General features: G+C 39.5%; 1 non-coding gene across 1 annotated transcript; it reads left to right on the top strand.

The window, feature by feature from the left end:
* The first annotated feature begins 12,215 nt into the window (after positions 1-12,215).
* On the top strand, positions 12,216-12,288 carry TRNAK-CUU (transfer RNA lysine (anticodon CUU)). The gene has a single exon. It is a non-coding gene; the product is annotated as a tRNA-Lys (tRNA).
* Positions 12,289-72,089: the final 59,801 nt, after the last annotated feature.

The raw sequence follows: 72,089 nt of genomic DNA on the forward strand, positions 1-72,089 counted from the left end.
AATAAAGTCTGACACTGTTTCCACTGTTCCCCATCTATTTCCCATGAAGTGGTGGGACCGGATGCCATGATCTTCGTTTTCTGAATGCTGAGCTTTAAGCCAACTTTTTCACTCTCCACTTTCACTTTCATCAAAAGGCTTTTGAGTTCCTCTTCACTTTCTGCCATAAGGGTGGTGTCATCTGCATATCTGAGGTTATTGATATTTCTCCCGGCAATCTTGATTCCAGCTTGTGTTTCTTCCAGTCCAGCGTTTCTCATGATGTACTCTGCATATAAGTTAAATAAACAGGGTGACAATATACAGCCTTGACGAACTCCTTTTCCCATTTGGAACCAGTCTGTTGTTACATGTCCAGTTCTAACTGTTGCTTCCTGACCTGCATACAAATTTCTCAAGAGGTAAATCAGGTGTTCTGGTATTCCCATCTCTTTCAGAATTTTCCACAGTTTATTGTGATCCACACAGTCGAAGTCTTTGGCATAGTCAATAAAGCAGAAATAGATGTTTTTCTGGAACTCTCTTGCTTTTTCCATGATCCAGCAGATGTTGGCAATTTGATCTCTGGTTCCTCTGCCTTTTCTAAAACCAGCTTGAACATCAGGAAGTTCATGGTTCACATATTGCTGAAGCCTGGCTTGGAGAATTTTGAGCATTACTTTACTAGCGTGTGCTGCTGCTGCTGTTAACTTGCTTCAGTTATGTCCAACTCTGTGTGACCCCACAGATGGCAGACCACCAGGCTCCGCCATCCCTGGGATTCTTCAGGCAAGAACACTGGAGTGGGTTGCCATTTCCTTCTCCAATACATGAAAGTGAAAGTGAAGTCGATCAGTAAGTGTCCGACTCTTCGTGACCCCATGGACTACAGCCTACCAGGCTCCTCCATCCATGGGATTTTCCAGGCAAGAGTACTGGAGTGGGTTGCCAAGATCAGTGCAATTGTGCGGTAGTTTGAGCATTCTTTGGCATTGCCTTTCTTTGGGATTGGAATGAAAACTGACCTTTTCCAGGCCTGTGGCCACTGCTGAGTTTTCCAAATTTGCTGGCATATTGAGTGCAGCACTTTCACAGCATCATCTTTCAGGATTTGGAATAGCTCAACTGGAATTCCATCACCTCCACTAGCTTTGTTCATAGTGATGCTTTCTAAGGCCCACTTGACTTCATATTCCAGGATGTCTGGCTCTAGGTCAGTGATCACACCATCGTGATTATCTGGGTCATGAAGATCTTTTTTGTACAGTTCTTCTGTGTATTCTTGCCATCTCTTCTTAATATCTTCTGCTTCTGTTAGGTCCATACCATTTCTGTCCTTTATCGAGCTCATCTTTGCATGAAATGTTCCTTTGGTATCTCTGATTTTCTTGAAGAGATCCCTAGTCTTTCCCATTCTGTTGTTTTCCTCTATTTCTTTGCATTGATCGCAGAAGAAGGCTTTCTTATCTCTTCTTGCTATTCTTTGGAACTCTGAATTCAGATGTTTATATCTTTCCTTTTCTCCTTTGCTTTTCTCTTCTCTTCTTTTCACAGCTATTTGTAAGGCCTCCCCAGACAGCCATTTTGATTTTTTGCATTTCTTTTCTATGGGAATGGTCTTGATCCCTGTCTCCTGTACAATGTCACAAACCTCAGTCTACAGTTCATCAGGCACTCTATCTATCAGATCTAGGCCCTTAAATCTATTTCCTACTTCCACTGTATAAATATAAAGGATTTGATTTAGGTCATACCTGAATGGTCTAGTGGTTTTCCCTACTTTTTTCAATTTAAGTCTGAATTTCACAATAAGGAGTCCATGGTCTGAGCCACAGTCAGCTCCTGGTCTTGTTTTTGCTGACTGTATAGAGCTTCTCCATTCAACCCATAACAGGAGTCAAAAATTGTGATCCCTACCACCTTTACCGCTAACCAACTGTGTGCATTTAGACAAGTTATTTTTTCTAGGTCCTCTTTTTCTTTTCCAAACTAGGAGTTCAGTTCAGTGCAGTTTAGTTGCTCAGTCGTGTCTGACTCTTTGCGACCCCATGAATCCCAGCACGCCAGGCCTCCCTGTTCATCACCAACTCCAGGAGTTCACTCAAACTCACGTCCATCGAGTCAGTGATGCCATCCAGCCATCTCATCCTCTGTCGTCCCCTTCTCCTCCCGCCCTCAATCCCTCCCAGCGTCAGAGTCTTTTCCAATGAGTCAACTCTTCGCATGAGGTGGCCAAAGTACTGGAGTTTCAGCTTTAGCATCATTCCTTCCAAAGAACACCCAGGGCTGATCTCCTTCAGAATGGACTGGTTGGATCTCCTTGCAGTCCAAGGGACTCTCGAGAGTCTTCTCCATCACCACAGTTCAAAAGCATCAATTCTTTGGCGCTCAGCTTTCTTCACAGTCCAACTCTCACATTCATACATGACTACTGGAAAAACCATAGCCTTGACTAAGCGGACCTTTGTTGACAAAGTACTGCCTCTGCTTTTGAATATCCTATCTAGGTTGGTCACTTACAGTGCCCAAATAACTGGTTTGTTGTAAACAACCAATGAAATACTTTACTAACAAGTTCCTCTTACAAGGCAGGTATTCAACACTATTAGTCCACAGAGAAGTAATATTTAAAAATCCCTATCTTAACCAGTATCCAAAGGGGAAAATAATCCTCAGGCCCATCCACGTTGCTGCAAATGGCATTATCTCATTCTTTTAAATGGGTAATATTCCATTGTATGTATGTACCACATCTTTATCCATTCACCTGTCAATGAAGGAACCTGGAGACTATCATACTACGGACTTAAATTAAACAGAGACAGACAAATATCATACACTATCATTTATATGTGGAATCTAAAAAAAAAAAAACGATACAAATGAATTTATTTAGAAAAGAGAAACAGACTCACACACAAAAGAACAAAATTTATAGTTATCAGGCCGAAGGGTGGGGGAAGGGGGAGGGATAGATTGGGAGGTCAGTATTGACAATTACACACAGCTATATTTAAAATATAATCAACAAGGACCTCCTGTAAAAATAAATAATTAAAAATCAAAAGGAAAAACAGGAAAAAAGCTAGCATGAATTCAGGGCCTATAACGTATCAAGCTCTTTAAGAAACTAAGAAACTATTCAGGAGGCATGGGTGGGAGTTCCCCCCAGAATGCGACAGAATCTGTTTTGAGACCATTAGCGTCTCCCTGTACGTACCTCAAAGGTCGATCCACAGCACCTTCCACGGCTACATGCAGACCAAGTTCTAAGAGGCCAAACTGGAGCCACAGGCCCTGCACTTTCACTAACTTAACCAAAGTGCACTTTTGACGGACTTACCCGTTTTAAAGTGACGGCTCTGTCTGCCGATTCCTGCGCTCCCTGAAGCCCTCCACCCCAGACTCGAGCTGAGCCTCCACTTCTGTTGAACTGGGCCCCAGTTCCAGAAACTCGTGGATCTCTACGGGGCGCTGGAGGGGCCACACTCTGCGGTGACGGAAGCCGGGAGGCTTTCGCGTAGCCAAACCCAGCCGTTCTGATCAGCTGCTTCGCGGACGAGGAGCAGTCAACTGCAGGAACGGGATCAAGCTGAAGGTAAGGATGCCGGTGAGATGGCGAATGAAGCTCTTCCTGGATCAACTTAACTTGGTTAGATTAAGTTAAATAATTTAAAAAGAAACATGGGAAGAGAGGGGAAGAATCTCCAATGACCTTTTCTCTTTCATTTTTTGAGATGCTGTGTTCAGAGGCCTGGCGTTCAAGGCCAAGTGTGGCGAGCTGGACTAGGCTTTTTCATTTACTAAGGTGTTTGCCGCTTTGCCACCTCACAGAGGCTGTGCTTTTCAATTCAGAGGTAGCAATTGAAAACAGAAAGTTCTACTCGCCGATTCTTTTTTTTAATCTTATTTTTTCTTCCATTTAAGAGTTTTCTTGACTCATGCAGCACAAACCGACCGACACGAAGGATTACTGAAAAAATTTTCCCTTGTGAAATTAACCTACTTGTTCTGGGATGGATGGAATATTTTTTTAACTCTTAAAACTTGATTAAGGCCGACTTGGCCTTGCGTGAGGGTTCTCTCAGCTCTTTAAATGGAAATCAGAAAAATCTGCCTCTTTTGAGCTATTGATGTCTCTTTCATGTGCCAAATATGGAGATGAGATGCTACAAGTGAAAGGCAAATAAAAACAAGCTGGTTTAAAAAACTGAAACCTACTTTATTCCACACTTGACACCTTGCTTTAGTTTTGTTTCCTAGTTTGTGTTTTAGTTAGTTTTGTTCTCAACTGGGAAGTATAATTTTTGATTTACTTTGTTCACCAGGTAAATCGACTATCCTTTATTTTTGTTGGACTGTTTTGACTTTGCTTATGGGTGTATATGTATGTATTCCATTATTTTAACTATTATTTGCCTGATTTTGTAACTGCCATTTGTCTGGGATTCATCTTTGGTTTCTCTTTTTTGGGTATTTGCTTTAATCTCACTTAATGCCATAACAAACCACTTGTGAAATCTTTGTTCCTGACCAGAGATCAAGCCCCGAGCCTTTGGAGTGGGAGCACTGACTCCAAGACCCTAGACTATGAGAGAACGAACCATAGGTAGTATCAAATAGTGAGAACTAACACAAAGGACACCACTTGAATACAAGAGCCAGCTTCACCCAACCATGAGCAGCATCCTGTGCAGTATGCCTCATCTAAACAACAAACAAAACAAAAATACAAACCCAGTCATCAACAGACAGGAGTATGACCTCACTCAACCTTGCCCATCAGAGAACAAACAAACAAAAACTCAGCACAAATCTCACTCTATAGGAAACTTAAACAAACCACCAGACCAACCTTCAGTTCAGTTCAGTTCAGTCGTTCAGTCGTGTCCAACTCTTTGCAACCCCATGAATCGCAGCACGCCAGGCCTCCCTGTCCATCACCAACTCCCGGAGTTCACCCAGACTCACATCCATCGAGTCAGTGATGCCATCCAGCCATCTCATCCTCTGTCGTCCCCTTTTCCTCCTGCCCCCAATCCCTCCCAGCATCAGAGTCTTTTACAATGAGTCAACTCTTCACATGAGGTGGCCTAAGTACTAGAGTTTCAGCCTCAGCATCATTCCTTCCAAAGAAATCCCAGGGCTGATCTCCTTCAGAATGGACTGGTTGGATCTCCTTGCAGTCCAAGGGACTCTCAAGAGTCTTCTTCAACACCATAGTTCAAAGGCATCAATTCTTCAGCGCTCAGCCTTCTTCACAGTCCAACTCTCACATCCATACATGACCACAGGAAAAACCATAGCCTTGACTAGACAAACCTTTGTTGGCAAAGTAATATCTCTGCTTTTGAATATGCTATCTAAGTTGGTCATAACTTTCCTTCCAAGGAGTAAGCATACCTTACGAGGGCAGAAACCAAAAGGAAGAAAGAAATCAACCTTAAAGCCAGGGAAAAGGAGACCTTAAACACAATAAGTTTAAAAAAATAATGAAAAGGCAGAGAAATACTACACAAATTAAGGAACAAACTAGAAACACAGAAGTCCAAATAAATGAAGATGAAATAAGCAAGCTACCTGAGAAAGAACTCAGAATGATGATAGTAAAGATGATCAAAAACCTTGAAAACAAAATGGAGAAAATACCAAGAATCAATTAACAAAAACCTAGAAAATTTAAAGAATAAACATATAGAGACGAACAACACACTTACTGAAATTAAAAATACTCTGGAAGAAATCAGTAGCAGAATATCTGAAGCAGAAGAACGAATCAGTGAGCTGGAAGATAAAGTGGTGCAAATAACTTCTGAAGAGCAGAATAAAGTAAAAAGAATGAAAAGAACTGAGGACAGTCTCAGAGACCTCTGGGACAATATCAAACACACCAACATTTGACTTATATGGGGTCCCAGAATAAGAAGAGAAAAAGAAAGGGTATGAGAAAATTTTTGAAGAGATTATAGTTGAAAATTCCTCCAACATGAACAAGGAAATAGTCAAATCCAAGAGGTGCAAAGAGTCCCATACAGGATAAACCCAAGGAGAAAAATGCCAAGACACATACTAATCAAACTAACAAAGACTAAACACAAAGAAAGAATATTAAAAGCAGCAAGTAACATACAAGGGAAACCCCATATGTTTAACAGTTGATCTTTCTGCAGAAACTCTGCAGGCCAGACAGGAATGGCAAGATATATTTAAAGTACTGAAAGGGGAAAATCTACAACAAAGATTACTTTACCCAGCAAGGATCTCATTCAAAATTGATGGAGAAATAAAAAGCTTTTCAGACAAGCAGAAGTTAAGAGAATTCAGTACCACCAAATCAGCTTTACAACAAATGTTAAAGGAACTTATGTAGTCAAGAAATACAAGAGAAGAAAAAAGATCTACAAAATCAACCCCAATTAAGAAAATTGCAATAGAAACTTATATATCAATAATTAAGTGTAAATGGATTAAATGCTTCAACCAGAAGACACAGACTGGCTGAATGGATACAAAAATAAGACCCATATATATGCTGTCTACAAGAAACCCACTGCAGACCTAGAGACACATATAGACTAAATGTGAGAGAATGGAAAAATATATTCCATGCAATTGGGAAACAAAGAAAGCTGGAGTAGCAATCTTCATGTCAGACAAAACAGACCTTAAAATAAAGAAGATTGCAAGAGATAAGGAAGAACACTACCTAATAATCAAGGAATCAATCCAAGAGGAAGACATAACAGTTGTAAATATCTATTCACCCAACATAGGAGCACCTCAATACATAAGACATACACGAACAGACATAAAAGGAGAAATTGACAGTAACACAATAGTAGGAGACTTTAACACCCTACTCACACCAATGGACAGATCATCAAAACAGAAAATTAATAAGGAAACACAATTCTTAACATTAGATGAGATGAATCTCATTGATATCCTGAGGACATTCCAAATGCAGATGAATGCACCTTCTTCTCAAGTGCACATGGAACATTCTCTGAGATAGACACATCTTGGGCCACAAGTGAAACAACTGACAAAGGATTAATTTCCAAAATATACAAGCAGCTCATACAACTCAATACCAGAAAAAAAACCCAATCAAAAAATGGGAAAAAGACCTAAACAGACATTTCTCCAAAGAAGACATGCAGATGGCTAAAAAACACTTGAAAACATGCTCAACATCGCTCATTATTAGAGAAATGCAAATCAAAACTACAATGAGATATCACCTCACACAAGTCAGAATGACCATCATCAAAAAGTCTACAAACAATTAATGCTGGAAAGGGTGTGGAGAAAAGGGTGTCTCTTGCACTGTTGATGGGAATATAAGTTGATACAGCCACTATGGAAGATAGTATGGAGATTCCTTTAAAAACTAGGAATAAAACCACCATATGACCCAACAATCCCACTCCAAGGCATATAACTTGAGAAAACCAAAATGGAAAAGACACATGTATCCCATTGTTCATTGCAGCACTATTTACAATAGCTAGAACATGGAAACAACCTAGATGTCCATCAACAGATGAATGGATAAAGAAGTTGTGGTACATATACATAATGGAATATAACTCAGCCATAAAAAAGAACCCACTTGAGTCAGTTCTAATGAGGTGGATGAACCTAGAACCTATTATACAGACTGAAGTAAGTCAGAAAGAGAAAGATAAATATTGTATCTTAATGCATATAGAAAGATGGTACTGAAGAATTTATTTACAGGGCAGCAATGGAGAAACAGACATAGAGAATAAACTTATGGACATGGTGGGAGGGGAGGAGAAGGTGAGATGTATGGAAAGAGTAACATGGAAACTTATATTACCATATGTAAAATAGATAGCCAACGGGAATTTGCTGTATGGCTCAGGAAACTCAAACAGGGGCTCTGTATCAACCTAGAGGGGTGGGATGGGGAGGAAGATGGTAGGGAGGTTCAAAAGGGAAAGGATATATGTATACCTATGGCTGACTCATGTTGAGCTTTGACAGAAAACAGCAAGGTTCTGTAAAGCAATTATCCTTCAATTTAAAAAAATACATTAATTTAAAAGAAAAAACATTTCCATGTCATGCTGTTTGTTTTTATGTTGTAAGACAGAAAAATATGGATACCAGTTTATACTCCCCCCAAGTTAATCTTCAAATAGCTGATACTCATGTAGTATGTATACACACTGACACACACCCAACATTCTGCATATGATTAGGGTTGTGTCTCTGATTATATAATATATAATTGGAAGTACTGAAAGAAAATGTTCTTCTAGTTTAGAGACTGTTTTTATATTCTTGTTTAGTTCTAAGTGAATCATTTTAGAAACTATATATATATGGTTTCCCTTGTGGCTCCGCAGTTAAGAATCTGCCTGCAGTGCAGGAGAGGAGGGTTCGATCCCTGGATTGGGAAGATCCCCTGGAGAAGGAAATGGCAACCCACTCCAGTATTCTTGCCTGGGAAATCCCATGGACAGAGGAGCCTGGCGGGCTACAGTCCATGGGTCATGAAGAGTCTAACATGACTTAGCAACTAAACAAGAATATGTGACTATATGTTGTATATAGAAACTATATTGTGTGTGTATATATGCATATGTATATTTTGTTTATCTTGTTTCTCTAAGACATTAAGAACAAAGAAGCAAACCCCCAAAACTTTTGTTTGGTTCATGGTTCAGTAGCAGAGTAAACTCAAAATAAAGTAAAATAAAATATCTTCTGAGCTCAGGTTTGTATTCAAAGTATTAATGTTGCTTTTTCTGGCTTTTAATTCACAATATCATCCCACTTAAGTCTCCTGTAATGATTACAGCCCTTTTGGTTGGTGTAAAGGATGGATGGTTTTTCCTGTTATAGAATGATTATTTATTTGCTTTTTTACTTGTGGGTGTAGCAGCAAATTGAAATCAAAATGATACTTTAAAATGTCCTCTTTGTTGTTGATTCATCTTCAGCTTCCAGTGGACTGTGACAAGTGCCGCCAACCCATTTGTGCCTCCTGCACTTGTGTGTAGCCTCACACGAGATAAACACCCCCTCCTCTCTGCTGGTTATAAATTGGATCTTTGTGTCATTGTTAAGTGAGAAGGTAGGGGCACAATACAGTTTAAGATAACAGCAGACTTGTGCTAGATGCCTGAATGAAGCTAGAACAATAAAAGCCCTGTCCTGTTTTCAACAGGATGTGTGTGCAGTGTACCTGGAGCATATTTTTTGACAGAAGATCATTCATAAAAGGCACTGCACTGCAGAAAGTAAATAGCGCAACTGAAGGAAAACAAATCTATCTAAAACACTAATATCTATTTAGCCCCTTTGGGATACAGTAAGAATGTTAATACAGCTTAGTTTGGGAGCAATGACATCTTGGCCTCTAGGCTCAATTTATATCAGGTTAGCGTTTTAAGAATCATAATTTTTAGAAGATTTAAACTTATTTTTTTACTCATTCTCCTGTTATGCAAATCAATTCAAAATATAAACGATATTTCTCAATATTCATTCTCACTCTGCTATTTACATTGACAGACTTTCCCTGACTGTATCATTCAGTAATTCCATTTGACTTTTTGGGTCCATTGATACTTTACTTTTGTTAATTTCATATTCATTCCTTGCTGACGTTTCTCCTGTAGACAACAGCCTCTTTACTCATCCTGAATCCTGCATAATTTTCCATACTTACAGCTATACCTCTAATAATTGGTTTTCCATCTGCCTCCCTTTTTTCCTATCCCTTAGGTCTTCCTATAATCCCCTTTGATGCTGATTGCTGAGTCTGTACCACTAAGAATTAAGATGGAATGCCCATCAATGCCAATGCTGATTTGAATAGAATAAAAGAAATACAATGGGAGATCATCAAGACTTCTGGCTAATTCTCTCTCTCTCTAGGACAAACATCCATACATCATCTGGTAACTTCAGGCACTAGGGAGAGTTCTTAACAAAAGGGAAAGGAAGGGAGAACGAGATCTTAGGTTGTTCAAGTGAAGAGGTATTTGGGGTACCGAGAATCTCAGCCTGGGGAGAACAGCATGGGGTGCAGCCATTCAGTTGAGTGAGGTGTATCCTGCAGGTTCTTCCAGGCCATTAGAAGTTTTGAATGTATTCAAAACCTAACAGGAAGTTATTGAAAGAGTTTAGATAGAAGAATGGTATTACCAATTAACTCTGTTTTCAAAAGATTCTTCTGAGTGTGTCAAGAAAAATGAATGAAGAGGATGACAAGGATAAAAGCTAAAAGACAAGATGCTCAAAGAAAGTTAAGCGCAGGGTGAAAGATTCTGCTCATAAGTATTTGTGGACATCTCTCAAACAGTTAAATAGCATCTTCAAACCAGGACACAAAAGTGAGGTTTCTATTTCTAGATTTTCTTTCTCCCTGCTACCCCAAAGGAATTTCTATTAGCAGATGGCAAAGTCTCCAGAAAATTCAGAAAGTTAGAATGATTGTGGTGCAAGTATATCTCTCTTCAAAAAAAATTATTTGCTTATTTTTGGCTATGCTGGGTCTTTGGTGCTGCGTGTACTTTCTCTAGTTGCGGTGAGTGGGGGCCACTCTTCACTGTGGTGTTGGAGCTTCTCACTGAGGTGGCTTCTCTTGTTGCGGAGACAGGCTCTAGGCACATGGGCTCAATAGTTCCAGCTTGCAGGTGTAGTTGCTCTGCAACATATGAGATCTTCCCGGACCAGGGATAAAACCCTTGTCCTCTGCATTGGCAGATAGACTCTTAACCACTGGACCACCAAGAGAATCCAAGTATGTCTCTTCTTGTATTGCCCAAGGCTTGGCGTCCCACTGTAACTTGGGTTATAAGCAGTCTACCTAACAGACGTCATCTAGATGTCCAGTTCCAGTATCTTGCTACTTTGTGAACTGCTGTGTCTTTTTATTTATAGGGGAAGAAAAATTTCCTTCTACCCTCCTAGATTCTTTAGGTCATTTAATAATTAAGTTTACATAGACAGATTAATAGGAGAAAAGTGGCTTAATTTCTTGTGTTTGAGACACTCATAAAACTCTTGAGACTCAAGGGCAAGTCAGGCAATTAGTGTTTATATGCTATCATCCTGAGCTAAGGAATGGGATGCGGGATGGGGCTTCAAAGGGGAGGAAGATAATTCACGTTGATAAGATGGGCAAATGTTTGGTAATTAGATGTTTGCCCCACCACACAGGTAAGTCTTTCAAATGAGAATGTTATCTCTGACCATATGCAGGAGACATAAGAGACGTGGGTTCCAACCCTGGGCTGGGAAGATCCCCTGGAGGAGGAAATGACAACCCACTCCAGTATTCTTGCCAGGGAAATCCCATGGACAGAGGAGCCTGGCAGGCTACAGTCCATGGGGCCGCACAGAGTTAGACATGACTGAACATCCGAGCACACACCCACATCTCTGGTAACAGCTGTCTTTCTGAGCCAGGTTCCCTATCGGAATTATTTTAGGGAGTTAGGAAAAGGTAAAAGTTCCTCCTGAATCTGCTGGGTCTTGATTGCCTTCAGCTCAAAATAATTCATATGACAAAGTGGCACATTTTGGGGTGGCCTTTTCTGCTCCCCTTCAGTATCTTAGAGTTGATCACATCATTTCATTTTTAACTTTGCTTTGATCAAATATAGCTGCTTATTTTTTTCTTCTAGTTTTATTGAGATATTATTGATATACAGTACTGTATAAGTTTAAGGTGTACAGCATAATGGCTTAATTTACATACATCATGAAGCAATTATCACAATAAGTTTAGTGAACAATCCATCATCTCTTATAGATACAGTGTGATGAGAACTGTTAGGATTTACTGTTTTCAGTTCAGTTGCTCAGTTGTGTCTGACTCTTTGCGACCCCATGGACTGCAGCATGCCAGGCTTCCCTGTCCATCACCAACTCCCAGAGCTCACTCAAACTCATGTCCATTGAGTCAGTGATCCCATCCACTGTTTTAACAGCATTCATATATACCATGCTGTCGCTGTCACTGTTTAATCGCAAAGTCATGTTTGACTCTTTGCAACTCCATGGACTGTAGCCACGAGGCTTCTCTGTAGCTTGCCATACCCTCTTCCAGGGGATCTACCCAACCCAGGGGCTGAACATGCATCTCCTGTATCTCCTGCATGGCAGGCAGATTCTTTACCGCTGATCCACCAGGGAAGCCCGACATTCTGGCAGGAGGCAAATACCTTGCTGTGTTCTTTTAGGTAATGGCTGTCTGGCTAGCTCAGTTGGTAGAACATGAGACCCTTAATCTCAGGGTCCTTGGTTAGAGTCCAAGGTCAGGTGGGGTTTTCACTGCTTATTGTGGATTCCAGTCCTATGTGGGTTTGCTTTCTGTTCCCAGCTGTCCACTTCTATCAAAAAAAAAAAAAAAAAGCTCTGTTAGGGAAAAGTGAGTTGATTCAGGGAAACCATTCAATTCTTTACAGGTGCTCACTCATGTCTCATCATTTCTGTTTAATATGCCTCCTGCTCTGATTTCCTTTCATCTTTATTATCTTTCCAGTGTTCACCAACCATCACTCTTTACTGCTAACACCAGAGACAACTGTCTGTAAAGCTCTTCTCCTGTGAAATTATTCTACTTCTTTGAAAATTCCTATAATGTAACACTTTGTATCCCTCTTGTGTCCTTTGTGTTTTTTCTGCTTTGATATTTTTTCCTGTTGTTTATTAGATCTTGGTTAACTTAGAAAGACATCAGAAATAAAGCTTTAGCAAGATTTTTCATCTCACTTTCCTGGCCTGTGATCTTTCTGACTTTTTTCCCAAAGCCTGTTATAGGTCTTCCCTGCAAGGTGGCAAATTCAATATAATGCCATTAGCTGTTTCCCTGGCTTTTTTTTTTTTTTTTTGAGAAGAATGGCAGGTATAAATCTTGAGTTTCATCACCATTCACATTGCCATTTCTTAACATCTGTCTAATTGCTATTGACCACAGAAAGTAGTTTTTGATTGAGGCACAATGTAAAGGAATATTGATTGCAGTAAATGAACTTTTGTACAGTCACTGAGTCAATTAAGGAAGAAGATATCTAGCATTGCATCTCATGTAACAAAGTCCAGTTTTCATGTCGCTGACTGGTAGCCCTGGTTCCTTCGCCTCAGCCTGGATATTTGCAGTAAATCCCTTCCTTTGTTTAATATAAAAATACCATCGCCTTGAGCAGAAGGATAGTAAAAAAAAATAAGTCTGTACTCCCGCTGTCCAAAGAGAACAGAAGGAAATTAGAACAAAAACCGATTTTACTTTTAATCCTTCAATAAGAAGCTTTTCTGCATGCATTTTTTATCAAAGCAATATACATTTTATTCTGGGTTAACAATCAAGGAATCCATATCAAGAGGATATCAGCAGCTTGCAGCTGCTGTCACACTGGAAGGAAGCTCAGCTCTGATTTTGCTGAGATGACTGATAATGATAGCATTGTAGGGGGATAGAGCACCTTTCACCCCAAAAGGCTTTCCAGACGTCACTCCTGCCAGCTGTGACTGCTGACGCTGAGGCCTCAAGGGACTTAGATGCAGTGACAGAAATGCCACGTGAAGGGAATGGAGAGAAAAAAAAGCACGAGGCCACAGGACACATATAACCTTATGACCAGAGACCCTTTCAGGGACAGGGAGGAAGTCTTAAAGTCACACAGACTCTTGAGATTTGAACACGGGGGCAAGAAGTTTACAACCCTGACCTCTGATGTGTTAACCTAGCCACAGAAATTCACCCTGGCCTTTGATCCTAGGGCTTGGGTATCCCTGGGGTGTAAAAGGAGACAGCGGGTTCAGTATGTTGTTGCTGTATCTCTTACTCTATTAAGTTTTCATTCAATGGTGATAGCAACTGGTGCTGTGAAAACAAAATATAAGTGAGTTGGCATGTTGCTATGTGTTGGAGGATTCAATGCCTAGCAAATCTAGTGTCATTATTCCTAAAATGCATAGCTTGTTTTTATTATTGCCTTGTAGTTTATGAAATGATATCATAGTTTTTGCATTTGAGCCTCTAACTGGCATATGTGATGGAAAGGCACATTGCTGTTGTTATGTGTATTTTGTCTCTGGTAGTAAAAAATGGAAGACTTGTGGAACTTAATTTATACAAAACTATGCAGGCAGCAATGATTGTTGAATACTAGACCCAGAGATGCCTTCCTCTGGAAAATGCTAGTTAGTCAATGGTGATGAAGGTTAGTTACATTTTTGTTGACATAGATCTCCAAAATATTTCTCACAGAAAAATCTTGCACGCTTATGCCAATGAGTCTCAAACTTCTGATTCACTAAATATCTTCCCTTTTTAATAGGGTTTTCTTGGCAAGTGGTACCCTATGACTATTGAATTTCATTTGATTTAGAGTTCATGTTGTATGATTTGAGTGATCCATACTGGTTTTAATAAAGACTACTATGCCAATATTAGCCTCTGAGCTTTTAGAAAAGTATACTCCTTAATAGGTCTATTTTATAAATTGCCCAATGAATTTAAGCCTGCTGGTTTCCAGGCCAAAAGTGCTGAACAGCTCCATTATAGAATTTTATCACTGCTAATTTATTATAAAATAATAATTAGTATAATTTTATTCTCCTGCTGAATAAATCAACCACTATCCCCTGACCTGCCTTTCTGTGGATGTAATACACGGCCACAGTTCTGATATTAGAGTGATCAAGACTTTTGTCAAGGTAATAAATCATGTTATCTTGAGTACTGGGGGGAAACTGGTTTAAATAAAAATGTCTCAGTTACCCCTTATAACTCTATAACTCTTTTATGAAGATTAAATTATAGCATAAAGGGTTTTTTGTGCTTTATCCTTCAGTGGCTGCCTCCCATGGGTGGTTGGGCAGGTTGTGCACTGTGCAATCGTACTTAATGACCTTGCACGCACACTGAGGACAGTTATTATTTCATTCAAACATTGAGGGCTAATTGTGTGTCTCTTCCTAAAAGAATGAAGATGTAGTTTAACAAGATCTAATTATCTGTTTTATAGAACTGGTATTTTAGTGTATGTGGGGAGGGGTAAAAATAAATAACCAAGAAAATATATCACAACGAGATACTACCTTACTCCTGTTAGAATGGTGGATGGTCAATTTCTTCCCTTAGTTTTTCTCAGACTTTTACTTCATCCATTTTGATGCACACAATAACAAATATTAGGTGACTACATGTTTATAATTGTTTTATCTTTCTGCTGAATTGATATAGGTGTATGTGCGATTAAAATAAAGTGGGGATACTGTGAAAGTGACTTGTGGGCCCTTTTAGCATAAGTGGTCAGGAAGGGCGTTTCTGAAGAGACAACATTTAAGCTAAGCTCTGAATGGTAAGAATTCTCCAGCCAAGCAGTGATCTGGAAAAGAACGTTTAAGGCAGAGAGAAGAGGAAGTTCAAAGGCTGAATGATGAGAACACGTGTGCCTGGAGTGTAGTGAGCATTAAGACAGCGAGACTAGATAAACCCAGTGACCTAACGAGAGGAGGGACAGATTGTGTAGGTAAAAAATGACAAGAGTAAAGAGTTCAGATTTCATTTTAAATGGCCCATGAAGTTACCAAGATGCTTTGTGAAATCACCTGAATTTCACAGGTGAATGAGAAACCCAGCATATTACAAGGGTACAAATTCACCTTTTGATCGGCACAGGTGATATATTTAGGTAAAGCTTTGGACACGATGCTAAGTTTAAATTTTCTTCTGAAGTTACTGGGAAGCAAAGATGAATGACAATCTAATTTCCCTTTTAGACAAGATTCTCTGGGGGAATAGATTAGAGTTGAATAACACTGGACACTGGTTAACTATTGTATTAGTTTTCTATTAATGCAGAACAGATTACCACAGATGTAGTGGCTTAAACAAAACTCATTTACCGGCTCACAGTTCTGTAGATAAAGAAATCTGAGCGAGCTTGGCTGAATTTGTAGCTTAGGGTCTCACCAGTCTGAAAGCAAGTGTTGGCTCTTCAGGTGTTGGCCTCTTCTGGAGTCTCTTCTTCAGGTGTTGGCTTCTTCTGGAGGCTCTTCTTCAGGTGTTGGCCTCTTCTGGAGGCTCTTCTGGTGCATATTCAAAGCTGAGTCTCCCTGGGGACCATGCTGCTGCTAAGTACCTTGAGTCGTGTCTGACTCTGTGGGACCCCATAGACAGCGGCCCACCAGGCTCCCCTGTCCCTGGGATTCTCCAGGCAAGAACACTGGAGTGGGTTGCCATTACCTTCTCCAATGCATTAAAGTGAAAAGTGAAGTCGCTCAGTCATGTCCGACTCTTAGCAACCCCATGGACTGCAGCCCACCAGGCTCCTCCTTCCATGGGATTTTCCAGGCAAGAGTACTGGAGTGGGGTGCCATTGCCTTTGGGGCTATATCAGAAGCTAAATATTGAAAGAGAGAAATACATGTCAGTAGAATAGATTGCAGCCATGAAATTAAAAGACGCTTACTCCTTGGAAGGAAAGTTATGACCAACCTAGATAGCATATTCAAAAGCAGAGACATTACTTTGCCAACAAAGGTCCGTCTAGTCAAGGCTATGGTTTTTCCTGTGGTCATGTATGGATGTGAGAGTTGGACTGTGAAGAAGGCTGAGCACCAAAGAATTGATGCTTTTGAACTGTGGTGTTGGAGAATACTCTTGAGAGTCCCTTGGACTGCAAGGAGATCCAACCAGTCCATTCTGAAGGAGATCAGCCTGGGATTTCTTTGGAAGGAATGATGCTGAAGCTGAAATGCCAGTACTTTGGCCACCTCATGCGAAGAGTTGACTCATTGGAAAAATTCTGATGCTGGGAGGGATTGGGGGCAGGAGGAGAAGGGCATGACAGAGGATGAGATGGCTGGATGGCATCACTAACCCGATGGACGTAAGTCTGGGTGAACTCTGGGAGTTGGTGGTGGACAAGGAGGCCTGGCGTGCTGCGATTCATGGGGTCGCAAAGAGTCGGACAGGACTGAGCGACTGAACTGAACTGAACTGAAAATAATATAACTAGTAACTAAAGAAATAAACAAGCTAGTAACAGTAACAGCCCTGGACAAGAAACAGTACCCCAAATTGCTACAATCTCTTCTCTAAAAATCCAATTTCCAACAACAAAATAATGAAACATACCAAGAAACAAAGTATGATCTATTTGCAAGGAATGAAAGAAACAAGTATGCAACAGAAACTGACTATGAAAGTGACTAGATGTTGGATTTAGGAGAAAAAGACTTCAAAATAATCTGTTATAAGTATGTTTAAAGTAGCATGGAAACATATACATTACCATAGGTAAAATAGATCACTAATGGGAAGCGGCTGTATAACACAGGGAGTTCAGTTCAGGTGCTCTGGGATGACCTAAAGGAGTGAGATAGGGAGGGAGTGTGAGGGAGGTTCAAGAGGGAGAAAACATATGTATACTTACGGCTGATTCATGGTGTACAGCAGAAACCAACACATTGTAAAGCAATTATCCTCCAATTAAAAATACATTAAAAAATAGAAGGAGACAGAATGGCAACTGGAACTTATGGGGAAAAAGAGAAATAAGTTTAAAGAACTAAAGAAAGTTGCAGTTAATGAAGGAAAGATGTGGGTAAGAACAAAGTTGTGCAAGGGTAAGAAAGTGACTCCAAATAGTGACTTGAATCCATCAGAAATGTTTAAAAAAGGTTAATATGTCAAAACCTATAAACATGTACTTGATCGCTTTTCTTCTCTCGGCTGCTTTAAAAGAAAACTATATAAAGTAATAATTATAAAAGTGAATTGTTGGATTTGTAACATTAGTAGATGGGAGATAGATACAGATATATATATAGATATATATAATTATACCATAAAGAGAGGGAGCATTAATAGAGCTATACAGGAGTAGTGTTTATGTATCTTGAAAGTGAAAGTGGCTCAATCATGTCCAACTCTTTGTGACTGCATGGACTATACAGTCCATGGATCTCCAGGCCAGAATACTGGAGTGGGTAGCCTTTCCCTTCTCCTGGGGACCTTCTCAACCCAGGGATCAAACCCACGTCTCCTGCATTGCAGGTGGATTCTTTATCAACTGAGCTGCTGCTGCTAAGTTGCTTCAGTCATGTCCGACTCTGTGTGACCCCATAGACGGCAGTCCACGAGGCTCCCCCATCCCTGGGATTATCCAGGCAAGAACACTGGAGTGGGTTGCCATTTCCTTCTCCAATGCATGAAAGTGAAAAGTGAAAGTGAACTTGCTCAGTCGTGTCCAACTCTTAGCAACCCCATGGACTGCGGCCCATCAGGCTCCTCTGTCCATGGGATTTTCCAGGCAAGAGTGCTGGAGTGGGGTGCCATTGCCTTCTCCATCAACTGAGCTATCAGGGAGTTAAAATAGTATAAACTTGAAGTTGTTCTGATTAGTTCTGTTCAGTTCAGTCACTCAGTCATGTCCAACTGTCTGTGACCCCATGGACTGCAGCACACCAGTCCTCCCTGTCCATAACCAACTCCCCAAGTTTGCTCAGATTCATGTCCACTGAGTCAGTGATGCCATCCAACCATCTCATCCTCTGTCATCCCCTTATCCTCTGCCTTCAGTCTTTCTCAGCATCAGGGTCTTTTCAAATGAGTCAGTTCTTCGCATCAGGTACCCAAAGTATTGGAGCTTCAGCTTCAGCATCAGTCCTTCCAATGAATATTCAGGACTAATTTCTTTTAGGATGGACTGGTTTGATGTCCTTACAGTCCAAGGGACTCTCAAGAGTCTTCTCCAACACCACAGTTCAAAAGCATCAAGTCTTCAGCTCTCAGCTTTCTTTATAGTCCAACTGTCACATCCATACATGACTACTGGAAAAACCATAGCTTTGACTAGATGGACCTTAGTTGGCAAAGTAATGTCTCTGCTTTTTAATAATGCTGTCTAGGTTGGTCATAGCTTTTCTTCCAAGGAGCAAGTGTCTTTTAATTTCATGGCTGCAGTCACCATCTGCAGTGATTTTGGAACCCAAAAAAATAAATTCTGTCACTATTTCCATTGTTCCCACATCTGTTTCCATGAAAATCCTGGCATCTGGTCCCATCACTTCATGGGAAATAGATACTCCTTGGAAGGAAAGTTATGACCAAACTAGATAGCACATTGAAGAGCAGAGACATTTGCCAACTAAGATCCATCTAGTCAAGGCTATTGTTTTTCCTGTGGTCATGTATGGATGTGAAAGTTACTGTGAAGAAAGCTGAGCGCCAAAGAATTGATGCTTTTGAACTGTGGTGTTGGAGACGACTCTTGAGAGTCCCTTGGACTGCAAGGAGATCCAACCAGTCCATTCTAAAGGAGATCAGCCCTGGGTGTTCTTTGGAAGGAATGATACTAAGGCTGAAAGTCCAGTACTTTGGCCACCTCATGAGAAGAGTTGACTCATTGGAAAAACTCTGATGCTGGGAGGGATTGGGGGCAGGAGGAGAAGGGGACAACAGAGGATGAGATGGCTGGATGGCATCACTGACTCAATGGACGTGAGTTTGAGTTCAGTCGCTCAGTCGTGTCCGACCTTGCGATGAATCGCAGCATGCCAACTTTTTCACTCTCCTCTTTCACTTTCATCAAGAGGCTCTTCAGCTTCTCTTTGCTTTCTGCCATAAGGGTGGTGTCATCCACATATCTGAAGTTACTGATATTTCTCCCAGCAATCTTGATTCCATGATGATTCCAGTCTTGATTCACATGATGTACTCTGCATAGGCATTAAATAAAACAGGGTGACGTACTCCTTGATGTACTCCTTTCCCTATTTGGAACCAGTCTGTTGTTCCATGTCTGGTTCTAACTGTTGCTTCTTGACCTGCATACAGATTTCTCAGGAGGCAGGTAAGGTGGTCTGGTATTCCCATCTCTCGAAGAATTTTCCACAGTTTGTTGTGATCCACACAGTCAAAGGCTTCAGCATTGTCTATAAAGCAGAAGTAGATGTTTTTCTGAAACTCTTTTGCTTTTTCTATGATCTAATGGATGTTGGCTGTTTGATCTCTGGTTCCTCTGCCTTTTCTAAATCCAGCTTGAACATTAGTTATGTTCTGATTAGTTACATTTTGATTAGTTGTGTTCTTATTAGTTATGTTTCCAATTATGTTTCTGATTAGTTATGATATATATTATAAGCAGTATAGTAACCACTAAAAAACTAAATTTAAAAAGTGCCAAAAATTTTAGTATTTAATACTTCACTAGAAAATATTTGCTTAATGTCAAAGAAAGTCAGAAAATGAAAGAGGGGAACAAAATAGACATGAGACATGTAGATGGTAAAAATGATGTGGTAGATAAAAATCTAACTAGTTTATCCTGAAATAGCAAGGTCCACATATACATAAATTTGTTTTCAATAAATACATTGGAACAAAACATTTGAAGGTTTGTGAAATTTGAAAAATCTCACTGACAAACCACATAGCCTAGGAGTATAAAAAAATTTAAAAATTAAGAAAAAGGTGTGATCTGAATACATGTATGTAGATATAGTAGATACCCATCTATTTTATCATTTGCTTACATAAAATCTGCACAAATCCATCATAAAAAGTTAAAATGTATCAAAAATGGATCATATGTGTATAGCTATTCACAGTCCAGAGAAATGTATACAAATGTGAAGATGTGTATTATATTGTAACTGCATAAGGCTGACTCTAGTACGCCTTGTACTACTGAAATAGTTTCACAGCCGTCTGTTGCTGTTGGGTGACTGCAAGTGCTCTGAATGTTCACTTAAAGTGCCATGTGACACTAAGCGTCTGTCCATGTGAGCAGTTCATCTTTCCAGTAACTTGAGCATCACAGCAAAAACTGACCTCTCGTGGTTCTCCTGTAGTTTTCATTGTGTTGAGTGCAATATGGCAAACCTTGCATAAATCCACTGAACCCATACAGAGTGCCACTAGTAATGTTGCAAGTGCTCCCAGGAAACAGAAAAGTGATGGCATTACAAGAAAAGTAGAATGGTTGATAGGCACCAAAGATTCAGGTCTGTGGTTGTTGTTGCCCACAATTTCAAGAGAAATCCAGCATCATTATAAAAGGAAATTTGTGAGGCTGTCCCTGCAGCCATGCCAGCAGGCATAAAAACCTTGCTCTTTTTGTGGGTGACTTTTTTAATCTCATATTGAAAATGCAGCTTTTATGTGGGTGTAGGGTTGCTATAAGAAAGGCATCCCTATAGACTCTAACATTATTCAAGAAAAAGTGAAGTCACTGTATGACAACTTATAGCAAAAGGAAGGTGAAGGGTGTGAAGCTAGAGAATTTAGTGCCAGCAAAGGATGGTTTGATCATTTTAGACAGAGGTTTGGCTTTAAAAAATGTCAAGATAACAGAAGAAGAAACATCTGCCAGCCAAGAGACAGCAGAGGAGTTCACAGATGGCTGTTAAGAAAATCTTTGAAAAGAAAGGATATCTGCCCTAAACATGTTTTTAATGCAAATGAAATTTCCCTATTCTGAAAAAAAAAAATGCCACAAAGGACATTCGTTAAAAGGGAGAGAAGCAAGCACCAGGGTTTAAGGCTGAAACAGATTAACTTACTGTTTTGTGTAAATTCAGTTGGTGTATGACCAAGACTGCCCTTATCTATAAAGCTGCTAACCCTTGAGATTTGAAGTGAAAAGTATAACAGCAACTGCCAGTCTTTTGTTTGTACAAGGTGGATTGTTTCCACCTTGATGCTTTGTCTCTGAAGTTAGAAGTACCTCACCAGTAAGGGACTTCCTTTTAAAGTTCTTTTGATGTTTAACAATGCCCCTGGCTACTCAGAACCCCAGGAGTTCAACACCAAAGGAGTCAAAATGGTTTTCTTACCCAAAAGAAAGTTTTTAAGTTAGTCTCTAGATCAGGGCAGAGAAGGAAATGGCAGCCCACTCCAGTATTCTTGCCTAGAGAATCCTGTGGATGGAGGAGCCTGGTGGGCTGCTGTCCATAGGGTCACACAGAGTCGGACATGACTAAAGTGACTTAGCATGCATGCATGCATTGGAGAAGGAAATGGCAACCCACTCTAGTATTCTTGCCTGGAGAATCCCAGGGTCAGAGGAGCTTGGTAGGCTGTCGTCTATGGGGTCACACAGAGTCGGACCCGACTGAAGCTACTTAGCAGCAGCAGCAGCTAGATCAGGGCATTATGAAGACTTTTAAGACTCTTTATACAGAATACAGAAAGGATCATTGATGATGGACAGAACATCATGAAAGTCTAAAAGTATTATACCATGGAAGATGCCATTGCCATAGAAAAAGCGGTGAAAGCCATCAAGCCAGGAACAATAAAGTCCTGCTGCAGGAAACTGTGTCCAGATGTTGTGTGTGCCTTCACAGGCTTTATGATAGTCAAGGAAATAGTGAAAGAGATTGTGGATATGGCAAAAAAGATGGAGAGTGAGGGGTTTCAAGATAGGGATTTTAGAGAAATTCAGGAACTAATAGATGCCACACTTGAGGAATTAACAGAAGATGATGTAAATGAATGCTTCCAAAGTAGTGCCAGATAGTGAGGAAGAAGATATAGAAGAAGCAATGCCAGCAAAGAAACTGACTTTAGGAAATCAAGCAAAAGGGTTCCGCTTATTCAAGACTGCTTTTGACTTCTTTTCCAACATGGACCCTTCTGTGATATGGGCACTGAAATTAAAGCAAATGATAGAAGAAGGATTGGTACTGTATAGAACCATAACACAAACATATGACAGAAAGCACAGTGTGTTTCTGTGAAGTTACGCTGAGTCTGCCTGCCTCTCCAGCCACCTCGTCCACCCCTTCTGCCTCTGTCTCCTCTGAGACAGCAAGACCAGTTCCTCCTCCTCCTCCTCCTCCTCCTCCTTTGGCCTATGCAATGTGAAGGTGATGAGGATGAAGACTTTGAGGTGCTCACTTCCACTTAATAAAGAGTAAATCATCATCATGCCATGCAGCCAAGAAACTCATCTGTTGTGTGTGTGTGTGTGTGTTTGTGTATCTTCCTATGAAAACCTGATGACTGTATGGCAAGCACTGTAATGAGACCTTTGGGTCTTGCATCATCATCACCCAAGTATCCATAGTGTAGAACCTCATGTGGAAGAACTGTACTGAAGTGAATATTCTGTTCCTAAATAGAAATGAGTCATACTTCACATGAAATTAATAATTTGAGGACTTCCCCGGCAGTCCAGTGGTTAAGACTCCATGCTTCCAATGCAGGGGGCTCAGGTTCAGTCCCTGGTCAGGGAACTAATATTGTATATGCTGCATTAAATAAATAGCACTATAAAAGGGTTATTTAAAATCAATAATTTGTAAATTTTCTTAAGCTTTATAATTTGGCTTTCAAAGAATTACATTACTGTATAGTATGTCTTTCATGTAATTGGAGAAATTGTACCTGCATAGGTAGGTATGGATGTGAGAGTTGGACTGTGAAGAAGGCTGAGCGCCAAAGAATTGATGCTTTTGAACTGTGGTGTTGGAGAAGACTCTTGAGAGTCCCTTGGACTGCAAGGAGATCCAACCAGTCCATTCTGAAGGAGAGCGGCCCTGGGATTTCTTTGGAAGGAATGATGCTAAAGCTGAAACTCCAGTACTTTGGCCACCTCATGCAAAGAGTTGACTCATTGGAAAAGACTCTGATGCTGGGAGGGATTGGGGGCAGGAGGAGAAGGGGACGACAGAGGATGAGATGGCTGGATGGCATCACTGACTCAATGGACGTGAGTCTGAGTGAACTCCGGGTGTTGGTGATGAACAGGGAGGCCTGGCATGCTGCGATTCATGGGGTCACAAAGAGTCGGACACGACTGAGCGACTGATCTGATCTGATCTGAAGTGCTTTCTAGAAACAATATAACAATGTTTCTAAAGGTGTATTATTAATATGATTATAATATTGTATGTCATAAAAGTTGTATGATTCTTTCATTACTGTTTGTAGTAGGTTGCCATGAAATAATTGTATCAATTGTATTGATAATACTAGGTTACCCTGGAGCAGTCATATTGCTGCTTCTTTATTATCAATGCATGAATAATTACAACTATAAATATATGTGAATTTCTTTTTCATATTGTTGTTTTCATTTTTATTTTTATTTTTTATTTAATTTAATTTTATTTTTTAACTTTACAATATTGTATTGGTTTTGCCATATATCAACATGAATCCACCACAGGTATACATGTGTTCCCCATCCTGAACCCTCCTCCCTCCTCCCTCGCCATACCATCCCTCTGAGTCATCCCAGTGCACCAGCCCCAAGCATCCAGTATAGTGCATTTCATATATGCACAATATATGAAATGAGGTGACTCATTTCATATATGATATTATACATGTTTCAGTGCCATTCTCCCAAGTTATCCCACCCTCTCCCTCTCCCACAGAGTCCAAAAGACTGTTCTATACATCAGTGTCTCTTTAAACACAAACTTTAAACAATACAATAGACCAGTTAGATCTAATTGGTATCTATAGAACATTTCATCCCCAAACAATGAATTTCACCTTTTTCTCAAGCGCACACGGAACCTTCTCCAGGATAGATCACATCCTGAGCCATAAATCTAGCCTTGGTAAATTCAAAAAAATTGAAATCATTCCAAGCATCTTTTCTGACCACAATGCAGTAAGATTAGATCTCAATACAGGAGAAAAACTATTAAAAATTTCAACATATGGAGGCTGAACAACACGCTGCTGAATAACCAACAAATCACAGAAGAAATCAAAAAAGAAATCAATGCATAGAAACGAATGAAAATGAAAACACAACAACCCAAAACCTGTGGGACACTGTAAAATCAGTCCTAAGGGGAAAGTTCATAGCAATACAGGGATACCTCAAGAAACAAGTAAAAAGTCAAATAAATAACCTAACTCTACACCTAAAGCAACTAGAAAAGGATGAAATGAAGAACTCCAGGGTTAGTAGAAGGAAAGAAATCTTAAAAATTAGGGCAGAAATAAATGCAAAAGAAACAAGAGACCATAGCAAAAATCAACAAAGCCAAAAGCTGGTTCTTTGAAAGGATAAATAAAATTGACAAACCATTAGCCAGACTCATCAAGAAACAAAGGGAGAAAAATAAAATCGATAAAATTAGAAATGAAAATGGAGAGATCACAACAGACAACACAGAAATACAAAGGATCATAAGAGACTATCAGCAATTATATGCCAATAAAATGGACAACGTGGAAGAAATGGACAAATTCTTAGAAAAGTACAACTTTCCAAAACTCGACCAGGAAGAAATAGAAAATCTTAACAGACCCATCACAAGCACAGAAATTGAAACTGTAATCAGAAATCTTCCAGCAAACAAAAGCCCAGGTCCAGACGGCTTCACAGCTGAATTCTACCAAAAATTTAGAGAAGAGCTAACACCTATCCTACTCAAACTCTTCCAGAAAATTGTTTTCATTTTTAATGTGTAATGTAAGTAGTACATATAACATACTCCACAGTGTTCTATGTGAGACAATATTGCCTGGGATAAATCATAATGGAAAAGAATATCAAAAAAAGAATGTATATATGTGTAAAACTGGGTCAGTTTGTTGTACAGTAGAGATTGGCACAGCATTGTAAATCAATTATACTTCATTTTAAAAAAAGACAATATTGATGTATGTACTAACAGACCATCCTACAAACAGAATATGAAACTTATGATTATTGATAAATATAGTACAGTACTGTAAATGTGGGGCTTTCCTTGTGGCTCAGCTGGTAAATGTATTTTCTCTTAGGATTTTCTTAGCAACGCTTTTTTTAATTTTTAGTTTTTATTGTAAGAATACTGCATATAATGCATGTAGCATGCAAAACATGGTATTAACCAACAATTTATTGTATTGATAAGGCTTCCAATGAACAGTAGTATATTAGTAGTTAAGTTTTGAGGGAGTCAAAAGATATTCGTAAATTTTCAACCATTGAAAGTTTGGCACCCTTAACCACTGTGTTGTTCAAGGGTCAAGTATACATCAAAAATAACATGAATTAAACAAAATTCATTCAAAAGTCAGAGTTTGTCAGACTGAACTAAAAAAACACAACTATATGCTATCACACTTCAGATTAAAAGGTAAGGATAGATGAATGTAAAAAGGCAGAAAAATTATATCATGCAGTCAGTAATCACAGAAAGAAGTGGCTATACTAATATGAAACAAAATAGACTTTAAACTAAGAACTGTAGCAAGAGATAAATAGGGATGTTTGTAATGATGAAAGGATCAACCCAGAAAGCTAGAAGAGTTATAAACATGTTGGCACCAAATAACAAAGCAGGAACACATGTATACCTGTGGCGGATTCATTTTGGTATTTGGCAAAACTAATACAATTAAGTAAAGTTTAAAAATAAAATAAAATTTTAAAAAAAATACATGAAGCAGAAGTCTCACAGAAATGAAGGGAAAGGGACTTCCCTGGTGGTCCAGTAGTTAAGACTCTGTGCTCCCAAAGCAGGGGGTTCAGGTTTGATCCCTGATCAGGGAACTAAGATTCCACATGCTGTGCATTACAGCAGAAAAAAAAAAAAAAAAGATGACAGTATACAATCCTAATAGGTGTAAGGAGATACCTCATTATGGTTATGATTTGCACTGCCCTCATGATTTATGTTGAGGCTTTTCTCATGTATCTATCTATTGGTTATTTGTCTTTGGAAAAATGTTTCTTCAGATCCTCTAGCAATTTTTTTCTATTGATTTATGTGAGTTCTTTATATATTTAGATATTAACCCCCTTATTTGAAATATGTTTTGCAAACATTTTCTCCCACTTTTTATACTCGTGACTTTTGTGGCATATGGATTATATATGAATAAAACTTTAAAAAAAAAAAAAAATATATTTTAAAATGGTAAAAAGAGTTAATGCTGATCTCCATGAAAATTTAGTTCTAATATTTAAGACTTTATAAAAATGTATTTTAAAAAGTAAAAATCCTTAAAAATGACACAACAACTATAATTTATTCCAACTATTTCATGTTATATGTATTGCTTTGAACCTATCCACTATATGGATCTTCTATTTTAAATGACCTCTGTATCATCACTTTAAAAAGCTGGTACCCCACAGTGAACATAATGATCATGGTGAAATAGAACTCTCCCTTTTCTTGTCCAAGGCAGTAATAGAGTTCTAACCTAACTGACAACTACATCCCAATTTATGGCTATTAAGCTTAAACTACAGTGGAGTCAGAAATAATTGCGGTAAACCAAAGACCTTGAATGGACATAACCATCATACCAGAACACCCCTTCGTCACTACATCTTTTGTCTATCACTTTTTGCCTAGCTTATCATATCTCTAACTGAAACCTCTGTTGTCTCTATATATCTTTAAATACTTTAAAACTGATACAAAATAAAATTCAAGGAGAAAGCCCTCAAATCATATTAGGATGTTAAATACTACCCGTTTGTAGTTAAGCCTACCTCCTACTCTGGTTTCATGTGTGGAATGAGGGGGGTGGAGCGAAAAACTCTGAAAATTGGGCAGATTTAAAATTGATTGATCATGAAATGAAAGAATAGCAAGGATGTCTTCTGCTATGGAATGAATAGTGTGAGGGATAAGAGAAGGGACATAGAAAAGGTACATGAAAAACGTGGAAAGAAACATACAAACATAAATGTTCTTCTATTGCAATGAGCTCTCCAGCAGATTCTCAGTCCCTAAATACAAGAGGTAATAACTGTGTTTATAATGCTTTGTACAGTATTTGGCATATCATAGGCTCTCAATGAATGTCTTTCAAACGAGTGACCTTTATGCGATCCCAGGGGCTGTTGCCTTTCAGGGTTCTCTCTCCATGGAATTCTCCAGGCAAGAACACTGGAGTGGACACCCATTCCCTTCTCCTGGGGATCTTCCTTACCCAGGGGTTGAACCTGGGTCTCCTGCATTGCAGATTCTTTACCATCTGAGCTGCCAGGGATGCCCCGGGCTCTCGATGAATATCTTTGAAATGAATGAAGTAATGGTGGCTTTGGCTTGATAAGAAGCAAGCCATTTTGGAGCTGGAAGGCATCTTAAAGTCTGTCTAGCACAACTCCTTATTTTATACTCAGAAAATTGGTTTCAGAAAGATGATGTAATTTTTCCAATACTAGTAATATCTAGTTACAGATTTTTTTTTAATCAAAATACAGTTGACATCCTATAATGTTATGTTAAATTTCAGCTCAGTTCAGTCACTCAGTCGTGTCCAACTCTTTGAGACAGACTACGGCACGCCAGGCCTCCCTGTCCATCACCAACTCCCAGCGTTTACTCAAACTCATGTCCATTGAGTTGGTGATGCCATCCGACCATCTCATCCTCTGTCGTCCCCTTCTCCTCTCGCCTTCAATCTTTCCCAGCATCAGGGTCTTTTCAAATGAGTCAGCTCTTCGCATCAGGTGGTCAGAGTATTGGAGTTTCAGCTTCAACATCAGTCCTTCCGATGAACACCCAGGACTGATTTCCTTTAGGATGGACTAGATGGATCTTCTTGCAGTCCAAGGGACTCTCAGGAGTCTTCTCCAACACCACAGTTCAAAAGCATCAATTCTTTAGCGCTCAGCTTTCTTTATAGTCCAACACTCACATCCACACATGACTACTGGAAAAACCATAGCCTTGACTAGGTGAACCTTTGTTGGCAAAGTAATGTCTTTGCTTTTTAATATGCTGTTTAGGTTGGTCATAACTTTCCTTCCAAGGGGTAAGCATCAAATTTAGATGTACTTAAATCTATTTCTGGTGATGTTAAAAGCAAACAAACTTTATAAAATCTTTGGCTCCAGAGATGGAGCAGCTGTTCATCAACAAGTATTAGAAGAATTTAAATTTAATATGTGATGCTTGAAAAAGAGTCTCCTTAAATTTTGAATTGATACAACTCGAACAAATCAGGATGTGAAACCTGTCTTTCAGATGAAAGACTAGAACAGTTTGAATTAAAAGAGGCTTGCAAGGAATAAGTTTGCTAATAAGAAATAAGGATAGGGAAAGAGATAAGTTATTTGTACCATTCTGCACAAGAAGAGCAATTAACACAGTTAATTTATTAAATGTTAGAACATTAAATATGGACAAATACCATTTTATACCAGTTATATGAGATATCTAGAATAGTCGAATTCATAGAGTCAGAAAGTATATTGGCAGATGCCAGGGGCTGAAGGGTAGAGAGGGGTCATAGGGACAGAGTTTCAATTTAGGAAGGTGAAAAATTTGGGAGATTGATGATGGTGAGAGTTATACAACAATGTGAATGTACTTAGGGAACTGTATAGTTAAATATGGTTAAAATAGTATGTTTTATGTGTGTGACTCTTACCGTAATTAAAAAACATTAAAAAAATTACCAATGTTATAGAAAATCTGTAGCGGTGGAAAGAAAGAGTTTTGGGCAGTTGTAACTCAGTATGATACCAGCTAGGGTCTTTGTTGTAAGTTCCAAAACATACTTTCCGTGTGTGTACCCGTTTTATCTCTCCCTGACATATACCAGCTATGAGTTGTTAGTCAGACAACTGAATATTTAAACTTCAGGATCTTTATCTGAAAACTAGGGGAAATAAAGACAGCTCCTGCTGCTGCTGCTGCTGCTGCTGCTGCTAAGTCGCTTCAGTCGTGTCCAACTCTGTGCGACCCCATAGACGGCAGCCCACCAGGCTTCCCCGTCCCTGGGATTCTCCAGGCAAGAACACTGGAGTGGGTTGTCATTTCCTTCTCCAATGCATGAAAGTGAAAAGTGAAAGTGAAGTCGCTCAGTCGTGTCCAACTCTAGCGACCCCATGGACTGCAGCCTACCAGGCTCCTCCGTCTATGGGATTTTCTAGGCAAAAGTACTGGAGTGGGGTGCCATTGCCTTCTCCGAAAGATAGCTCCTAACTAGGGCTAATGTGATAATCCATGTGAAATTCTTCTATTTTTTTAGAGCTCACTTTAGATAACGATGTGAATAATGAGTAGCAAGGCAAAAAGCAACATACTTTTCTGGAGGAAATGTGTGCACAAACTCTGGTGACCGCCAGCCTTGGGTCCTTTGCTTTTCTTCTTCCATGGGTGACTGTAGATAAATCATTTCATATCTTTGAACTTCAGTTTTAGGTGTTTTTTTGTTTTTTTGTAAGATAAATGGGTTTGGTAATGATTACTTCTCAAATTCTCTGTAAGAATTGAGAAATACATATAAAAGAAAATAGTATTTGGTTATTCTTTGTGTGTGTCATTGGCATCCTGGAACCCTATTTGTGCCTCTGCCTGATCCTGGTAGCCCTGCTTCTTTCTGGTGGATGAATGTGTGACTTATTCCCCAATGACCTTCCTCTTAGGATATCATTCAAACCACTTCAAGTATATGGACTAGAAACACTCTAACACGTTATTCCTCCCCTAAGGTACATGTTTTAACGGCAATCCTTAAAAACCTAAAAGCCTTAAAAACCAAAAGAAATCAATGTTTAATGGTGGAATCTGAAACATTATGACAGGGGAGAAGAGCTAAAAGGGATTTTAGATTTCACTGAGTGCAACCAATTCATCTTATGGATGAGAAAACTTAGGAGAGAGAATGACAGGTCACACCCAGTAGACCCTGCTTTTCAGACTCATAACAGGCTAGTCTGCTTGAAGTCGCAACTGCCCTGTAGGAACCCTTAGGAGCTTCCTTACCACCAGCAATAAAGATTTCCTGTTCTTTCTACCCAACACTCATATGCAACAGCAGCTGAATCAGCTTCCTGGCTTCCAGGACCCAGAGCTGGTATTCTCTTCCAGGCATTTCATCCTAAAGTACATTAATACTTTGCATCTAGAAGTGGTGAGGAAAATGGTGAATACCTTACTTGGAGGATACAAATGAGTCAAGTACTGTTGAACAATTATGCTGTTATTCACAGAGCATTCTGTTACAAGAGAGCATAAATTATCTTTATATTTATTTCACATCACACAGAAGCAGCAGCTAAGCCTTAAAAGCATAGATGAGAAAACCAGAATGTAACAACTTGTTTATTCCTGTATCTTTTTTTTTCCCCCATCCCAAGTTAGCTCATACAGAGGTCGAAGAGAGGACTGTCTTCACTTTAAGTGCAAGCCTTATGTCTGAGTCAGAAACTTGGATTTTAGTTTCCAATAGAGAGAGAGAAAGTAAAAGACACCAGAAGCCCACCAGGCAGCTGTGTTTTCTTGGGCTGATATCGAAAACCACTGAGTGTATATGGTGCAAAAGACCTATAAAATCCTACACCTTAACCTAACTTGAACTTTGAAGTCATAGCTGATATCTAGCTCTGTCTCTCAAGTTGTCATCTCTCAGGTCTTGCTCATTGCTTTAGGTGCTGAGGGATATTGCCAGCTAAAAAAAAAAATGCACAATGTCAGAGTTGCGAGTTAAGTGTTATTTGGGGCAAGTGAGAACTATAACTCAGGAGACAGCATCTCAGATAGCTCTGAGAGACTGCTCCAAAGAGGTGGGGGTGGGGGGCAGGGAAGGTCAGTATGTATGTGATTTTGTGAAGGGGAAGTGCATGCAATCAAGCACATGGTTTGTTTGTTTGTTTTTTTTTTTTTTTGCAGAAGGTTCTGCTAGTCACAAGGAGCAGAAGTTACTATGAACGATTTTAGTGCTTCTCTAGATATGAGGAGATAAAAGAATTGACCTCATAAAATCAGCTCCTGAAAATTTCTATCTGAAGACCTGTTCTGCTAGTTTTGCCCAGAGCACAGTGTCTCATTCCTGATCTCCACCTTGAACTCCTTTCAGAGGGTGTTGAAGGTCAGCAGCTGTAGCAGCACCTGATTTAATCCTTGAGGAGGTAGATGGCAAGTGCCAGTTTGTAGTGGACAATATCAGTTTGATCCCCCTTTCAATAACTAAGAAATCCTGGGGACCCATTGGAGGGATGGATTCTAAACAAACAGATAAACAGCAATAATGATAACAAAAAACCCAGAAAAGTAGAAGACAGAAATTAACTAAGAGAATAAAGAATTTAAAACTGTAAGGTTGAGTAGGGGATGGGACAGATGGGATAGAAACATTAAAAAGAAAGTTGGGGGGGCAGATCCTGTTTCAGAGACATCAAGGAAAAAAAGTAAAGACATCGAGAGCAAACTGTAATAAAATTGTCCAAGGATGATCAGAGACAGGCAAACAAAGGGCATTAAATAAAAAAAGAATTTGCATAAAAAGGGATTAAAAAGAAGTGAAAAAATTACAAAGTGAAAGATCTAATAAAGATTACTGGAAAATGAATGAACACAGCAACAAGAAGCGTTTGCAAGGAACAATAAATACATTACAGCAGTGCGAGAGGAACACATCAGAGAGACACAGCAGAGCGAGGAAAATAAAAAGAGGAAAAATAATTTAAAGTTCAGCCCACAGAGGAACCGAGAAGATGGAGATAAAAGGATAAAAGACGCGAGTAAGTGACAGATATTATTACAATACACAGAAGGCACAAGAGATCTATTCAAAGCATAAAAGAGGGGAGGTAGGTGACAGACACAGGCGTGAAAAGAAATGCATGCAGCACATAGGCGGAGCTTTTTTAAAAAAAATAAATCTACTGAGAAAGCATTCCCTGCTTTACATAGCATTGACATGATAAAAAGTATTTTCAAAACTGTAATTAAGAGTTTATTCATGCATAAAGGCAGCAACTGCAATATTAGAAAAGTCACAGACCCTTATATCTTCGTAAACATCTAGAGAGCCAACTGACTGCACAAGAAATTTAACAGATTTCTATCGCCTGAAGCAAGTATCTTGGAAGTTTGCATTTCAGTATCAAAGGAAAATGGTGTTGAACTTTTTCTTCATAGATATGACATGAATTTCAGGACATTTGGAAAAACAAGACTAAGTTCTAAGTGTAGGGCTCTCAACAATGTGGGGATTTTCTTCCTCTGTACCCTTCCTCCAACTTGAAGACCCAGTTGAAAATAGAAGAAGAATCACTTACTTCCTAGCATCTGGGTAACCGTAGGTACCTAGGTGTCAATACCCAGGTGCCCAGGGTCTCCCCCTGGTGTGCTTTATTTTGTACATACCTGAATAAGTGCAACCTTCATACACATATCACAAATTTGGTCTTCAATAGTGACTGATAGATATCCAGAGGGGAAAATAGACAGTAAACCACAGATTCAACAGATTTGAGGTTCCTTACAATCCTTAAACAAAATGGAAGCAGGAAATCAAACCCATGTGCTCAGAATGAAACTGTTAAAACGCAGTTTTATTTATTTCTAAAATATCTAGAAAAAATTATTACCTTCAAAATAATAATTAAAGTGAAATGTCACTCTTTAGCCAGACAATGGGAGAAATTAATGTTTTTGTCATTAATATGTCAAATATATTATGATTTTTAAAATATTTTTTCAAACCATAATTCAAAACAATAGATGTACCCCAGTGTTCACTGTAGCACTATTTATAGTAGCAGAACTTGGAAACAACCTAAGTGTCCACTGGTGGATGAATGGATAAAGAAGATGTACTGTGTGTGTCCTTGGAAAAAAAGCTATGACCAACCTAGACAGCATATTGAAAAGCAGAGACATTACTTTGCTGACAAAGGTCCTTATAGTCAAAGCTATGGTTTTTCCAGTAGTCATATATGAAGGCAAGAGTTGGATGATAAAGAAAGCTGAGCCCCAAAGAATTGATGTTTTTGAGCTGAGGTGTTGGAGAAGACTCCTGAGAATCCCTTGGACAACAAGGAAGTCAAACCAGTCAATCCTAAAGGAAGTCAACCCTGAATATTCATTGGAAGGACTGATGCTAAAGTTGAAACTCCAATACTCTGGCCACCCAATTTGAAGAACTGACTCACTGGAAAAACCCTAATGCTGGGAAGGGTTGAAGGCAGGAGGAGAAGGGTACGGCAGAGGATGAGATGGTTAGATGGCATCACCAACTCCATGGACATGAGTTTGAGTAAACTCTGGGAGTTGGTGAAGGACAGGGAAGCCTGGCATGCAGTGTATATGTGTGTGTATACACACACACACACACACACACACACACATGCATATGGATATGTATACACACACACACAATGGAGTATTACTCAGCCATACAAAAGAACAGCCTAATGCTATTTGCAGGCTTCCCTGGTGGCTCAGATGATAAAGAATCCGCCTATAATGCAGGAGGTCCAGGTTTGATCCCTGGGTCAGAAAAATCTCCTGGAGAAGTATTCTTGCCTGGAGAATCCCCATGGACAGAGGAGCATGGCAGGCTACAGTCCATGGGGTCACAAAGAGTCAGACACAACTGAGCAATTAAGCACACAATGCCATTTGCAGCAACATGGACCACATAGATTTTCATACTGAGAGAAGTCAGAGAAAGATATATATCACATGATGTCTTTTATATGTAGAATCTAAAACAATGGTGCAAATGAACTTATTTATAAAACAAATAGAATCACAGATGTAGAAAATGAGTTGTGGTTGCCAAGCGATAGGCTGGGGGGATACTCCCTTATTGGGTCATTGCTTTTAGACAGAAGATGTATTCTCTTCCACCTAAACTGTGGTGGGATTGCAGTGGGGTGGGGTTCTCCTCATCCTACCCCCTGGATGACTCTATCATGAGATTTCAAGAATTTTTCAAGTTTATAGCACCGTATAATACTAGAAAGGATTTGAGGGTATAGAATACATGCTTATTTCACAGGTGAGAAGGTCAAGATCAACAGTGGTGATGTGACTATCTTAATCCCATGGTGACACTAATACATCAGAACACTGATGGCTCTGCAAGTTGTCCAGGAGGAGCACATGTAAAATATTTTATTATGTTTAGATTGGGTAAAAAATAATTTCTTGAAACCCCCATAAAAGAAGAAGGGAATTTTAACACAGAAATGAATCAACTGTGGAGTACTTAGCTACATAGGAAAATCAAACATTTTATTGCATTAGGCAAGAGACTCCCAATTTTTCTTGGTTTTCAGTGTCCTTGATGGCTCAGTAATTTTTTCACAGCACTCTCAGATACAAAGAAACACCTCACAAGTTGTTCATTAAGAAGATAGGTCCAAAAAACTTAGTAAGTATTTATGTCTTAACAACTTATTAGTTGTCCGAAGGAAAAAAAACACACATAAATGATAAGATATATGTTTATTTAATTCTTAACTCCGGTACTGAAGAACAGGATGTGTGTACCTCTTGGGCACTGCATGACTTCCCAAACTTTGGAATCAGATTGTACATTGCAATTATCATTTCCTGTTCCGTGTCAATTTTCACACCGTGTTTGCTTTTTTATCACAACCACCAAGACAAAAGATATATGATACACACCATTGAAAGGAGGACAGCATGATTTAGGGTTGAAGCTCTGAACTAGTAGTTAACACAGGATCCAATAAAAGTCAACTATTATCATGTTTACCTTGAAAAATTTAAATATCCCACTGGAGTGTCTGTGGGGCACCTTGGCACAGGGATTGGGATCCACAGATCAAAATTTTTGTTTTGACCTTAGAGGACTATCTTTATTCATGGTAATCAAGGGAAAGAGTTTAAACCTTCAAAATAAAATCAAAACTAGTTCCCTGCTACAGTAGAATATTTTATGCAAAAAAGCTCTTTCTTCTTTCTGTCTTTTAAGTTGCATAACAATTTCCTAACGAGCCTGCAGGTTTGTCTTCACGACTGGATTTAGCTCAGATCTGGAAAAAAAAAACCTCCAAAGTCATCCACTTAGATGCAAACCATTCAGTGCATATTCGGAATTTGTTTTCTTTGCTTTGATGATATTTCAAAGAAGGAGGCAAGAAAGTATAGCCTATAAAATAAAGAACAATTTCAACGGAATTTGCTGTAATAATCGAATGCATGTCCGTAGTAGTAGTGTATCATTGGAGTAATTTTCCTTCTAATACCTGATCCTCAGGATACCATATGAGGCAGGCAAAGGCATCGTCGGTATTTCAGTTTGACTTCCCATGCTCATTTAATACGGGTAGTAAAGAATTGAAGCATTAATTGATATATCAAAATGCTTTACTGAGTACTTTCCTTTATCAGCATTGTGCCTCAAACTATGGAATTCAAGAGAAGTATAAAACATGTTTCCTCCCCTCCAAAGAAGAATTTAAGCTAACTGTTGTGAAAGAAGGTACACACACACAGAGAACAATTAATGAGTTATTACAGAGGACAATGACAAACAATAGCTTTACAGAACAATTAAAGCAGAGAACAACATATAATACCTAGCAGATGTGCAGTGCGGCCAATAAATACAAAGTGAGTCAAACCGCAGAGAGATCAATGTGGCTGCAGTCCTCCGGGGGTTTTATCCTCAGGATAAGGTCACCAGTTGAGAATCTCAAAGACACTCCGTTCAGTTACCTAGTTTATATCTGGGATAATTAGGAGGGCTGAAATGATGATTAAGAGCATCTGTTTTTAGTTTCAGTTTTGATATTGTCATTAACAGGTAACCTATAGACAAAGGTGACTGTCGTATTAATCTTCACATGGCAATTAAGAGATTCTGACTCTTAGAAAAATAGAATCCGATAGAAGAATTCTCTGTTATCTACTAAAAATCTGCCCAGAGTTTAACATAGCTAAACTGGAGGCAGGATTTTTTTTTTCTAATGGAAGATGAAAAATATGAGTGAAAGGTGGGTGAAAGAGAACTCCTGGAATCAGAATCTACTGCCGCCACACTTAGGAGAAATATCACCTCTCAAAGACTAGAGACAAGTACTGTGGAGCAGACAATGAACAGGTTCAGGTACGCTGCCTTTGGAAGGCAGAGGCTTAACCACTGGATGCTTGGGAAGTCTCCAGCTCTGCTTTTGGATACAACGTGCGCCAGTCCCCCGGTGGGAGAGCAGACAGCGTGCAGCCCAAGTGTAACTGAGATGACAGATTTTTGACGCAGCATTAAGTGGATATAAGGTCTATCATATCATCATGTAATGACTAACAATGCTGTCATTACACACACACCCCAAACACCTTCCCATCAAATACTCTGAGGTGAATGGGCATCTTTTTTTCACCTCTCAAATGTCATTTTTTCTACAGTTGGTACTCTGTGTCCATTTTTTTCTTATTCCATATTATCTTCCTTGGCTATATCACTGACTCCTACATCTTTCTATCTACAATGTAAATACTGTAAGAGACAAACACCAACTTTTACCTTTAACCTGCTATCCTGGACTCTGGATATTTGACATCTCCATCTGGAAACTCAGGTTTGATAAGACAAATTTGAAATGATTGTTTTCCCTAAGTCTGGCCCTCTCTGTACACCTGTGTATTTCCACTCTTAGGAAATAAGCATTTTCTTCCCAGTCTCCCCATCAGAAACTTTGGGGTCATTTCTGACTCCTCCCTCTTGCTTATGGCCATGGCCAGTCTGTCTTCCCTGATCATTTCTGTTACTTTTTCTCTATTTCTTCTTTCCGTCCTTCCTTCTCCCCTTGAGTGCACAAGGTAATACCATCCAATAACCTCCTGGTCACAGTCACAGTGGAAGCTGCTGCTGTGGGGAGGGTGCACCCAGCAGGGCTTTCAGCACTATGAAAATGGAGAATGCAAGCAGAAAGTGGTGCTGTCTGTAAAAAGACATTGAAGTGCCTCTCATCACTAATGAGAACCAACTGTACTGCACCGGGAACTCTGCTCAGTGCTCTGTGGTGACCTAAACGGGAAGGTCAAGGAAGAGGGGATACATGTATGTGTGTGGCTGATTTGCTTTGCTGTACAGCAGAAACTAACACAACATCGTAAAGCTACTGTACTCCTATAAAAACAAAATGATCAAGTGCCACTCATCATATTAGAAGCACTGAGAGTGTAGACCCTACAAAAAAAATGTGACGGCCATAGGGAACACAGAGAACTGAGTGTTCTGTTTATGGATTAGACAGTTACAACACCCCATGGCGGCTCCCAGTACTTTGGTGGTTATGTTAGAAGAGAGTAACTCTTTCCGTGCAAATCAAGTTAAAAAACAGTTGCATCTTAAGAAATTGATCTCGACCAAATGCATAAGTCTCATTGGCAGAGGCCTTGATGTAAGAAATCGACTCCCTGGTGCAAGGCCCTAAGAAGAGAGGCAAAAAGACAGAGCTCCCGGTAGAGATTCAAACTGTCAGAGCTGTTCCTGTAGGAACCCCGATTGAACAGTTATTAGTTTCCTGGTTAAAAAAAAAGCATCTGGAAATTGACCAGAAATACAGGGTTACTCTCACTTTATATTGTTTCTTTCTATATCACATTGCAGAATGTGGGATTATTCGTTTCTTGAAACAATTTCTCAACTTCATAAAATCATATAGTGTAGAGCCCCTCCTGGAGGAGGACCTAGAGGAATATTGGGCATGATGAAAATGCATATTTTTATGAGGGTGGTGGTTACATAGGTGTGTGCATATGTGCGGAGAAGGCAATGGCACCCCACTCCAGTACTCTTGCCTGGAAAAATCCCATGGATGGAGGAGCCTCGGAGGCTGCAGTCCATGGGGTCGCTAAGAGTTGGACACGACTGAGCGACTTCACTTTCACTTTTCACTTTCATGCATTGGAGAAGGAAATGGCAACCCACTCCAGTGTTCTTGCCTGGAGAATCCCAGGGACGGGGGAGCCTGGTGGGCTGCCGTCTATGGGGTCGCACAGAGTCGGACACGACTGAAGTGACTTAGCAGCAGCAGCAGCAGCAGTACATATGTGAATTAATCACTGCACATTTAGGATTTCTATGTTTAATATAGTTTGAGAATACATTTTAAACAAGTTTATTCCCTCTAGATATTAAATGTATAGCTAGTTAGCATGGTTTGTTAGAACTTACCTATTAGAGTTAATATTCTGGGGCTCAAATGAACTAGACAAAGGTCTCCCCTCTAATAATCACTCCAGCATTAGGAGGTTCTTGCTGTAGAAGCCTATTTCTCTCTGTGTGTGCAACGGACTACCGCATACACATGAGAAAAAGCCATGGTACAGCCTCACAAGTCTCTCCTTTACATTTGCCTTTGCCCAGGCTGTCAGCATTTATTGAGAGCTGGAAGTAGTCGTGTTTCAAAAAGGCTTTTATTTTGCATTGGGATTTTATTTTAAAAAGGCTTTTATTTGTATTTTATTTTGTATTGTATAGCTGATTAACAAAGTTGTGATCGTTTCAGGTGAAAAGCGAAGGGACTCAGCCATACATATACATGTATCCATTCTCCCCTACATTCCTCTCCCATCCAGACTGCCGCCTAACCTTGGGCAGAGTTCCTTGTGCTTTACAGTAGGTCCTTGTTGGTTATCCATTTTAAATATAGCAGCGTGTACATGTCCATCCCAAACTTTCAACGTCTCATCAGGCTCCCTCCTTTAACGCCGGCCACGTTTCTCTTTCTTTGTCTCTCTGATCTTGGCCCTCAGGAGAGTGTGCACACTTGTGCTTCCGATTAAGTTGGTGCTACACACACCTTCAAGCCCCAGCAAGCACAGGCGGCCTCTAGGCCCTTGAGTCCTCATGCAAAGTCCTTCACACTTCGTGATGGGGCTTCCTTTTTCCTAGAAATTACTTTTCTCTTTCTACAGCTCTGCTGAGGCCAGCTCAAGGCCAGAGAACACTGAGTGTGCCGATGACAGATTGGATGAGAGAGAAGATTGGAAGGAGGAATGGCGAAGAAGATGAACTAAGTTCCAAAACAGTGACTTTAATTGCTTTTGCCTGTAAAATAGTGTGGGAGGACAGCTGGGGTAAAACTGAACGAAGCCCTATGCATTACTGAAACCGGCCCAGCAGCCTCTAATAATGGGATCTTTCATGATCTGAATTATTTCAGATTCCTGCATTAACTCCCCCAAATTATAATGTTACATTGAGTCAGTGTTTATTGAGGTTTTATCATGATAACAACTAACATATTGTACCTACAAGCACCAATGAGTCTCCAGACAGTTCCAGAAAGAAACATAAACTCTAATATATACGCTAATTAGAGAAAACCCTTCTGTCTCAACCAGATCTAGAGAAGGAGTAAAAATGTACTATAATTGTGTTAAATTTAATATAGTTGGCAAAAGTGTTTCGTTGCTCAGGCTCTACTGTCCATGGAATTCTCCAGGCAAGAATACTGGAGTGGGTTACTATGCCCTCCTCCAGGAGATCTTCCTGACCCAGGGATCAAACCTGCATCTCCCACATTGCAGGGAGATTCTTTACCATCTGAGCCATCAGGGAAGCCCCAATAGTTGGCAAGGAAGGTGTAAATGTGAAATAACACCAATACTCATTTTTTAAAAAATAGAAAATATGTAGTGCCCACTTTCCATGGATAGTAATGGGACATTTTAGGAATTATCTGGTGGCAGATGTGGAAGTTGCTGCAGACGGAACTCTTGGGATGTCTTGGGTTGTCTTGGGTTTGGGTAGCAGAGTTGTTTCTGGTTCTCTTTCTGATAAGCTGTCACTCAGTGGCCTTGGAGCAGTGAGCAAAGCATGAGCTTTGGATTTAGAGTGACCAGGCCAGCTATATTTCTCAGTCTCACTCTACTCTAGACCACTGAATTTAGAAATGTCAACTGGACATTGTGCTGGATGCTAATCAGAGGGTGATGGACATAAAAAAATGACATTCCTACTCTTGTAAAAGGGCTTTCCAGGTGGCACTAGTGATAAAGAATCCACCTGCCAATGCAGGAGACAGAAGAGATGCAGGTTTGACCCCTGGGTCAGGAAGATCCCCTGGAGGAGGAAATGGAAGTCCACTCCAGTATTCTTGCCTGGAGAATTCCATGGACAGAGGAGTCTGGCAAGTTACAGTCCATGGGGCCGCAAAGAGTCAGACATGAATGAGCATCTAAGCAGCTCTTGTAAAACCGACATGCTGATAGTTAGGAAATAGACATCAAACAAAGAAATAAAAAGATAAGCAAAATAATATTAAACAATGCTAATTATCAGAAAATAAACCTAAGAATTAGGATAGAAAATGAAGCAGATGTTGCTATTCCTCTGTATACTAAATATTTGGAAAAGTCTTCTGCAGTCACTGTTTATGCTCATGAATTTTTAGCGAATGATGTAGTTACCTTCCAGAGACCCTATGGACATTTTATGGAAACATCAATAGTTTCTACCTCTCCCTGGACTCATTTCCCTTATTTACAAAATACTACCAAACACTGGTAGCTCATCTATGACTCATTCCTGACATTTAATTATTGTTCACTAAATCATTCACCCAAATAAAGAAAAATCGTGTAAAGGGATTTTAGAAATATTTCCTCATGATTTACTTAGCTTCTTGGTAATAGCACAGAATCCCTCAGTAAATAAAAGAAACCAGAAAACACACTTGAAAATGAGAATAGGGAAAAGGATAAAAACAAAAATAATTACAGCTACAGTTTATTGATCACCTATTAAAGTCAAGGTTTATTTGAGGATGCTGTATATTTGTTCTGAGATGTTCAATAGCCTTCCAAAGGAAGCACTGTGCCTAAATGAGGAAACAGATTAAGACAGTTTTGTGGTTAGCCCAGTTCCACACAGTGGGCAGTTTTGAGGTTGGTGTCCTCCTGGATAACACATACATGCTGTTTATTTCCCACATCAACTACTGATTCTCCAGTTCTCTGGCATCCTCTGGGTGTCTAGCAGTTCAGTTCAATTCTGATACTTTCAGGGTTAGATCAGACCCTCCATTGCACCAGACAGCCCTGTTTCAGACACACCCACCACAAATGGGTTGCCCAGGCTACCCCAAGTGGCGCTAGTGGTAAAGAACCCACCTGTCAATGCAGGAGATGTCTGAGATGTGAGTTCGATCCCTGGGTGGGGAAGATCCGCTGGAGAAGGAAATGGCAACCCACTCCAGTATTCTTACCTGGAGAACCCCATAACAGAGGATCCTTGTTGGCTACAGTCCGTGGGTTCGCAAAGAGTTGAACATGACTGAAGTGACTTAGCACAGGCTACGAAGCATTCTTTGGCATGCCTTGCTTAGGGATTGGAATGAAAACTGACCTTTTCCAGTCCTATGGCCACTGCTGAGTTTTCCAGATTTGCTGACATATTGAGTGCAGCACTTTCACAGCATCATCTTTTAGGATTTGAAATAGCTCAACTGGAATACCATCCCCTCCACTAGCTTTGTTCGTAGTGATGCTTTCTAAGGCCCACTTGACTTCATATCCCAGGATGTCTGGCTCTAGGTGAGTGATCACACCATCGTGATTATCTTGGTCATGAAGATCTTTTTTGTACAGTTCTGTGTATTCTTCCACCTCTTCTTAATATCTTCTGCTTCTGAAAGAGATGGGAATACCAAACCACCTGACCTGCCTCTTGAGAAACCTATATGCAGGTCAGGAAGCAACAGTTAGAACTGGACATGGAACAACAGACTGGTTCCAAATAGGAAAAGGAGTATGTCAAGGCTGTATATTGTCACCCTGCTTATTTAACTTATATGCAGAGTACATCATGAGAAACACTGGGCTGGAGGAAACACAAGCTGGAATCAAGATTGCTGGGAGAAATACCAATAACCTCAGATATACAGATGACACCACCCTTATGGCAGAAAGTGAAGAAGAACTAAAGAGCCTCTTGATAAATGTGAAAGAGGAGAGTGAAAAAGTTGGCTTAAAGCTCAACATTCAGAAAACGAAGATCATGGCATCCGGTCCCACCACTTCATGGCAAATAGATGGGGAAACACTGGAAACAGTGTCAGACTTTATTTTGGGGGGCTCCAAAATCACTGCAGATGGTGATTGCAGCCATGAAATTAGAAGATGCTTACTCCTTAGAAGGAAAGTTATGACCAACCTAAACAGCATATTAAAAAGCAGAGACATTACTTTGTCAACAAAGGTCCGTCTAGTCAAGACTATGGTTTTTCCAGTAGTTATGTATGGATGTGAGAGTTGGACCATAAAGAAAGCTGAGTGCCAAAGAATTGATGCTTTTGAACTGTGGTATTGGAGAAGACTCTTGAGAGTCCCTTGGACTGCAAGGAGATCCAACCAGTCCATCCTAAAGGAGATCAGTCCTGGGTGTTCATTGGAAGGACTGTTGTTGAAGGTAAAACTCCAATACTTTGGCCACCTGATGTGAAGAGTTGACTCATTTGAAAAGATCCTGATGCTGGGAAAGGTTGAGGGCAGGAGAAGAAGGGGACGGCAGAGGATGAGATGGTTGGATGCCATCACCGACCCAATGAACATTTTGGTGGACTCCGGGAGTTGGTGATGGACAGGGAGCCCTGGCGTGCTGTGGTTCATGGGGTCGCAAAGAGTTGGACATGACTGAGGGACTGAACTGAACTGAACTGCATATCTCTGCTCCACTGACTGCAATGTGGGGCTCCCCATGACTACCCCTCAGGCTCAAGACTTTGCTAGAAGGAGTCATAGAACTCAGGAAAGAACTTTAATTATTATTACATGTTTATTATGAAGGATGTAATACAACTCAAATGTAGTCACACGAAAGAAATGCATAGGCCAAGATGGGGCAATGGGGGTGGAGGAGGGCTGCCCTGTCCTTGATGGATGAGCCATCCTCCCTGAACCTCAGTGTGCTCACCAGCCTGAAGGCTTTCTGAACTTGGTCACTTAAGGGCTTTTTATGGAGATGTCTCATGCAGAGGAAGAGACGGCTGGTTAGCATCACCAACTCAATGAACACAAATTTGAGCAAACGCCAGGAAATATTGGAGGACAGAGGAGCCTGGTGTGCTGTAGTTCCATGGGGTTGCAGAAAGTCAGACTGACTTAGCAATTGAACAACAGCATTATGTAGGTGTGATTGATTAGATTATTGGCCATTGGTGATTGAACTCAGTCTTCAGCTCCTCTTTCCTTCTCAGAAATTAGGAGGTGGGGCAGAAAGTTTTTCTAAACAAGGTTTGTTTTCACTGGTAACCAGCTCCATCCTGAAACTGTCTTGGGGCCCCCTGGGAAGAGTCAGTCTCATTAGCATAAACCCTGGTATCTTTGAAAGGTGCTGCTTATGAATAACAAAAGATGCTTCTATCCCTCTAATGACTCAGGAGATACCAGAGGTTTTAGGATTAGGGGATTTTTGCCAGTAACCTGAAATAAAAACCGTATCTGTATCCCCTACCATGCCCTGTGGTGGAGGTGGGGAAAAAAAAAGGAATGCGTCTTCCACACTCTTTTTCACACCTAAGTGCGGTGCTGTGCCTACTTCAATTACAAAAAATGAGATTTACAAACTAATTGGAAGAAGCTTATTAATCACGTCAGGCAAGGTCCATACAAGCAGCAAAACTCAGTGGCTTAAAACAACATTTATTTTCTTATAGTTTCTATGGGTCAGGACTCCCACATGGCTTAGATGGGTCCTGTGTTCAGGGACTTTACAGGCTGTGATCAGGATGAAGTCGGTTCATGTATTTGTTTTCTTCATCTTTGTCTGTATTTCTGCTTTGCAAATAGGTTAATCTGTGTTGTTTTTCTAGATTCTACATATATGTGTTATTATACAATGTTTGTTTTTTCTCTTTCTGACTTACTTCACTCTGTATGACAGTCTCCACTTGTTCGAGGTATCTGGAATAGTCAAATTCATAGAATCAGAAAGTGCATTGGTAGATGCCTGGGCACGGGGCTAGGTGGAATTCGTGTTTAAAGGGATCAGAGTTTCAGTTCAGGAAAGTGAAAAATTTGGGAGATGGCTAATGGTGAGAGTTGCACAGCACTGTGAATGCATTTAGTGCCGCTGAGCTGCACAGTTAAATATGGTTAAAATAGTATGTTTTATATTATGTGACTTTTACTACAATAAAAAACATTAAGAAAAGAAAAAAAAGATGACATCTGGTTCAGCGGTCATTGCAAAGATCCACTGGGGAAAGTCCTCTTCCACGCTAATTCACCCGGGTGTTGCAACCAGACTGCAGCCTCTGTTTTCATTGGCTGTTGCCTGGAGCCCACTCTGAGGCCCCTCCCACGGGGACCTCTCTGTAGGGGCGCTCACAACAACACGGCTTTCTTCATCCGAGAAAGAGAAGAGCCAGAGAGATTGTAAGCAAATGGAAGTAACCGTGTTTCATAACCTAATCTCAGGAAGTCATTTTGCCACTTTTGTCGTACCGTATTTGTTAGAAGGAAGTTACGTGGTCCCGCCCACACTCACTACCAGGAAGCTGAGATCACCAGGGGTCACCTTAGACGTCTGCCGACTGCATCATCCAATTTGTGGCCAGTAATTCTGTAGAGCTCGATGTGCCATTTTCATTTCCAGACAGAGACAAAGGGTCACGAAAAGAGAGTGTTAGGAGGGTAAAATCAGTAAGACCTCAGGGTGCAAACTGACTTTTCTGCTTCCACACATCCCGCCTACTCAGAGCTGATAATAAGGCAAAATGTGCCAGAAATGCCAACCTGACACACCATTTGAAAACTTTTCCTTTTCTCCTCAGTTGAATTCAAATAAGTAAAAATCTCCAACATACTCTCCAAATGCCTTTCAGAGTGGTGGAATTTCACTGATTTCAAAAATCAGTTTGTACAATCATCTTAAGGTTGTATGCTTTTGTATCATGTGCTCACCCTATGATGAATTTTGAGATTTTTAATGAGATTTTAATGATTTTTTAAAATTGTGAGATTTTTGAGATTTTAAATGAGAAATTCATCTCAAATATTCTTCCCTTCACTACTTTTTTCAAAAAGTCAACTGAGGGACTTCCCTGGTGATCCATTGCTCCCAATGCAGGGACCCTGGGTTCCATCCCTGGTCAAGGAACTAGATCATACATGTTGCAACTAAGAGTTCGCATACTGCAGCTAAAGATGCTGTGTGCTGCAACTAAGACCCAGCACAGCCAAATAAATAAAAAATTAAAATAGTGAACTGAATTCTCTCTGCCACTGCCTGAAGAACAGAGAGCATTTTCCAGGACTTCAGTGGATACCAGGAGAAGGGGACGACAGAGGATGAGATGGCTGGATGGCATCACTGACTTGATGGACATGAGTTTGAATGAACTCTGGGAGTTGGTGATGGACAGGGAAGCCTGGCGTGCTGCCATTCATTGGGTCGCAAAGAGTCAGACACGACTGAGCAACTGAACTGAACTGAACTGATGCCTTCCCAAGGTTAGAAAAGAAACATCATAGAGCTTTCCATCTCATCCACAGAATCAAACGTCCTCTAGCTGATGTAATTCCACCCTTTTCCACCTGACTTTGATCTTTGCCTCTTTATCATTCCCATTCTGAGCCCCGAAAGTAACACAAAACTGACAGAGATGTCACTTTAGTATGTTGGGAAGCAATTCAACATAGTTCTAAGCTCGTGTCATTTCTCCTTTAGCGATATGGCATCATAGTTAAATGTGGAAATCTAGTGAGAGATAAAAGTGATGGAGGGACAGAATCTTGGAGGTTATAAATTCATTGTCCAGTGTTTCTCCAAAGTCCCCTTGAAAGTGAAAAGTGAAAGTGAAGTCACTCAGTTGTGTCCAACTCTTTTCGAACCCATGGACTGTAGCCTCCCAGGCTCCTCCATCCATGGGATTTTCCAGGCAAGAATACTGGAGTGGGTTGCCATTTCCTTCTCCAGGAGATCTTCCCGACCCAGGGATTGAACCTGGGGCTCCCTTACTGTAGGCAGACGTTTACCGTCTGAGCCACCAGGGAAGTCCATAAGAATCCCCTTAAGATTGTTGAAAAACTTCTATTCCTAACCCCTCCAGGTGAGTAAAATAAGGAAGGTGGAGAGTTTGAACAAAGGAATGGTGTAATTCGACTAACATTGTACTTATATTCATCTGGCTGCTGTGGGAAGAATGGGCTGTTTGAGCACAAAGGTCAAGGCAGAGAAAGATGCCATTTCTGTGGGTCCAGGTGAGAGACGATGGTAGCAGCCTCCAAAGAGCTAATGTAAAGTGGTATGATTCTGGATGTATTTTGAAGACATAGACAAGCTATGCAGAAAACCTATTGTAGATTATGAGAAAAAGAGAGGGATCAGGATGACTTCTCAGTTTTCCTGGCTGAGCCTCCAGACTTGGGGAGTGCCATCAGCTGGTGCAGAGGCCATGGATGGAGCAGATAAAGGTGAAGACTGGAGTTTGAGTTTGGACTTGACTTCTGTTAGACATCTCTGTAGGGATGCCAATACACAGGGGTTTGTTTTAAATACAAAAGAGAAACTAGTAGGGTTAAAATGAGAGGATGAGTGGAGAAACAGTGGATAAATACTGTCTCCATGCTTACTCACCTTTCCGGTTCTGCAGCTTTAGATGTAACTCTGTACCATCTCAGCAGCCTTTGTAACAAATCTTGAAAAAATTAACCTACTTCACCATCCTCATTTATAAATGTAGAAACATGTTGTTCAGTCCCTAAGTCATGTCTGACTCTTTGTGTCCCTGTGGACTGCAGCACACCAGGCTTCCCTGTCCTTCACTGTCTATCTCCCTGCGTTTGCTCAAACTCATGTCCATTGAATCGGTGAGGCTATCCAACCAGCTCATCCTCTGTCACCCCCTTCTTCTCCTACCCTCAATCTTCCCCAGCATCAGAGTCTTTTCCAATGAGTTGGCTCTTCGTATCAGGTGGCCAAAGTATTAGAGCTTCAGCTTCAGTCCTTCCAATGAGTATTCAAGGTTGATTTCCTTTAGGATTGACTGGTTTGAGCTCCTCACTGTCCAAGGAGAAACATGGGTTCCCTGTATTTACATAGAAGCAACTAGTAGATGATTTCATATTCAGATAGTAACAGAATCTGGGCTTAAACCCTGGCCCTTTGACCCCCAGTTCACTGTTTTTCCAGGTATCAACAATGACACTTTGGGTTCTTGAAAACTCTCTTATTCCTAAGACATGGGCTTTTCTGGATCAGTTAGATTTCAAAAATCCTTAAAATTTCCACAAAAGTTTTGCTATCTTCTTTTTTCCCTCATATATCCACTCTATTTTAAAAAGATTTGTTTCTCATATATGCCATTACAGAGAATCAAGTATAGTTTTCTGAGCTAAATATCAGGTTCTTATAAGTTATATATTTTATATATAGCAGTGTGTATATGTCAGTCCCAATCTCCAAATTTAATCCCTCCCCCACATTATCCCCTGGTAACCATAAATTTGTTTTCTACATCCATGATTCTACTTCTGTTTTGTAAATAAGTTCATTTAAAGTATTACTACATTCTAATTTGTCCCAGTAGAAGTCTTTTAAAAGAAAAAATAAAAAAGCTAACAAAAACAAAATAGAAACCAAAGAACAAATGTAACACTATCACCATCATTTCTCATAAGCCAGCAAATACTGACAGGCAGAAACTGGAAAGGATTTAATCTTGGAATGAAGGATAGTGCTTCTTAAGAAAGGACAGTTGGCAACTTGACATTGGAGCTCTTACATACACATCTATACTTGTGTATTTGTATGCCCCTTGTTTTTCTTAATTTCCTGATTTATGCAGTGTCATAAAAATTTCAGCACAAAATAACTTTACCTGCAGGGTTTTCTAAGCTATTGTGTTCTACCAAAGGGCATGTGAAAAAAGTAAGATTGATAGAAAATGTCTTGATATACTCGTGAATGCTTTCCTATTTATCTTACCCACTCACCTTCTTTTGGTAGATCCAAATCATTTTATCTCTGAAGAGGAAACAGCTGTGCCTCTCTTGACAACCAAGCTGGCTGCAGAAGACAGAATGTTTGTTTTAAGAAGAGAACGAGTGATGCTCCATTCCTCTGTAAACTCAAAAGGGCACATGACCATCATTCTCCTGACGTTAAAAGGTCTCCCAATCTCTTATACTCAATAGCATGACTATCTGTTATTGTTTAGTTCAATTTAATTTATTTGGGTTCTGAAGAATTCAATCACCGTTTGTTGCACGCCGGTTAGATGTCAGACACTATACAAAACATCAGAGGTTCAAACATAGATGCCTTCTAGAAATAGCTTCCATTACAGTAAATCTGGCAAGGTGCTAAAAGAGCTCAGAAAAGTATGAATGAAGTGTTTTAGGAGCATAGACAGAAAACAGCTAATGTTGGTGTGAGGCTATGAGAAACATAATATCAGAGAAGATTGCAGAGGGGAAGGTATTTCTGAGTTAGGGTTTGAAAGGTAAGTCAGTGATTATTAGGTAGAAACACCTGTCAGCGCAAAGGAAAAGCATGAGCAAAGGGGGATCCGTGGTAAAGAATCTGCCTACCAACGCAGGAGACACAGGAGATACGGGTTCAATTCCTGGGTCGGGAAAATCCCCTGGAGAAGGAAATGGCAACCTACTCCAGTATTCTTGCCTGGAAATCCCATGGATAGAAGAGCCTGGTGGGCTAGTCCAGGGGGTTGCAAAGAGTTGCACATGACTTAGCAACTAAAACAGCAACAGCAAGATGAAGAGACTTGAAATGACACATGTGGGAGAAAAGAATCATCTGGCTTGTCATGAAGTGGCTGGAAAGGAGACTTGGTCTCTGTGAACGTATGTCCCTTCATGCAAAGAATTTGAGCCTCATCCTTCAGAATTGTTAAGCAGGAGAGTGATACAACCTGATTACTTTAGAAAATTCACTCTAGTGGCAAAAGGGATGCTGGATTTGAGGGGACACAGAAGAACAGCTAGCGTGCTGCTAAGATAATCTGATCAAGAGATGAGAGGGTTCTGGGAAGCTTGAGGGGAAGGGATAGTTAGGGAGTTGGGGATCGGCATACACACACTGCTGTATTTAAAATGGGTTACCAACAAGGACCTACTGTATAATTCAGGGAACTCTGCTTAATGTCATGTGGCAGCCTGGAGGGGAGGGCAGTTTGGGGGAGAATGGATACATGTAGATGTATGGCGGTCGCTTTCCTGTCCACCCGAATCTATCACAACATTGTTAATCGGCTATACTCCAATACAAATTAAAAAGTTTTAAAAAAGAGAGATGGGAGGCTTCTGAAGTAGGCAGTGTGGATACAGAGGAAAATAAAGATTCAAGACGTCTGGTGGTCTGACCTGCAGAGAGTTGCCATAAGGGTCCCATCATCCTGCCCTTTTGACACAACTGCCATTTGTTTGAAAATAGCGGTATTAATTTTGGTAAAGCAAAGCACCCTAGTAAAAAGAAAAATATGGTAACCACCTCAGGCTGCATCCTGGAATCACCATGATGGGCAGTAAAAGCCATCCATAGCCAGGCGCTAAGTCGAACTCCATAGAAATTCTTAACAGCAGTAATAAAAATAATGCAGCCCTCTAGAAAGCTAGAAATGTATTTGAACACACAGATTTTTATCAGTCCTACAAACTTTCCAACAGGCTCCCACATGTGAGTATCTGAGCAGTGATGGGACATGTGAGTAAACCTAGTGTCATCAAGGTGAGGAACGGGTCTGGGGTTTTGTGTTTCACCCTGAGGTTTATGGGCTTTTGTGGTGTCTTAGTTGGTAAAGAATCTGCCTGCAATGCGGGAGACCTGGGTTCAACCCCTGGGTTGGGAAGATCCCCTGGAGGAGAGCATGGCAACCCATTCCAGTATTCTTGCCTGCAAATCCACATGGAAAGAGGAGCCTGGCCGACTGCAGTCCATGGGGTCGCAAAGAGTCAGACACGACCGAGCGACTAAGCAGTAAGGACCAAGCCCTGGGTTTTACTGGTCGGGGGGCTCTCTTCATGTTCATCCGAAACCCCCTGGCTTTTGTCTTGAAATAGGAATTTGATGTACTTGATTTTCTTTAGACTGTTGGAGCTGGAAAGCCCAGAAATTCTGTCTAAATTCTAGCCTTACTTCCAAGCCCTCATTATATCTATAAACATGCAGGCATGCTCAGTCGCTTCAGTTATGTCCAACTCTTTGCAGCCCCATGGACAATAGTGCTCCAGGATCCTCTGTCCATGGGATTTTCCCAGCAAGAATATTGGAGTGGGTTGCCAAGCCCTCCTCCAGGGGATCTTCCCCACCCAGGGATCAAACTGGCGTCTCCTGTGTCTCCTGCATTGCAAGTGGATTCTTTACCGCTCAGCCACTGGGGAAGCCCCTGTGAATATGAGATGCCACCATCTACTCCAGCCACATGCAGGATCTGGAGCTGATCTAGGATCAATGTCCTGAATTCAGTATTTTTCCATTGATCCCTGCTCTTTTCAAGGAATTCCTCCAGACTCTAGCTCTTATGTCTCTACTGCTCAATGATTTAGTTCCTATTTTAATGCTAATTCCACTGCTCATGTCCTCATCCTTCATCTCAGACTGTGTCCTGCAAATTCTGTCCTTAATTTATTTATGCTCCCTTAGGGTAGCATTGTTGTTTTTCCTTGGCTTTTTCCTCCCTCATCTTTAGTTTTTCTATTTCGTTTGATATTTTGTGTTCAGAGGATCTGCTTTCTTCTCTAGCAACAGAAGCAGTTTTATTATATAGTGTTTATTACTTTACAAACACAGGATCAGAGAAAACCCTTCAATATTCTGCTAAGTTAACCAGTCATTCCCTTATGGAGCCATCTTTCTCCAGCCCTGTTATTACCCAAAGGTTTTATGTCACACCTGCCATTCCCTGTTGTCCTTTTCTGCAGATTTCTCATAATTGGAAGTTTTGGTCCCAGTAAAACAACCCAGGCAATTTGATATTTCACTTTCTCTATAACATGAAACTAGGTTTCATTCATTCATTCAGCCAGTAATTTGAGCGTCAGCTATACGTTGAGCATTGTTCTACATCCACAGGATATACATATACAGCTGAACAAAATAGGTATGATGTTTATTTGCTAGTGGAAGAGATAAAAATCAAACAATGACACAAATATGTAATTCCAGTTTGAGAAAAGTATTATGGAATATAATCAACATGTATAGGAGGATAATTTGTTTGCCATGTGGCTTGTAGGACAAAGAGGGAAGGTCAAGATAAAGGTTTGTGAGAAAGCAATATTCAAGCAGAAACCAAAGGAGTGGTCCAGGTGATGGGAAGACAAGCAGGAACATTCCAGGCCAAAGGAATGTTGTGTGTGAAGACTCTGTCCAAGGCATAATCTGATTGGTATTTGAAGACCTTTAAGGCCAATGTGGCTGGAACCGGGCATAAGATGTTAATGAACTTGTCAGGACTTGGATTGTCCAGGACCTTGGTCAACGTAGTGAAGCTTTTGAGATTTTATTCCAAGTTCAATGGAAAGTCTACTGAGGTTTGTAAGCAGGAAAACAATGAGATCAGTCTTTCTTTTCAGGAAAATTGCTAATTTCTTCATGAAGCATGAGCGGGAGAGTGAAAGAGTTGTGTGGAATTGTAAGGAGAAACGTTAGAAAGCTTTTGTCCAAGTTTTGTCCGTGGATAATGGTGGCTCTGGCAAAGAAGAGCCTCTTTATTGCAGGGTGGAAGAGACAATCCCCTTCTCTGTAGAAATGGTGCCCACTGGACTTTTGCCAAAAGATGCCACACTCCTTTTCCCCCTTCTTCCCTACCTCCTCCTCCTCCTCCCCCTTGTCCTCTCACCCCGCCCCTTCTCCTCCTGCTTCTTCGTCTCATTTTTTGTCTCCTTCTTCTCCCTCCTCTCCTCCTCTCCCATCGTCTTTCTTCTCTCCCCTCCCTCCCTCTTCCCCCTCCTCTTTCTTCTTCTTGTTTCTTCCAACATTGGGAACTACTTCCTTTTAGAGTTTGAGTCCATTCTAACTATACCACCAGAGACAGCACACATGGTATTTAACTAATGCTCTGAATGCAATATGGCCATTAACGATTATGAGATAAAGGTGGAGTCCTTTGGCATAAATGTTTATTCAGTGTCTTGTAATACTCTGATTCTCCTTGTTCCATCCACAATTTGAATTTTGTTTTCAAACTTGTTTTTTGAATTTACCATTAGAAATGCATGCCTTTTCCCCCTCAAAAAATAAACAACACACATTTAAAATGATAGACAAACGCACCAAATACAGTGGAGGTTTTCCAAATGGAACTCAAGATGTTGGTGCTAAAGTGAAAGCTGTTTCAGAATAATTTATAATACAGAAGTATTTTAGAGCTGGGAGACAATTAGAGATCATGTATACAATATTCTATTTTTAAATAAGAGGAAACTAAAGTTTGGAGCAGGAGACCTGGCCCAGTTCACACAGCCAGAAAAAGCAAAATCTAGAGTAAATATAGGTGTCTTGACTTCTGGGCTAGTATTTAAGTATTTTATTGTTGTTGTTAGTCGCTCAGTCATGTCCAACTCTTTGTGGACTAGATCCTACATGTTGCAATGAAGAGTTCTCATACTGCAACTAAAGATGCTGTGTGCTGTAACGAAGACCCAGCACAGCCAAATAAATAAAAATTCAAATAGTGAACTGAATTCTCTCTGCCACTGCCTGAAGAACGGAGAGCATTTTCCAGGACTTCAGTGGATACCAGGAGAAGGGGACGACAGAGGATGAGATGGCTGGATGGCATCATGGATTCGATGGACGTGAGTTTGAGTGAACTCCGGGAGTTGGTGATGGACAGGGAGGCCTGGCGTGCTGCAATTAATGGGGTCGCAGAGTTGGACGCACCTGAGTGACTGAACTGAACTGAACTGAACTGATGCCTTCCCAAGGTTAGAAAAGAAACATCATAGAGCTTTCCATCTCATCCACAGAATCAAACGTCCTCTAGCTGATGTAATTCCACCCTTTTCCACCTGACTTTGATCTTTGCCTCTTTATCATTCCCATTCTGAGCCCCGAAAGTAACACAAAACTGACAGAGATGTCACTTTAGTATGTTGGGAAGCAATTCAACATAGTTCTAAGCTCGTGTCATTTCTCCTTTAGCGATATGGCATCATAGTTAAATGTGGAAATCTAGTGAGAGATAAAAGTGATGGAGGGACAGAATCTTGGAGGTTATAAATTCATTGTCCAGTGTTTCTCCAAAGTCCCCTTGAAAGTGAAAAGTGAAAGTGAAGTCGCTCAGTTGTGTCCAACTCTTTTCGATCCCAAGGACTATAGCCCACCAGGCTCCTCCATCCATGGGATTTTCCAGGCAAGAATACTGGAGTGGGTTGCCATTTCCTTCTCCAATTTAAGTATTTAGGTAACTATAATTCATTGATTTTTTTTTTTGCTTCTTTTTATTTTTCCTTCCAATCTCTAGCTTTTCCACAAACTGTCACTGTCTTTCAACCACTGTGATTTCCACTGCAAAAATCCAATAAGGTAAGCAAAGAAATCTTGTTGGATGATGTTTCAGACTAATAGCTTTTCCCATTTTCAATTGAATTGAAACAGTAATTTTCCTACTCCAAGCCCAGTATTGTATTTGTACAGCCATATTTGACCATAAAGAAGGTTCATTCAGCTGATTAGGATCAGCTTATAATTTCTCCTGTCATCTATTATTATTTATACCAATGGAAATCATCCTTAGTTTCCTGTTCACTCCTCTTATTGCACAAGCTGATAGAAATATCATACTTATGAGTCAATGCGAATTCAATTACAGCCATTTAAAGACTGGTATTAAAAACTTAATGGGCTGTTTTCTCTCCCTTATTCTGGAAATTCAGCTCATTTCCCACAGAATAATTGAATGTGCTTTGTTGATATTTGACAAATGGCCTCTGTTCTAACCTTTGAACTTTACCCTTTCACCATGCATAACCAATCTACACTTTGGTATTTCATCACTGAAATGTTTGAAGGCACATCTCTGCCTTGTTTTTAATCCATAATTGCTAGTTTTCTTTTTTTATTGGCAGTGTACCCAAAACTATAAGCTATAAAGACCCATGTATTGTTGGTCTGAGGTCCCTGTTGCTTAGAAACTGAGGACCTCAATTGCCAGAACCATCAGTTAGGACTGTGTGCATTTTGCTCTGTAGTACAAGCCAGTCCTCAGCTACAGGTGGAGGTTATGATCTACATGTTGCCCTTACTCATAAGCTGGAAAGAGAAGGCTAAGAATCTTGCCCCCTGCTCAGTCTTGGAAGTATTTTGACTGGCTGTGACAGCCATAGAGTAGGAAACATTAGCACAGGTAAATTTTTGTGTGTGAGAGTCTAGGCAGCCTTTGCTGCAACTGAACTATTCAATACTAAGCTCTACATCTCCAGCAAACCAATCCAAACAAAATACTCATCCCACAGCTGGCTCAAGTTCGGATTAAAATCGCTCAATATATTCGTCCTAAGGGTTCAGAACTCTTTTTCTTACAAAATGCATACAATGGCTAGGTAAAGAGCCATCACAAATTTGAGAGGTTTAGTTGGGACTTCGAACTGTAGTTGTTGGTGTGATACATGAAAATAGTGGAGAGGATCCCAAACAGCCCTCGTCTCTCAATCCAGTCTCTGTTCCCAGTTCCTTTCTGCTGCCTTGCTAGAGAGGGATTCCAACGGCAAGTCATATTTTATTTATTTGGCTGTGCCGTTCTTAGTTGTGGCACATGGCGTCTAGTTCCCTGACCAGGGATCTAGTTCCCTGCTCTGGGAGCCTGAATTCTTAGTCACTAGACCACCAGGGAGGTCCCTGAAGCAGTCATATTGATGAGCAACGACAGAGCCTCGCTGACTTGCATTCTCAGTTTACATGACTTGGTCACCAGGGTCAGTTTCATGCAGATTATAGCGGAGAAGAGAAGGCAGCATTTGTGGGGTAAGAAAAGACAGAATGAGTGTTGGAGAGTGTGCAGGGAAGAATAGGTCTATTAAAATGAGGGGACTAACTGCTTTCTCTTGTCTGTAGACAGATACACTGACCATGATTATTCTTTTAAAATGTAATTAAGTAAAGTGATTTCCTTATGGTTTTTCTTTGAGCCCTTTTATGCTCACAAAACTTCTACCCCTCTAGAATTATTGTAACTCTGATATAATTATATCCTGGAGATATCTATGTAAGTGGTATCAACTTTTACCTTCTCTTTTTATTTGTTTTTCTTTTATTTTTTACATTTTCTTAGATTCAAGGACTATACATATGATACTCTATCTGATTGCGTTTTTAAAAGAAACAAAATGCCCACAGCTATATAGTGAATATGGTGATACCCATTCCTCCTCCTTTCTTATAAAACCTGAATTACTTCAATTTAGGAAAAAAGATGCTATGACTTTAAAAAAAAGTAGACTCCAAATAGGAAATCAAATTGCTTTATTCTTTCCATTTTTTTGGTTTCCACAGCTAAGTTTCAAGGACACCATAATGGAGACAAATGTAAACTGGGTGTGATTCTTCGGAATCAGGTGCAAAATCAAATATAGCCTTTATTTAAATTAATAAAAATTAGTTACAATTTGTCCAAGTCCTGAAAGGTACTTAACCTCTGAAACCAATGGGGTTACTTTCCCTGAGGGACAAATCTTTACTTAATGTGATCTCAGTCTCCATTGCAATTGATTTCTGTGTTTCTGAGATTGGTATCAATGTGAAGCATCTGAAAATAGAAAGGCAGAATATCATTTCCATCCCTATCTTATCATAAAATCCCACCCACTGAGTGGATAAATAGATGAACCAGATCTAGAAATCACAGGTTGGGCTAACAGCAGGGTTATTTATAAGAGCTGTTTATCTCTTTTCCTTTTTGCCTTGTGAAAAATATATTCACTATTTGTAATACCTTAAGTACCAAGACTGTATCTGGGACTAAGGGATTGGAAAAAACTATGTACCATAACGATACCTTAAGTTTCCCATCAGTAAGTGTTGTTGACTTTCCATAAATTATGGGTCCCCATGACTGAAGCGACTTAGCAGCAGCAGCAGCAAGGCAATATCTATTCAGCAACTCAGTGTCACCTTGACAGTTCAAAATATTAAACAGATGAGGATGGTCACATAGAAAGCCCATGACTCTCATATTCATTCTTAGTGTCTGTTTCACTGAAACCTGCAAGGTTTTCCCCCCAACCTCTTATTTCAACTGTGCTTCACCTTATGTTTTTCTTGAAGCAGTAAAAGCTGTTTAAGAGTACTTTTAAATCATTTGAGAATATTTCCTAGTGACAATGCAGTTGCCAATTTTGGAGCCATTCATTGAGGGGATCCTGCCTTGGTGATCCACTACTTTAAATGTAAACAAACATTTATAGCTCTTACTATGTATCTAGAGCTTCCCTGTGACTCAGACAGTGAAGAATACACCTGCAATGCTGGAGACCTGGTTCAATCCCTGGATCCGGAAGATTCCCTGGAAAAGGGAATGGCTACCCATTCTAGTATTCTTGCCTGGAGAGTTCCATGGACAGAGGAGCCTGGCAGGATACAGTCCATGGGGTCACAAAGACTTATGCACTAAGTGAGGTTTATTATCTCATTTAACCTTTGTAGGCAATTTTGAGACATAAGTATGTTATTTGCATTGTAAAGATGAGAAAATGAAAGGTGAGAAAATATATGATCCCCTCCAAATTCACCTAATCATTAAGTGAAGGGTTGTATAATTATATAATTAAGTGGAGGATTGTATAATCATTAAGTGGAGGACTGTATAATCATTAAGTGGAGGATTTGAAGTTAGGTCACCTGGACATGAAATTACAGCGTTTATTATTGTTTCTCATCTTATTTTCTATGATTTAAGATTCTTTAAAATAATAAAGAACTAAATTAAAGGTAAATCATTGTCTATTGTTTTATTTTGTTTATTTTATTAATCAATGACTATTTTACTCGTTTGTTTTTTTTTTTTCCAGTGGTGATGATATAATGAAATAGTGATCCATTATCTTTAAGTGTAGAGTAAGAAGGTAGAAATTTCCACTCTATATAAATAAGAGCACCTATTACAGTGAGCAAGTCTTTTTCTCCTTTCTTCCCCTCCCTTCCCAGTCCTTCCTTCCTTCTTCATATGGCACTAATAATCTCATCATTGCCAAGATTTAAACTCTCATTCAGATTGGGTGATTCCACCATGAGAATAACAGATGGTAATGTCTGACCTATTTTACTGAGAATTTCCAAGAAGCTCTCAACTCAGAATATTATTACAATAATGTATGTAAATAAGGATACAGATCACATTAATGGGTCTGTGTATGTACACAGTTAACAATGGAAGGGCAGGAGTGTGTGCCATGCACCACTTTTGAAATGGGATGTTTAATTACCCATAGGTCAAGATTAGAGAGAATGTTACTGAAATAAACAACAATTTGATATCATTGTTTAAATATTTTATTAACTATTTAATAGGGTTTGGAGAGTAAGGATAGACAACTTTGCAGTGTAATTACCAAATAACACTGAAGATTAAGTGTAAGAAAAAACTTACAAAACTCTCAGAGGGGTTCACATTTGCATGGGGGAAATAACTTTGTTATTTATGCTATGATTTGCTTTCTTTTACAAAGTGGAGTAATTTTCTTTAATTTTTCTACAGATAATATTGCCTAAAAGAACTTAAGAGAAATAATTTAGAGACATAAACCTTTCAGCTGAGATCATTAACATAACTTTAACCACAGTTAATGTGACTCCAAATACCTTAACTGTTCTGTATCATTTTCTGTTTTATATTGTGAAAGGCTTAAAAAAGTCTCAATTAAGTATCCAATTATCTTGAATTAATACAGTAGCAGGAATCATTGCATTTAATTTGTTTTTTTTTAAATAAATTGAATCTTTCAATACTGGGTGAATTTCCCTAGAGTCACTGGGAAGCCATCATCCAAATTCGTGAATCCTATTATGTGCCCCTTCCCCATATTTAGGAAAATGAGAGTTTCTGTGGCTTCCTGCAAGTTTCTTTCATCCAAGAGAATCCCACTGACAGATAAAAACATGATTTTATACTAATCTATCATTTCACTTTTTTTTTTTAATTTCCTGAGCCATACAGCAAATTCCTGTTGGCTATCTATTTTACATATGATAATGTTACTCTTTCCATGTTACTTTCCATGTTACTCTTTCCATACATCTCACCCTCTCCTCCCCTCTCCCTGTGTCCATAAGTGTATTCTCTATGTCTGCTTTTCCATTATCATTTCACTTTTTAAAAGGAACATCTTGCCTTTACTAATGCTTTCAAACACTAATCACAGCTCTGAAAGTTCGAGCACATCGGTTAGGTCTAGAAAAGGACTTCTGTGCAGATGTGAAATGAAAGCGAATAGGATGCTACCTTGAAAATAAAATTCAGTCCAGTGGTATCATTCTGCAATTAGGCAGGAAGAGTCCTGACGTGATTTACCGGATGTCACCTTCTAAATTAAAGGCGAGTTCCAGCCTAGAGCATCCCTCTTAAGCTCTCTGTCTTCTTTCTGTCTTTGTTCCCTGTTTCCTGTTCATTATTCATCAGCAATCACTTCCTTCCTTTGTCCTTTAATAACTCTTGTTTCGTTCTCTCATCCAGCTTTAAATGATTTAAATATTTAAAGAAGACTCACCCCTCAGACTTGCTTGCCTTTTGTCATAGACACGCCTTTGTTTTCTCTTTGGAGCTGAGGGTACTCAGAACCTTATTATAGTTCCCAAAGAGTCCCTTGAAACATATGGCATGGTATAGTAAATTAGTTGGCATGGTTACTTTTGTGGTCGCCAAGAAGTGTTCACTGCGAGCAAGACTCATGGTGAAAGCAGAGGCCATACATTCATGTTCTCTTGTCGGTTCAGGCTTAGCTCTTGGTATGGCTGAGTTCCTGATGTGCCACCAGCAGTAACCAACCTGGAGCCTGCATGTGGTACCCTAACTTCTAGGAGCGGTCACGTCCTTGATGACAGGGTGCTTCAACTGACCCCTTCTATCACAAAGAGGGCACCATTTGTTCTCACAATCTAGGCAGCTGACCTCTGGAGAGAGGGAAATTTTTCTCAGGAAAGTTCCTGGGCATATGTGTGTGCATATATATATATTTTTTTTTTTTTTTTTTCAGCTAGCATTTGTTTGGAACGGCTGACGATGCCGTTTCACATTGTTCAGTGTTCACTATGTAAGATTACTGATAAGGATCTTGGGGTCAGAATAAACCTCTGTCTTGAATGAACTTATTGCTGTGGGGAGGATGGCGTCGGAGGGGTGGGATAGTTAGGGAGTTCGGGATGGACATGTACACACTGCTATATTTAAAATGGATAACCGACAAGGACCTACTGTAAAGCAAAAGATAAATAAATGAATAAACCTTTCTCTTCTCCACTGTATCTATCTTTGCCTTGGGACATGTTCTCTTTTAAGACAAACAGTAGTAGCCTTTGGTAGACTTTCTTGGTGTCATGATGGCAAGCCATTTTTAGATTTTCTAGGTCAAGTGAAAGCTGCTTTGGCTTTAACACAAAAAAGTATATTTCTGTGTTAACATGTTTAAATGGGAATTTACCAAAAGTATGTACATGTTTTGCTTTCTCATTTAGCTAACTCACTGCTAATTGGATATCTAGGATGCAATTCAAATAGCTAATCCTTTCTATACCTCCTCTAAAACAAATTCATCTTGCTATACATACAAATATATTTTCAAAGGTCTGGTCCCCCTTTAATCATCAAAGCTAAAAGATCTTGATTTTTTCTTTTATCTGGCACCAGATTAATTATAAAAGCTGTATGTTAATATTAATATTGCTCCACTGTAGATCAATAGCTTTTATTACCTTTGAATCAAACATTTCCATTTTATGACAAAACTTCACAGTACAATTCAGAAAATCCAGGCTGATAAATTTAGGTAAAGATTTAAATGGAAGTGTTTTATCTTTTAATCATTCAACCAAGCTCCAGTTCAGGAGCATAATCTGCTTAAACTGCAGAAGTCCTCACATCAACAGGAATCAAATGAAAGGAAGGTTTATGACATTTTTCTGTCATTTTCACCAGTAATGCTCCATGATGGATTGCTGGGATTCACGGGGCTGGGAAGAATTACTGCCTACCAGCCATTCAGTCAAATCCAGTATGCTTTAGTACAGTTCCAATATTACCCTCTTCCTTCATGGCTGCATGACAGCAAGCGTGAGAGTTATCCATGAATCCATCATATTGTTCTCTCTGAAGTAGAAGAAAAAGAAAGAAAATACCCTATTAGTTAAACGCAGTCTGGCGTACAACCTTACCCAGTCTCAAGAGGAGCAATATCTGATTTAACACTCCAAGGGGTTTTCCTTGTATGGTTCTAGGCTTAAGGAGTGATAGCAAAAGTATCACTTTTGATACTTTTTAAAAAAGTGATAGCAAAAAGATGGCGGTGTTTCCTTTTCTAGCACCACACCCTCAGAACAAGAGGGATGGACTCAGATCCTCGATTTCTAGACCTTCTCCTTGATGGATGCTATTTCAGAGGAGGATAGAGGGAGAAGATGGAGGTTGCCCCTCTTGTTGGAAACACTTCCTTGTCTACTTCTTCTTATAGACAGGTCTACATGTAATGGATAAATGATCACACAAGAAAGTCCTCATTATAAACCCTTCATGGTGCTAACAGCCTCAGCAGTAAGTTGCCAAAGAATTGCCTCTTGGGAATCCATTAAGCAGAGTTTGGGGTACGGAGATGTCTTGAGGCTTAGATGGACTAACACTGAGAATAATTCCAAGTGTGAGTCAATGGCCTGCATGTATGGGTCATGAAACCATGAAAAGATTAAGGAGACACAATCTTCTATCTTGACTCTCTTATCCACTTTTCTGTGGGCTTTTCTATCCTTGCATTTATTCCTTTTCTTGTTTGTCTTATACTTGGTTTAGTTCCCTTTTTATTTGTCCTTTTTATCCAGCTCATGAAAATCTTACTACAAATCATTTTCCATTAAAATCTTACTCATATGTTTTTCTTTTGATAGTGACAAAGAATGCAGGTGGTACAAAGAGCTTTTGGGTCACTGAAAATCACACAGCCAGAAACAAAATTTTCAAAAAAAGAAACGAATTTGTGAATTGCTGCTCTTGCCTTAGTATTTGAAAACTCTCTGTTTAGACTTGTTTCTAAAAGCTTATGGTTTTGGAAACTAGTTGAATGAATTGGTTGCTGTGTTAAAGTTGCGAAACTGTCACTTTAAACAGAAAAACTAAACAATGGGTGCATAGATGACAGCATGTAAAAATTACAGTGGTTTCCAGCAATTCTCTGATGTTGGATTCAGCCTCTCAGGTGAGAGTGAAGGTAGATTTCACATGCAAACAGTACATCGTGTATGCTTCCATACTGAACAACGTATTCCATTCTTAAGTTTCAAATCTTCCTCATGAAACAGATATCTGTGGCCTATTCTGTGAAAAAAAAAAAAAAAACAAGAGAACATATTCTCTGATTCTTTGGGTCATAGACATCCCACTACCCTGGGAACAGAATATTAGTCAGGAAATGCATATGTATGTATATGTGCTTAGTCGTATCCAACTCTTTGGGACCTCAAGGACTGTAGCCCACCAGACAGGCTCCTTTGCCCATAGAATTTTCCAGGCAAGGATACTGGAGTGGGTAGCCATCTTCTACTCCAGGCAGGAAATTTTTTAAAATTTTTATTTGATACTAAAGTATAATTGATTAACAATGTTGTGTTAGTTTCAGGTGTACAGCAAGGTGAATCAGTTGTATATATTCAGATTCTTTTGTCATTTAGGTTATTACAGAATATTGAGCAGAATTCCCTGTGCTGTACAGTAGGTTCTTGTTGCTTGTCTATTGTAAATGTAACAGTGTGTGTATGTCCATCCCAATCTGCCAATCTGTCCCTCCCCACCACCTTTACACCTTGGCAACCAGAAGTTTGTTCTCCAAGTCTGTGAGTCTGTTTCTGTTTTGTAAATAAGTTCATTAGTATCATTTTTTTTAAGATTCTGCATATAAGCTATCTCATATGGTATTTGTTTTTTTCAGACTTCCCTTAGTATGGTAATCTCCAGATCCATCCATGTTGCTGCAAGTGGTCTTATTTCATTTTTTCTAATGGTTCTCATATCGGAGAAGGCAATGGCACCCTACTCCAGTACTCTTGCCTGGAAAATCCCATGGACGGAGCGGCCTCGTAGGCTGCAGTCCATGGGGTCGCGAACAGTCGGACACGACTGAGTGACTTCACTTTCACTTTTTCACTTTCATGCATTGGAGAAGGAAATGGCAACCCACTCCAGTGTTCTTGCCTGGAGAATCCCAGGGATGGGGGAACCTGGTGGGCTGCCGTCTATGGGGTCGCACAGAGTCGGACATGACTGAAGTGACGCAGCAGCAAATGGTTTTCATCATACCACATAGAAAGAATATTCTTAATGTGCTAGATTGAACATCCAACTGCCATTCATGAAACCATTTTGTTGGCTTAAATAGCAGATTTTCCATTAACTAATTTGCTGAAAACAGTACAGTTCATCTTTTTGGCCTTAATTCTTTCATTCATGAAAGGCATTGATCAGATTAAACCATCATGTGAATTCCTTGGGTATCTAGCATTCTGATTTTAAAGACAAACTGGTATGTATCGCCAAGACAGTATAATTTCATTATTCTCTCTGCTTGGCATAGACTGACTAATCAAACTCTTTTTGCTAATACTTTGACTATTCATCAATACCATAGTTAATGCTAGTTTTTACTCATTTACATTCCAATCTTTAGTTGGGCTGTGTTCCTGGCCTGGGATTAGAGGTAAAAGGGAGTGATCACAGAAGAGGAAAAATAAGAGCTTTTGAGTATTAAACCTGAACTACACTCTGGCTAGATAGAGATGCATAAATCTCAGAATAATTAGAGTAGGGTTTTCATAAATTTTATTATTCAAGAAAAACCTGAGAGCCCAAGGTCAGCTATCCCATTTAAAGTCACTATGTAATTAAGTGGTAGAGCCAAGATTTGAGACTCAACTGCTTAATTCCAACACCCACCCTATACCACTCCCAGTTGCTAAGTCATTAGAAGGCTCTACTGCTGCCTATGGGGTCCTGTCATGCTCAATTCCAGACTGAAGACTGTTCTACATCTGTTTAAAGACACAGAATGAAGATTAATATTCTTCCTCAGATATATCTGTAACTTCCACTCAATCTATTTATTTTTTAGTAGGTTGCCACTATTTCTGAAATAATCACATTATTTTAATCATCACATCTTCGGTTCTGTGTTATACACAGTCTACCCTTATAAAAGGCAACAAACAAACAAGAGACAAAGCAAACAAAAATCCACTGCTCACATTACAGAAAACCAAATTCTAATTGCTCATAACTCTCACCATTAGAAAAGTTTGTTTTTAAGATGACACATTCTAAACCCAAACAAACCGTACCTTGTTTTCTCCTGAACTTTCAAAGAATTATTTTGGTTTTTCTCTCTCTCTCTCCCCCTCTGTGTATGTTTAAAGGAAATATGGTGGAATCTTGACTGGATTTCTGGCAGGAGCAAACTTCTAATGAGTTAACTTTGCACGGCCAGATAACAACAAAGTCAAACTTTAAACTTCCCTACTCTTGTTTCACTGCAGGTTCTGCTCCCTTTCATCTATCGGCAAAGACACCGAAGTCTCACTCACATCCAGGGGGTTAGTTCACATTAAGGGTTTGTAGAGGGAAGCTTGTTTATATGCCACACAAAACTATTTGCCTCTCAGCAACGAAGGGAAGCCACCATATTGAGATCACTCTAATTACTCATCTGTATGCAAGAAACAGTCTTCTAGAGGAACCCTTTCTACCCCTTTTTAAATTATGCTTTGTTCTCTAACACTTAAGAGATTAAATTGAAGGTGTCAAATCAAGGTAGAGAAATGACAGCCTTTAAAGTGCATTGAGCCAGTGCTTAAGCAAAATATGATGACTCAAATCATGGTAAACAATTTGGAAAAAAAAAAAACTATCATCATATTTTGCTTAAGCACTGGCTCAGAAATGAGCTAAGAATTTACAGAAATATTATAACCACTTTTTTAAAGGCTGGTTTAAAACCATAGTTTTTTTATACCATCAAGTAAAACAAAGAGTGAGGAAACAGACTTTTTTCATGAATTATGAAAGGCAACTTGAGGCTATGGAGGAGTTGCAATAAATTTAGAATGGTATATAGTGAATTTCAGGGAGACTGATGTTCAGAAAACAAACCATAATTGTAAATACTAATAATTATTATTGATAGTAAAAGATACTATATATGCAAAGTTTTATGGTTATGAAGCTTCTTAAATTGCATGATTTCATACGATGCTTTTGGCAACTCTGGAAGTCAATTGTAACTATAATATTTTTATCTTTTTTTTTCCCCCCAAATAAAGACATTAGAAGCCCCTCTCACACATGATTTGGACGTTTAATGTCTAATATCTATAAGATTCTGTGACAATTCCATATATGACTAAGTAAAAATATATGACAATATGAACTACTTTGTTTAAAGTTTCCTTTTTCTTTTTTATGGATAAATATGTCTCCCTCCTAAGGAAATGAGTTACATAAACAGGACTTCTAATAGAAAGGTTAAATTACCTAATAGAAACAACATTATATACTTAGTGTTTTAAAATACTTGAAAACACTCATTGACTATACTGAAATTGGTGAATGAATTTAAAATCGTACTAGTTAAGTGATCAAAGTATTTGTTTTAGACCTGGACATTTTAGGAATTCTATTCATATGTTGCATTATTTGCTTAAATATCAGTTAGGGATAGCTTTGCATCCATGATGATGGGCCAAAGAAATATCACTTTGAGTACCAACAATCCACCAAAAAGAAGAAAAAGAAAACTGAGCAAACTATTCCATTTACTCTAATCATCAGATTGTTTTTTTGTTTGTTTGAGTGATATAGTATTTTTAGTGTGCCTTTATAACAAAAAACAAAGCAAATCTCCATTTTATTCAAAATCTTTTTTCCTTTTTTAAAATTGATACAGAGATTTTCCTTATAGACCTTACCTCATACATGCCTCAGTTCAGTTCAGTCACTCAGTCGTGTCTGACTCTTTGCGACCCCATGGACTGCAGCACATCAGGCCTCCCTGTCCATCATCAACTCCTGGAGCCTACTCAAACTCATGTCCATTGCGTTAGGGATGCCATCCAACCATCTCATCCTCTTTTGTCCCCTTCTCCTTCCGCCTTCAATCTTTCCCAGCATCAGGGTCTTTTCCAGTGAGTCAGTTCTTCCCATCAGGTGGCCAAAGTACTGGAGTTTCAGCTTCAGCATCAGTCCTTCCAATGAACACCTAGGACTGATTTCCTTTAGGATGGACTAGATGGATTTTCTTGCAGTCCAAGGGACTCTCAGGAGTCTTCTCCAACACCACAGTTCAAAAGCATCAATTCTTCAGCGCTCAGCTTTCTTTATAGTCCAACTCTCACATCCACACATGACTACTGGAAAAACCATAGCCTTGACTAGATGGACCTTTGTTGACAAAGTAATGTCTCTGCTTTTTAATATGCTGTCTAGCCTCCCCCATTATCAAATCCTCCACCAGAGTAGTATATTTGTTATAACTGATAAACATACATTTATACATCACCATCACCAAAAATCTATAATTGGCATCAAAGTCTTGGTGTTGCACATTCTGTGGTTTTGGACAAATGTATAATGACACGAACTCATCATTATAGTATCGTAGAGTAGCTTCACTGCCCTAAATTTCCTCTGCGCTCTCTGTTTTTTCCTCCCTCCTCCCTAACTCTTGGAATCTTCTTTATTTTAATTGAAATTTTTATTTTGAGATCATAGTAAGTTCTCATGAATTTGTAAGGAAAAATAGAGAGAGGTCCCTTGTATCTTTTGCCCTGGTCCTTCTGTGATAACTTGCAAAACTATAGTACCATATCATAAGCACAGTATTGACATTGATATAGTAAAAGTATTTACACATCAGTCACCGCCGAAAGACTAGCTTGTGTTATTTTCTATAGCACACTCACTGTCCTCCCTCCTCCAGTCCTTCCTTAACCCCTGAAACCAGCTCATCTATTCTTAATTTCTACAGATGTGTCATTTCAAGACTAGTAAATACATGGAATCATATACTCTGCAAGCATTTGGAATTGGCTTTCTCTCATTCACCCTAATTCTCTGGAGATTCATACAGGTTTTCAAGTGTATCAATAGCTTATTTGTTTTTCTTGTTCTTATTCCATAGCATGAATGTGCCACAATTTAACATTTACCCGTCACTGAAGGACATCTGGGTTGTTTTGATTTTTTTGGCTATTATGAATAAAAATGCTATATACATCTTTGGATAGGATTTCTTGTAAACATGTTACTGAGTGCAAGCATATACTGTTTTATTACAACCAGCCAATACATTGAGAAATGAGGTCTTGGGGCAAACAATAGCTACTTTATTCAAAAAGCCAGAAGGTGGAGAAGATGACAGGCTAGTGTCGGAAAGGATCGTCTTACCAGAGTTAGAATTCAGGCTTCTTTTATACTGAAAGGGAAGGAGGTAAAACTGGTTGCTGCAAACTTCTTGATACCTTTCAGACCCCAGAGGGGATGTGATAATCCTTTGTTCTTGCAGCTGTCCACATATAATCACAATGTTCCAAGAAGCCTCCAACAAAACAAACGTTATTCTCAGTTCTGCAACTTTTTATATCTGTATGACTGAAAAGTGTTATATTTTAAAGGTCAAGCATGGGAGGCAGAGCCTTAAGAACCATGTTTTTTTTCAGGGTTTAGGTAACTTTCTTTTACAAAAGGTGCAGAGTCAGCATGACTCAGCACAGACAGCAGAGCACAAGGGTTAGAACTGAAGGGAAAGATCCAATATGGAGTCAGGTTTGTTCTTCTCTATTACAAACATGTCTTTTTTTCTCTGGTACAAAGCCCAGAAGTGCAATTGTTAAATCATATAGTAGTTGTATGTCATTTATTTTTTTTTTTTTTAAAGAAACAACCAACTGTTTTCCAAAGGGGCTGTACGATTTTATGTCTTCACTAATGGCACCCCACTCCAGTACTCTTGCCTGGAAAATTCCATGGACGGAGCAGCCTGGTAGGCTGCAGTCCATGGGATCACTGAGAGTCGGACACGACTGAGCAACTTCACTTTCACTTTTCGCTTTCATGCATTGGAGAAGGAAATGGTAACCCACTCCAGTGTTCTTGCCTGGAGAATCCCAGGGACGGGGGAGCCTGGTGGGCTGCCGTCTATGGGGTCGCACAGGGTCGGACACGACTGAAGCGACTTAGCAGCAGCAGCAGCAGTGTCATTTTACATCCCTATCAGCAATATAGGCATGACCTGGTGTCTTCACATTTTACTAGCATTTAGAGTTGTCACTGTTTTTAGTTTTAGTCATTCTGATTTGTAAGGATACCTTTTTATACTTTTAACTAGCTTTTGCCTAATACCTAATGATGTTGAAAATTGTCCTATGTGCTTATGTCAGATCTGAATTCTCTTGGGAGATAAATTTATTTTGCTCTTTTCTAGTTAGACATTTTGTTTTATTCAGTTTTTTTTTCTTTTGCTGTTGAGTTTTGGGGGAAGTATATAAAATATGTTCTAGCTACTCGTGCTTTGTCAGATAGGTGGTTTGCAAATACCTTCTCCTGTCTCTAGCTAGTCTTGTCATACTCTGATCAGAATCTTTCACAGAATAAACAGTTTAAATGATGATCAAGTCCAATTTACTTTTTTTTTTCTTTTATGAATTTTGTTCTTCTTTGTGTCCTATGCTACTTTCTGAAAACAAGCATATTGGATAATTAATCATTTTACCTAAGGTAGAAGTCTCTATGGTGTAGTGTATCTTAGAAGAAAGCAGACAAAAATAGCTAAATTCTGTATGTGTTTCTTTCTTAATCTAAAAGCATAAAGAAGCTATTGAGCTTTAGTAAATGAATCAATTGTCTATTCATATAGATTACAAAACCTTAAATTTTTATTGATAAATTTGCATTATAAAAGTCAAAGTTATGGAGAGCATTATGAAGAGTTCTACTCAGAGTTTCTTTTCGTTTTGTGTATCTGTCGGTTAGTCAAATTTTTGATACGTCGACCTTTTGCACTGTTCACATTTTCTTGATGGGAAGGTCTTTCCATATGCCACTTTACTGCAGTTGAGTCTTGTTAGATAAATGTTTTAAAATAAACAATTTGACCATGTAAGCAATACTAACCATGTACATTCAAGAATAAATATCAACCAAAGCTGAAGAGCAGAGAGGATATGTAATGTATTAACATTTCTTTTTATTTGTGTCATAAAATCTCTGCTAATTGACAGATTCTGAGAATATTTCTATTGGCATGAAATAGCTATACTATATTTGTTTATTTTTACCACTTAATCACTATGTATCTTTATAGTGATGTTCAATTGTGTTAACTCCACAGCGATATGGAAAGTGATGTTACATTAAAACTTTGACATTGTAATCCTTGTTTAATTGCCTAATTTATAGAGAAATCAGTTAGACCTAAAGACTAGTTATTAGGCACAGACCACTAGTTAGCTCAGTTAGTAGCAGGATTTGGTAAAATAGAAAGGAAGCTAGGAGCTAGTAATGGTGGGAATAGAGTAAATATATTTAAGATTGTCTTGGAAAAGAATTGTCTTGGGGAGAAACTTTTAACAGTTTACATTGCTCCAATCCTGTACTTGCTAGCATTTCTTTAATTATATTTCTTTCAATGTAGCAGTGGCTTAAAAATGGGCAACCAGGTGTAGATACAGCTTGATTTGCTAAACAGTAACACATTATCTCGGAGAAGGCAATGGCACCCCACTCCAGTACTCTTGCTTGGAAAATCCCATGGATGGAGGAACCTGGTAGGCTGCAGTCCATGGGGTTGCTGAGGGTCAGACACGACTGAGTGACTTCACTTTGACTTTTCCCTTTCATGCATTGGAGAAGGAAATGGCAACCCACTCCAGTGTTCTTGGCTGGAGAATCCCAGGGATCGGGGAGCCTGGTGGGCTGCCATCTATGGGGTCGCACAGAGTCAGACATGACTGAAGCGACTTAGCAGCAGCAGCAGCAGCAGCAACACATTATCTTGGTAGAGATTCAAAAGAAAGGACAAGACAGGGACAGTAAATGCATGTCACACTACTTGCCATGCTTAATGGAAGATATTTTTTTGTTCATCAAAGCACTCTCCAACATTGAACCTTCAAAAGCCTTCTTATTATGGTGTTCCCAGGAGACAAATTCAATTAACTGAAATTACTAGTTGACATAAACCTCTTGCTTTTGCTAAAAAAACAAAATTAAGGATGAACTGAAAATTATAGTTTTATAGACAAAGATCAACTTTGACCTAGATCGCTAACAAAGTTGAGGCTAAACCATCAGAAATAGAATCAGGAAGTTCACAGTAGAATCATTGTGAAGAATGAGCCTCAAAAATGGTACTTCATTGGCTCAGGAGCAGCTAGGACTTGGCATGATGTGAGCAAAGACCAAATTAGAAATAATAAAACTGAAATCCTGGAGCCAAGACCGGAGATGATATGAGCATTGGCTCTTAATCTTTATGTTTAGACAGAAGCCATCAATATAGAAAACTTTAAAGATGCCAGAGTTATTTTTCTTTTAAAAACAAGTTTTTTTCTTTATATTAATTTTTATTGCAGTATAGTTGGTTTGCAATGTTGTGTTTCTACTGTACAATAAATTGAATCAGCTATATGTATGCATATATCCCCTCCCTTCTGGATTTCCTTCCCATTCAGGTCACCACAGTGCATTAAGTAGAGTTCCCTGTGCTCTACAGTATGTTCTCCTTAATTGTCTATTTTATGTTGTTGTTGTTTAGTTGCTAAGTTGCATCTGACTCTTTCCCACTCCAAGGACTGTAGCCTGCCAGGCTCCTCTGTCCATGGGATTCTCCAGGCAAGAATACTGGAGTGGGTTGCCATTTTCTTTTTCAGGGGATCTTCTCTACCCCGGGATTGAACCTACATTTCCTGCATTGGCAGGCAGATTTTCTACCACTGAGCCACCTGGGAAGCCCTATCTATTTTATACTTAGTATAAATAGGGTATGTGTCAATTCCATCTCTCAATACCTTGCACCCCCATCTTTCCCTGTTCTTTCCCTATATTTCTCTCTTTGTGAAATCCAAAGGCCCCAGAGTTTTAGGGACTATTCTGACTTGCCATACCAGTAACGTCATTCTCTAACGTCCAGGAGCTCTTGGATATTTGCTGGGACCCACAGATTGGTGGCACAGCTGGGGCTACAGAACATTTCCTGGGATATGCAGAGAGCAGTCTCCCAGAAACAATGGTTCCATCTGGTAGGAGCCTTCTTCATGGGACCTCTTTAATTCCCTCTTATAATCTTCACATGATGAAATAAAAACATGGTTTGGAGAGATAAGAGATAGAAAACTTTTTTTTAATATATATGTTTAGTGCTATGTTTTATACATATTTAGTGTTTGCTTTGATTACACTCAAAAGCATTTGAACAAAACGTGGCATAATTCCTACTCTTTGGATGGCTCTAGCCCCAGAGTCATGGTCACAGTTTATAGTTGTATACAAATATACGTGATGGTAGGTAGGGCTCTTTCATTACTGCTTTTTTAAATGAAACTAGTTATTTTCCAGTTGGCTAGTTTCACGAGTGATACCTCTCTAGACAAATTCTGACTCTGATCATCAGTCAGAAACACAGAAGTACTATAATTTTATATAATCCTTTCTTGCTCTCTCCAGCCCCACCCCACATCCCCTTCTCATTTTCTTTTTTTCCCCCCTTTTGGGCAAAAAGCAATTACTTCAACTCCACCCATCCACCTAATTTGATCAACACAGGAAAAGGGGGAAAATAAAATTTTAATTTGGCTAGTAAGATTAGTACCTTTCCTACCTATCAGCAGGGAGTAGGAGGGGAATACTGTCATCAAGGTTAAATCTACTGCTGTGTGCTTGTGTGTGTGTGTGTGGATTTGTAAGTGTCTGTTATGTATCCTTTTATAAAGTTGAGTTACTTTCAATAGTGCCAGTTTATTTCAAAGAAATGAGTAGCATGTGATTGCTAAGAGGTGAAAATTCTTTTCCATAAGCAACTTCAGTTATTGGAACCAAACTATATTTTACTACGGATCACTGTCATGAATCAAACATAATTTGAAAAAAATGATTTAAAACATTTCTGGTGGGAACAGGTGGATTAACTCTGATCCTTATGCTGGTACATTGCTCGGGTACCATCAACATAGTCTTCTCACTTGACAGCAAGCCTACAACAGTTGCCCATTTTGTGGTTTC

Source organism: Bos mutus, chromosome 27 (assembly GCF_027580195.1).
Source record: "Bos mutus isolate GX-2022 chromosome 27, NWIPB_WYAK_1.1, whole genome shotgun sequence".
Classification (NCBI taxonomy): domain Eukaryota; kingdom Metazoa; phylum Chordata; class Mammalia; order Artiodactyla; family Bovidae; genus Bos; species Bos mutus.